This window comes from Candoia aspera, chromosome 6 (genome assembly GCF_035149785.1).
Source record: "Candoia aspera isolate rCanAsp1 chromosome 6, rCanAsp1.hap2, whole genome shotgun sequence".
Lineage (NCBI taxonomy): Eukaryota > Metazoa > Chordata > Lepidosauria > Squamata > Boidae > Candoia > Candoia aspera.
In genome coordinates this window covers 45,982,135-46,034,503 of record NC_086158.1, presented here as the reverse complement: position 1 = coordinate 46,034,503, position 52,369 = coordinate 45,982,135, and the positions used below count along the sequence as shown (strand labels likewise).

Sequence of the window (52,369 nt, the reverse complement as noted above, 5' to 3'; positions counted from 1 at the left end):
CAAGCTGGGTACTCGTTTTACTGACCTCGGTAGGATGGAAGGCTGAGTTGACCTGACCCGGCTACCTGAGAATCCAGCTTCCACTGGGATCAAACTCAGGTTGTGGGGAGAGTTTCGGTTGCAATACTGCCGCCTACCACTCTGCGCCACACGAGGCTCATACACATAAAATACGTTCCAGTAAAAGGATTAGAATGAAGACCTGCAGTGTGCCACTTTACACCTCTTCCCATCTTGATACAGAGCCACTAACATTTATTTACTATAATTTTTCAACCAGTTCTGTATCCATCTAGTAGCAGCATAGATCAGTGCACATTTTGCAATCTCCTCTGCTAGAATCACATGAAGACTTTGTCAAATGTTTTGCCAAATTGAAGATATATTATGTTCATCTCATTCCAATGGTTATCAAAACTAGTCAGAACAGGTTGGTTTTCTTGATAAACCTTTGCTAACTCTTGGCAAATAATGCATTATAATCTAATGCTCACAAACTCACTGCCTGATAATCTATTCTAGAATTTCACTATTATCAACATTAATCTAACCAGTCTATAATTACCAGGTTCCTCTTCCATCCAGATTATTTTTCAAGCTAGGACAATATTTGCCCTTCTCCAATCTTCTGGCACTACGTTCATCCTCCGTGATTTCTCAGAGATCACAGAATGGAGCTCTGAGATGACATACCTTCAAAATCCTTAGATGTACGATAATTGATCTGGTCCTGAAGATTGAAAGTACCCAGTTGTTCCTAATTATCTCTTTAGTTACCTTGGATCACCACTTCCTCCTTGTATCAGATGTTCTGCTTAGCTTCATTTAAATGCAGTACCCCTTTGGGGAGAAGACCAAAGGAGTTGAGAAGCTCTGCCCCGTTTCTGTCATTTGTTACCATTCTACCATCATCTCAAGCAGCAGACCCATCCCCTCCTTTTTTCCCCCTCAACTGACATATCCAAAAAACCTCTCATTTTTTGCATTTAGCTTCCCTTGAAAGCCTAAGTTCCTTCTGTGTTTTAACCTTTCTGATATTATGCAGGTATTAGTTACTACTTGCTGGTATGCATCCTTGGTAATTACATCCATCTTCCATTTCCTGTACATGTCCTTTTGAACTCTTAGCTCAGCTGAAAGCTCGCTATGTATCCACAATGCTTTTCTATGCCCATTTTCTTCCTCTCTTTGGAACTGTGTGTGCTTCTGTAAGAGCCAGGTAGACAGATTCATCTGAGTCCCTTCATCTTTTCTTCCAGGAGAGCAATGGCCCTGCACTTGCAACATGTGTAATTCTTGTCATTTTCAAGAAGAAAAATAAAGGCAACACATCCTCTGCAGTCCATGAAAGCATTTTTCTCTATCTCCATGGCCTCAGATAAACAGAACATCCTCCATTCACTTTTCACACCTACAGAAAAACCTGATTGGTATCCCAGATGGTTGGCTTCCAAGAGAAAATGACAGATACGGCGTTTTTTTAGGTGCCTCCTCTTTGACCCCCCTTGCCAAATTCCCCCACAAAACTCCTATTTGCTCTTCTTCTTTGGATGCTCAAATCATAGCTTTGTTCTGAAATAAGCAGTATTTTACAGTTTAACTACTCAAATATTTTGGAATGTTTCTTCTTTCTGACCAAAGTATGTTTAATTATAGATACATTATTAAATGTCTCTTTTGCGCATGCACATGCACACACATCCTTTATGCTTTGTATTTTGAAATATGATGTATGGCATATTAATGTTGAATATTCAGTCTGTTTTCCAGCACCAACCATTCCCAATGTGGTATCCTCCAGGCGTGTTGGATGACAGCTGTTCTTATTCCAAGCCAACAGATGAGCAATGTTGACCATGCCAGCTAGGATGGTTGTACCTACGTATGTATGTTTAGCAGCTAGCAAATGCCAAACTTCAGTGCAGTCACCAAAATTGTACACATATTCCTGATGTAGCCTCACTAATGAGCCTGCTCTCAGCCATAGCATCATGTATTTCATACAGACACCCAAACAAAATAGTTTGTACTCAGTTTGCTGCTAAGGAGTTGAGAGTAGGTGGTATTTAAGATTCAGATAGCAAATATTTTTCATAGGAGGAGGAGGGGTGGAAAATACGAAGGGATAAAATGGGAACACATAAAAAACAGCCAAAAAGGCATTAGGAAGAACAAGCTTGGAAAGGAGGTGATGGCTGACAGCTAAAACAGACTTAAGATAGTTCTAGTGGCTGTTGGACTGTTGGTTTCAATTTAGAGAAAGGATATTCTAAAATACAGTAATTAGTGTTCATACTTGCTAGTTTGTGAGCGATCTGAAATCCACTAAGCTTTGAGGACATGCTTTCAGGGAAGATTGCCGAAGAGCATCATTGAAGGGCCTTATTTACTCATCATAGAGACACCTCAGTAGGGTTAAAGAAGATAGAAGAAAAGATCAAAGGTTTTCCTAGCCAAAATCAGACCAAGGCCAGCCAGTTCATGCAACTGAGAAAAGAAAAGGAAAACTTGACGCTAATACCTATAAACCTTTTCTTAATTCTAGGATTAGGAAAAGTAGATAAAAGTAGGATAGAATTAGAGTACACTCATGTTAAGTGCATATAATAATGCACATAAATATGCATAGACCAGAGCTGAAAGTGGAAGTTAAAAAAATGCTATACTTTAATTTGTAGTTTTGAAACACTGTCTGAATGGGAGGGGAAAACTGTTCATGTTGGTATACAGAGCAATTAGAAACTGTAAATCATATCTGCAAAGCTTGAGGCTGAAGAAATGAAACTGCTTTTGCTGTATTTTATTGGTAGTTTAAATTAAAAGAGGGAAACCTCCCCCCCCCACTGTTTTGCCCTGTTTCTTTCAATCAAATCCTTCAGCTCCTCAGATGCTGTGTTCTAGTTGCCTATCTCATCAGGGCTCATATACTTGAGTTTGCGGGTTTAGAAAAACAGGGATTAAAACAAAAGGAATTAGCAAGAAATCTGATTTTAACATGCAGTCTGCACACTTTCTAAAACCATTTGGCATTTCTTCCATTTTCTAGGCCAAAGAAAAGGGTTAAGGCTAGTAAAGTGCTATTAGTAAACTATATTCCTACCACCACAGAAAGGTTCTATATCTAAAAATGCCCTTTATGAAGCTACTCTAAAAGATTTCTAAGACACATTCAAATATATGGACAAGATTTTGGTTTAAATTATTTGACTGTGCTCTTTAAAATTAAGGAAATGCCAAGTGTTTTTAGAAAGTCTGTAGATTAGCTCTATGGAAAATGTGTTTTCAACTTTCAAAAAGGCATGAAGTAGGAATATACTGGATAAGGAGGTTACATTTGCAAATTATTCAAATAGCCTAGGTAGACATAAGACTTACCATAGAACTTAAATATTGGGAGACTAACAGTATTTGTAATACTTGCTTTATAAGTAGCTAGAGAATAATTGTGAGAAAAAAGGCTATTCCTCTGGCACACAGATGATCCCTTATGTTGGGCTGCACGCGCATATGAAGACATGCATATCTACATTCCAGAAGTTCAGTTACAAATGTCCACATTTTTTCCTTACTATGCAAAACTGACCTATTGATTCTCTTGCATCCCTTACATATACACATATCCTATAGAAGTAAATGTCCTTTGTGTACAATTACCCAGCCTCATTCCCTGATTTTTATAGGAATCCAGATGTTGTCGTTGTTTTATCTGCAGATATGGTGTTTCCCTTTGTTCTTTTTTCTTACCAGAGATCTGTTAAGAAGGAAAGGCATTTCAACTGGCACTACTAGGAAGGCATCCCTAAGATGAATTTGGTCCAAAACCCCACAGCCAAAAAAGCTGAATTTAAAATAAAAAGACATCTCAGGGGTGCAATATTCAACATCCTTACAAGGGAGGAGGCCCTTCAGAGTTCTAAGAAAACAGGATTGCAAAGTGAGGCTGTCCTTTCAAATCTTGATTCCCATCAGATGGCCATTACACTGCTGGTTTTTTTCCAACTAGGCATCTTCTAACTTTGTTGGGATTACAAGTCCCAGAATTCCCAGGTAGGCTTGGAATTCTAGGAGTTGCAAGTTCCCAACACACAAGAGAATGTCAGGTTGGGAAAGGCTGCCACAGAGTTAGATCCATTCATGGTAATGACTGAAATCACAACACAGGGCACTCTCCCTTTTCAAACCACAGGGTATGGCTATGCTTTTCATCAGTGAGTCTCAAACTTTGGTCCATGTACCATCAATAGTTGATGGAGATTCACCAGGTGGTCTCCCAGTTTCTCTGCATTCACAGGCCAGAGCCCACCCACTGCTTCAGTCCCCATCTGGTGTGTGTACTGACAGTGTACTGTGTGTGTACTGACAGTGTGTACTGACCCCTGCCTCAGTCCCTATCTGGTGTGTGTACTGACAGTCAGCTGGCTCCCAAGAACGGATCACTGGCTGAAAACCAATTCACTGAAGTGTAAGTGATAATATAAATAACAATGTTGAGTACTAACATTCAGCAAACTGACAGGTGAACAGGTTGCAAGCATAGTTACTGATTACAAGTCTGCCTGTGTTATGCTAAATGGATTGTGATTTCACACATGCAGCCTGAAAAGAAAAGTGCAAATAGGAAATGCAATAATGGATATCTAAAAATGGGCTGGAGATGTCTTTTAATAATGAGAGATTTTTGTTGAAGAAAATTTTGAGCAGCAAGTTTGTGCTAAGAGTTGCTATTATGGCATAGGGTACAAAAATAACTTAAGTGGTAAATAAAAACTTAATTTTGGATTAAATTCTCTGGTACAAATTTTGTTTTAAAAAAGAGTAAGCATATACAAATGCAAACATAAATGCCAAAAAAAAAAAACGGAACTCCCACACTCTTCTGGATGAAAATATGGAAGATGGCATTTGTTTAATTGGGCAGTCCATGAATTTTCCTGATGTTTCTTTTGTGGTCCATGATTGCAGAACATTTGAGGAACACTGCCTTAAATGAGAGCAGTCCAATACATTCAGGCAATATAAATGCACATTTATTATATTCTAGTGCTTGTTTCTATAGCACACATTACAGCTTTTATTTTTTTTTCAAATAGCTTTTTCAAAATTATGATTTAAGAGTTAAACAGTACAAGTTAAAATACAAATACAGTTTAAAAATATAGAAAGAAGCAAATTAGTTTATTAACTTGCCATTAAAGGAATCTAACCAGGATGAAAAAAATAACAAATCCTAGTGACAATTAAACATTAGGCTAATAACAACTCATCAATCAGAACTGCTGATATAAGTGTTTCACTCATTGCTCTTGTTTGATTGCGTCTTTCTGGATCCTCAGGATTTGACACATGTTAAGTATTAATCCATTGTATTACGATTTCCCGCCTTTCTAATTATTTTCCCCGTGGAAGCAAATTCCCATTAACTCCCCTCACTGCACCAGAATCCCAATTTGTTCTGCATCAATATTTAAAGAGGGAGGAAGATCTGGCAGGTCGCCCAGACAAGCAGCTCAACGACGCATCGAGGACTGCGCGTTTTCGCTGCGTTTCAGGACGCATCCCTGCCCGCTGGCCGCAATAATCGCAGCTGGGCGCAGAGACCGCCGGACGAGGACGCTGTTAACGGAAACCTACCGATTTCGCCGGGGAATGGAAACAGGGAAAGTGGGTGGGCTCCACGCTGAAGAGAAGCCCAACTCTGCGACTGATAACATCCGGGGCCATCTTCGCGGCGTGCGGGGAGTCTACCGGGCGGGTAAACGGGGCGCCGCTGACCCTATGAGGAAAGCCAAGGGGTTGGCAGGCTCGCCCCACACACACGTGGTCCAGCGGCCGCCCCCAGCGCCTCGGGAGAGTCACGTGCGGCCGGCGCCTGCTCCCCGAAGCCCCTGGTTGCGCCTGGCTGCTGAGGATGGTGGGGCAGGCGGCAGCAGCAGCTTTGGGCCGCGGGCTGGAGCGCCGAAGCCCTTGCTGCTGGGGTCGGAGCCGAGGCGCGGTTTTGCTTCTCTTCTTCTCCTTGTCGCCAAGGCCCCCTGGCGGAGCGGCGTGGCTACTGGGGTTGCGGCCGGAGGATACGGCGCCCGGGCGCGTGTGGCTCGAAGGGGGAGCGCTGCGGGCGGCTGAGGGCTCCCGCTTCTTGCTGCGCCTCTACTTCCAGCCGCCGGCCGAAGGGAACGCCGGCAGTAACCGCAGCAGCGCGAGCGAGGAGGTTGAGCGCCGTGTCGTCTTCGTGGAGGAGCCCGCAAAGGTGGAGCGCTGTCCCGAACGCAGTGCTTGGGCCTCGGATGTGGAGGTGCTGGGCCCGCTTTTGCCCGGAGGCTCGGCCGGCTCGGCTTTAGCCGAGGTGAGAGTGCGGGAGCCGCGGAAGGGTGAGCCCGGCGCCGGGCCTGAAGGTCGTCGGTTCGGGCTCTGCGCTTGGGATGGACGAGCCTGGCAATTGCACGGCGCGCCGGGGGGCTTCGTGCTGCAAGTGGAGGCGCCGGCGGCGGGCTTGGCCGCGTGGCTGATTCCATTGCCCACCGCAGGCTGGTTGCGGGCTCTGGGGGCACTAGTCCTGCTGGCTTTGTCGGCGCTGTTCAGCGGCCTCCGCTTGGCCGTGCTGTCACTCGATCCGATGGAGCTGCGGGTACTGCGCAACAGTGGCTCGGCTGCAGAGAGGGACCAGGCACGCAAGGTGGAGGCTGCGCGCGGCCGAGGCGGAAGCGGCACTTACCTGCTGTGCACACTGTTGCTCGGACAGGCGGGTGCCAACGCCACGCTGGCGGGCTGGTTATGCGCTGCTCTACAAGCCGGTCACAGTTCCCTGCCCGAAGTGACCCAAGGTGTGCCATGGCTGCCTGTGCTGCTCTGCACTGGCGTCGTCTTCCTGGGCGGCGAGGTATTGCCCTACTCTGTTTGTTCCCGCCACGGGTTAGCCATTGCTGCACATACGCTCTTTCTCACCCGCCTGCTCATGGCCGCCACCTTCCCTATCTGCTATCCACTCAGCCGTTTGCTAGATTGGGCCTTGCATCAAGAGCTGAGCACCTTCTCCACAAGGGAGCACCTGCTGGAGACGCTGCGGGCTGCTGACCCCCATGGTGATCTTGTGAGTGAGGAGCTAGCCATGGTACAAGGTGCGCTGGAGTTGCGCACCAAGGTGGTTGAGGATATCTTGACGCCCCTAAATGACTGTTTTATGTTGCACTCTGATGCTATACTTGACTTCGCCACCATTTCTGAGATTCTTCGCTCAGGCTATACCCGCATCCCTGTATATGAAGGTGAGCGACGAGACAACATTGTCGACTTGCTGTTTGTCAAGGACTTGGCCTTCGTGGATCCTGATGACTGCACTCCACTGCAGACAGTTACCCGCTTCTATCACCGCCCGCTGCACTGTGTCTTCCATGACACCCGCCTCGATACACTGCTTGAGGAATTCAAGAAGGGTGAGGGCCCGGGGCCCCAGCCACTCGCCTCCTGCCAGCATCACATGCCTCTCTACTCCCTGTGCACCCTGCTTGCGAGGTACCCTGGGATCCCACCGTGTCCCCTCCTGCACTGGTCTACCCTTTTCCTGTATTGTGGCTGAATTCTTTGAACAGCACACCAATGTGACTGTGTGTGTATCTGTGTGTGTGTGCATGCCCATTTCTGCTCTATCATGTATGGCTCACGTAAGTCACTAGAATTATCCAAAAAGTCTTCCAAATGGGTCTACCATGATGAACTAAGGAATGGTCTCCTGAAACTCTTCGGTAGCATTCTTCCCAACCAGTTCCACTGTTTGTGTGAACTGACATGCTGTTATCAGTCTTTCTGCTTACAGATTTATGTATTTCCATTCAGTACACAGAAATGATGAGTTGAGTTTTATGTGTCATCTCCTTACCTTCAGCTGTAAGGAGAAATGAGTCATAATTTTCCTGCTCCAGCAAAATGTTAGGAATGTGCAAGACACACTTGCTATCAGCATATGAAGCTATCGTATGTTAAGTTTGGTCCATACTGACCCAGAAAATACAAGTTTTAAAGCCCAACATAACTAGAGGAGACCAGGTTGGAAAAGACTGTCCAATGCTAACTGGCAATAGTTCCCCAGGCCTCAGACAGGGCAGTAGTTCCCCAGGACCTCAGTCTTTTTCAGTCCTATCTGGATATTCTGGGGATCAGATCTGAGTCTTATACATAATGCATGTGCTATAGCATCAAGCTTTGAATCATCTGCAACATGGAATCTGTTAATTTCTTGTCCTAATATCAATTGTGAACCTGTCTTCAGTGGAAAAAATACTGTAGGACAATTAACCCACTCTTTATATTTTCTATATCATATTCAGGCATGGCACTGAAGAGTGTCTAATTTGTTAATAAGAGGCAAGAAAGAAAACAGGTGCAAAAATTGCAACTAATAACTATAAGCAGAGTAACAGCTTCAGCTCTCTGCAAATTCACTCTTTAAGAATAACTTATTCAGGTGAGGTTGTGGAGATGTATGGAGTCATTCAAGAAAGCACATCGTATATTATCAGTGTTACGTTTAATTTGGATTTGTACATAGCATATACAGAACTAGTAAACTTGAGAATTTTGCACACATTGAGTGGGATGGTCTTTAGCTCCCATAACCCTGCAGTCAGTGTAACCATCCTCCATGCTGCTGGGAACTGTAGGAATTAATCCAAAACATCTGGAGGGAATGAGATTGGGGAATGCAGATACAGGTTATATGTAAGGGCAGTGCTCACCTAGATTGAGAAAGATAGGCATTTAGTCAGACAAGAATTCTCATGAGATAGGGCTGAATGAGTAAATGGCAGACTTAGAGCCCAGAGCTGTTTCTGGGTTTCCAGACATCATTCACACACAATCCATGTTTTTTTTTTTCTTTGTCAACTTGATGGATTGTGCTTTTGGGTTTAGTTCTGCAATTAGTGATGAAACTCATCCTAGGAAGGGGAAACAAGGGTCATATTTGCACTGTCACAGTTTGCATTCAGCACATTGCTGCAATCATCTTTTGAAGCAGCCTTCCCCCTCACTTTCTCATGAAAGTATTGTGTATTTCTTGGGTCTGTGAAGCATATTGGATCAGAGTAATATCACTTTCAAGAGGATGCCCATTGGTGGCTCCACCTATCTCCATATATCCTTAACTGATACTAGTGTAATTTGGCTGAGTTGCAGCTGGATGTGCCAGATGCAAGCAATCTAAAGCAGCTGTCCTCTTGAAATGTGGGGTGTTAAACATTTGGTCTTGAATTTGGCTCCTTTTTTTAATCTCCAGGGGTACACTACAGTCTCCCCTGATGCTTCTCAGTTTTGCAGTAGCCATATGGAAATCCTTAAGACTCATTGATGTTGTTCAGGGTCATAAGCATTCACAATTTTATTGTGAACCTTGTAATATCAGGTACTAAAGCTGGAGCAGCTGGAATAGTGGACTTTTTGCTTTCAGTCTTCCCCAAACGCCAATCTTCTAGATATTGCAGTGTGCCTAAAAAAGCTTAGAAGGAAGAGATAAACCGAAATTACATTTCTCTCAGAGCTATGATGGGTATGGTAGCCAGTTGTATAAGCAGATGGAATGAGCACAGAAAGCTCCTCGCAGTTAAGTAACATTAAGTGGAATGAGTATCTAGTGGATGCTGTTTCTTAAATGCAATCAAGTAGATGATCAGAATGGCTAAGAAAATTAAGCGGAGCAGCATTGGAGAGAAAAGCATTAAGTCAGCACTGTGCTTAATGCCAGAAAGTGTAAGAATTAGCATTTTTTAAATAAATCTATGCAGCACTGCCACTTCAAAGAAAATTATAAATGGTGATCACAGCTAGTCATGGTGTTCCAACTGAGATTTAACTAGTGTTGAATCCTATATTTTATGGCTTGTTTTAATTGGGACAATCTCATTGAGTAACATTCAGTTTGCTTTCCTCTCACTACTGTTACTTCTGAGCAACTTATTCCTTTGGAAGGGTCATTCAGTGCTTTTGGAAGGGTCTGCACATGATAAAGGTCAGCTACACCATTATCCAGAGAGTTAGGAGTAGGGTTTAGCAGGGAGAGAACTGTATTGAAAAGTAAAGCTAATTTGGGAACTTTAAAAAAAAAAAATTCACTGAAAACCAAGCCTAGATTACCTTTGATTCATGCTCTTTAAAAGTAGTGTCAAGTTTTTCAGTTGTTTCACAAATATGTTTTTATACAGAAAGTATCAGCATTTAAGTACATCTTCTTGGACATCTAAAATGCCTACCCACATGGGATTTGAATAGTAGCAAACATCCCTGAACTTTAGGCCATTTTATAATCCTTCTGACTCTAGTAGGTGAGATTTGTGGGAAGTAGAATTCATTGTTCGGGAGCATACAGTCTTTGGCTGGACATTTTGTGCTATCCCAAAGTAACTACTTCCTTACCTCTTTCCTTTTCTCTCCCATCATTATGAATTCCTCCTTTCTCCAGGGCCTAAGATAACATCTTCAATTTACTTCTCACTCTACAGAAAGTAGCATATATCTTATTCCTGAATTTCAAGAAGTAAATACATTCCACAAATGAGGCATATACATTGCTTAGACTTAATTGCTTACCTATCCTTCACACGGAGGAGTGGATGGATGGAATAACTTCGCTTTTCATTCCCATTTCAAGAGGGGGCTGCTTCTTATTGAGCACTGGAGTCAAAGGCCCAGAAACCTCAAGTGGTCCACTTCCTATCTTATTTTGGGTGCGGTGGGGAGTAAACACAATAAAACTCCTGTTCAATTTGTTTCTGCTCATTCTTTCCTTGTAGGTAAATCACACCTTGCAATTGTGCAGAGAGTGAATGATGAAGGGGAAGGAGACCCTTTCTATGAGGTGATGGGGATTGTCACTCTGGAGGATGTGATTGAAGAAATAATCAAATCGGAGATTCTGGATGAGACAGATCTCTATAGTGAGTATTAAAGGGTCCACTAGGAAGACACACACTGGACTGGGGGATAAACAGCACAGGAATTATAATTTTGTTTGCTATTATTTCTAGTAACCATAAAACCTTTGCTAAAATCTCTTCTTCCCCTCCTCCCAATTCTTACTTGTTGAACATACCTTTTTCCTATTCTCCATTTGGACCATACAGAACTTGCGAGACTTTTCCTGTTGTGATTTTTCTTGTGTAGCAGCAGCTTTCAGCTAGGGAATCAGGCAGCAGCCTGCTATGATGATAAACCAGAATCCCACACATCTCAGCTTCAGTGCCCATCTAAGTGATGTGGGATGAGTAGTTGTCTATCCCTGGATCCTAGTATCTCATTTACTACAAAGGCAGATTCTTAAAATAGCATCTTCCAGAATGAGACCTTTCACTTCACTTTATTCCTTCTCCTTTTCTGGAAGACTAATCGTTGGTCATCAAAGCACTGTGAAGAAATACTTGCAACGTTGGATGGTGGAACCAGAGTGGGAGATGTTACTGCGTATGATAGAGATATGGGACTGCAACAATGTGGAATCTTAATTGACCAGATTTTAGTTTGGTGTAGTGGTTAAGGCACCAAGCTAGAAACCAGGAAACTTGAGTTTTATTCCTGCCTTAGGCACAAAGCCAGCTGGGTGCCTTTGGGCCAGTCACCCTTTCTCAGCCCTAGGAAGGAGGCAGTGGCAAACCACTTCGGAAACCTTGCCAAGAAAACTGCAGGGATTTGTCCAGGCAGTCCCCAGGAGTCAACACTAACTTGAAGGCACAGACACGTACAAAAGGTTTAAGAAGAAAAAAAAATAGTTACCTATAGTGCTAATTGTACATATTTACTTAGAAACAAATCGCATTGAAAGTTATTCCTAAGTAAAAATGTTTAGGACTGCAGCTTTGCTTGAAAGTACATAACAATTTAAGGAAATATGACAAGAGAAAAAATTCTGTTTTCTCTTTCTCACACTTACTTTCTTTTTAAATTACATATTATATATTGTAGTTGTAGTTGTTATCCTGTTAATCTAAGACATATACTTTGGTAACCCCTGAAATGTATTACACTTGACACTTTTAATTTTTGCTTTGGTATTATATTGTTTGTATTTTAATAAAGCCCCCCCCCAAAAAAGAGTCTGTGGCTTTGGGTGACTGATGAGAGTTGATAATATTCTCAATGCTGTAGAGAAATGCTGTCTTTCATTTAAGATACCTGAGCTGTGTCATTGCAAGGCCAGCATACCCAAAACGTTGCAATGAGAGCAGAAATTGAGATACGATGCCATTTCTAAGTTCTCAGAGATGTGACTGCATTTTTACTTTCTTCATCTTCAGCAAACAATCAGAAAAAGGAAAGGATCCCACATCGGGGTAGGAAACCTCACGATTTCTCCATCTTCAGACTTTCAGATAGTGAGATGAGGGTGAAGATCTCCCCACAGCTGCTGCTGGCCACTCATCGCTTCATGGCTACAGGTATCTGGCTCTTCTTAGGCTATTGTTTTCCCTGGGCTCTTGACTACTCATTGCTTGATATCCATGCTGTTGGCACGTATTGTGCGTATCTTGAGGGAATTATGCTCTTTTCAAGAACAGCATTTATGTTTTTTTTTAAACCTTAATATTTGGCATCCAACTCTTCTGTGGATTATGTTTTAAGCAGCCAGTTTCATTTAGAGTAGAGTGGATAAGATGTATAAGGGCATCATTTTGCTTTCAGTGCTGTCTTTCTCCATTCTGGGGAAGGTATGGCGAACTGAAGATGGCTCTGCAAAAGTGGAGTCGACAACCGTGGCAAAGATCAAGGAACTGGAACCTTGGAACCTCTCCGGATAATGAGAGGATGGGAGGTCACCCACATATGTTCTGGACAGCTGCTCCTCGTGAAGAGACTACAGGACAGCGTTTTTCAGTGGGCTTGAGTGCCAGGAGTTGACGAGATCAGCCATCTTGCTTGCAACCGCAGCAGAGTCTTTTAAAGGACACTAAGTTCACAAACCTCACTTTCTAATCACTTTCAGAAATTGCCTATTAACTATCTTAAAGCTATTAGAGACCTTCAGAATGACAAATTTGAAAAGTTTTCATTGTGTGAGTTTATCTTCAACTCTGAACAAAAGAAAAATTAAAGCTTGAGAACTTAAAGAATTTGAAATAAATGGCAAAAAGCTAAATAAGATTTTGATCTAAGAAAGTTATAAACGGATTAAGGATCCAGATAAATTTAGAATATTGACTTTCACTATAAAATTTTGGAATTAACTATAAAAAATAAACGTCTTGTGGGAAACAGACTTATTTTGGCTATCTTGGCAATTGCAAGTCATAACAAAAGCTAAGTTATGATTTTAGAAACTGGACACTAGAGGGGACTAAAGATTTTAAGCAGAAGAAAAAAAATACAAGCCTGATGTCAGTTAATACTGGGACTTACAAAATGATACAAAACATTATAACAGCAGAAATATTAAAGGAAATCTTAAAAGAATGGAGCCAGAAGTTAGTAACTACAGTATCAACATTGTCAGTAATGATGTCTGCTTCTATGGATTGACTATGTCTAAGGAATGTTTGATGAAGGAATGACAGATGTGGAACAAACTTTATCTGACAAGATAGATAAAGTACAGAATGTGGAACTACAAATGACACGCCAAGAGAATGATTTGGAAAAGGATGCTTTACTGGATATACAAAAAAAAAATCTGGCTGAAGTTTTAAAAATTAAAAGGGAAATACAAACGATAAACCAAGAGAATGACCTGGAAAATGTTTTCTTATTGGATCTACAAAAGAGGCTTGTTAAAGCCTTGAAGAAATCTGTGCAATGGGATAAAGAAGAATTGAAGAGAAATCAAATCCTATGACAATACTTGATTGAATTAAGGATTAGGACTGTTAGAAGTAAAAGGAAGGAATATAAAGTTGGTTTGTTTGATCAAGGTTAAAATAAAACTTTTTTTTTTTTTTTTTTGCAATGTTCTGACAACCCTTTATGGACTTTTTGCTGACCCCAGGATTGAAAAGTTGATGTTTTATGGATTTGCTTATAGATAAGGGATGGGATATGGGATGAAGAGATATCTGTTTATGTTATAGGGGGTGAAGAGTTATTAAATGTGTTTATACTTGTTGTGATGAATTCTGGAAGTCACTTCTTTATACATTTCTTTTTCCTCTTCTTTATTATATTCGTTCTTTTTCTTTTTTCCTGTGCTTTTTACTTTTATTTTCCATTCTTTTTCTCTAAGTTTAGTGTGTATTAGTTTTTACTGTTATAATTAAAATTCTTATTTTTTTTAAGTATCGTATTTCTCCAATTACCTTTCTTCTGAGTTGTCCAAGCATAGAAAGCGTAGTTACTGCTTTCTTTCCCTTTTCTTCCTTTGTAGAGGTAGAACCTTTCAAGATGCCACATCTCTCAGAGAAGATCCTGCTACGGCTGCTCAAACATCCCAACGTCATTCAGGAGATGAAATTTGACCACAAAAACAAGCGAGCACCTGAGCACTATCTCTACCAGCGCAACCGGCCAGTTGACTATTTTGTGCTCATCTTACAGGTTTGTCAAGATTAGTGAGGGAAATTTGTAACACCAAGGTTACTGTTTATTATAGGAAGTATTTACTTTACATGGTTAATTAGTCTTCAAAAAGAAATAACATCCAGGAAATAAATAGATAAATATAAATACCGCCCAGAGTCACTCTTTTGGGGGAGGTGGGTGGTAACAAAATTTGAATAATAAATAAATATAAATATAAATATGAGATCTTTACACCAAGAATAGAAAAGGACATGCTCCAACCATTTGTTTTAGGTATTCCTCATGGATAAGCTATACATAAGACATCATGTCTGGCCATGAGAAAATCCTTTTATAAACTGTAAGTTCACTCAGGTGACTTGTACATGTCTTATTAAAGAGTAAGTACTTAGCCTGCAAATAAAAATGCAGTTCTGACTTTCAATTTCACATATATTTGTTTCAGGCTTTAAAATAATTGAGGAACTACTCGGAATGGAAAACATCTTTTAGAAACTTGACTTGAAATGATTCTAAGTTTTCTCCAAATAAGTTTGACAATTTTTCTTCTACTACTGACACATGTTCTTGATATCTTTGGGAGATTAAATATTATCCAATCAGTCATTTGAATTCAAAGTAGAGTACAATGAATTAGGAACTGGGACCAAAAGATTATCTTTTAATTTGAATTAATTATTTTAATGCTTCCTTAACAAATTCTGAGTGTGAGTCTAATATCACTTTAGAATTCAAGGTTTATTTTATATTGATTTTCACTGAAAATGATTTTTTTAGAATAACCTTGCCATGCAAATTGGGATTATCATTATACTGTAAACTGATTAGGTAAGTTCTCTGCAATAAGAGCATCCACGGTTAATGGTCACTTTATGTCACAGAGCCAACTTTGAATAATTTTACAAGGGAAAATAATTATATTTAAATAAGCCACATAAAGTACTACACTAGCTCTAAAGTAGATGAATGAGTAAGTCTTCTAACTGATGTTCCATAACTCACCCATTCACAACTTATATTTCTTATTAAAGATAATTAAAATATACCAGCCTTTTCAAACATAGTCTTGTTTATATAGCTATTATTCAACAACTATTACTTTGGAATCTCCAATATGTATTGTTCATCTACCACTTTCTTGTTAGCCTCAGTTTAGGTACTGAAATCTCTGTCTAAAATTAAAAATGCTTTGGGAAATAACATTTTCAATTCTAAACAATATTCTCACAAGATAAAGATCATATTTGCTTCTGATAATAAAGGAGAAAACCAGTGGTAAATATATTTCAACCTAATGATGTTTCAAAAAGTCAAGGAAGTGTGTCACTCTGAAGTCTTGCAAAAATCTATTCCATTTCTCTAGTTTTCAGACTTGTAGATTTAATAGGTATTCCTTTTATTATAAAAATCTGAAATTTACTCAATTCTTTGAAGTTGTTCTGTCTTTAGAATGATCATATTTATTAATCTTAGATTGTTCACAGGTAGAGGCATTCTGAAGAGTAATTGCAATTACTGAAGTAGAAGTTTATCTATTTTATGTATTTTTGATGTCTCGGGTAATAATGGTATAGGAGACTTCAGAGGCAAAACTCTAATCTTCACTGGTATAGAAAGCCTAACTTCCTGTGCTTCAAAACGTCTAGCAGATTGGGACTCCAATGTTATTGTCACTGTCTGCAGAAGAGAGAAATGCATCTTGCTATCTTTTGCTGTTCTTCTAAAGGAATTGCCCCATAAGATTCAATAAAACATTGCTTAGCATTATGTATTATTTGGATGGAAACAGGTGTTTTCAGCCTGAAATTATTCTGATAACTTATACATCTGCTACTGTTACTGTGTTAATATTCAAGTAAAATGTACTTTCTGAAAAGCAGTTTCCATCTTTTCAGAATTAATGAAACAAAACTTGGAAGAATTATTTTAGATATGTTTTCCAAGAGTATCAGTCCATCAAATAATCTGTAGTATTTCTGTCAGAGCACTTTGAATTACATATTCAAAGATTTGAAGATAATTCAAATTGCATGCCATTTGAATGTCAGGACTCCAAGAGGGAACATATAGCTGTTCTTTAAAAGAATTAAAATTTAGTCTGCTTAGGTTGTAATTTCCAATATTGTGTATTTTACTAATATTTTAGTTGTATTTGAATAATTGCTATATGTTCTTGCCATTTGAAAGTTGAAAACTAATTTATTTTCTATTTTTATAATACATCTTTATTATCCCAAGTAATTTTGCTTAGAGCGTTTGAATTCTTTGACCTCAGTTTGAAAGAACAGAAAAATCAGACTAAATTATTCAGATCGAACTATCACAGTATAATGGTTGAAAAATTAAGGATAAAATCTGAATAACTGCACTATACCATAAGCTTCAACAGTAGATATTCCTGAACAGACTAAAACCTGCAGGTGCTGTTTTTTCTTATTTCAAAGGTTAAGCCAATATCAGAAACTGCTTACTCATTGCACGTAGGTGACAGATTCCATGCCTGCCTACAGAAAGGGTGTTAAAAATAGAATATCATATTGAATTCCCAGTTCAACAGCACAATTAACACAAGTGAATCCTAAATGGTCTCTTATTTGACTCTATATTCAGGGTTAATACTGAAAAAGTATTACATGAAATCATTGCAACAAAGAAATTATCTGTAATCTTCAGCCATTGGTTCAGATAGTTAAAGAAGACAATCCTTTGAATGTTTTAGCTTTTTTGGCAATTTGGCAATGTTCAGTATAAAATTTCAGATTCTCTTAATATCCTTCCCAGCTGGTTAATCACAGGAAAAGATAACTTTCTCAAGTTAAGCCAGTCACATGATTCTAGATCCTACTGCAGGACTTTAAACATATTCTTGCAAGGTTTCATGGAAAATCCTTAATAAAACTTCTTTATATTGATATTAATATATTGATATTGATATAATTAATTAATTAATATTAATACAATTAATATATTAATATAATATAATATTCTAAATATTGGTGAATTAAATAAAACCTAAATTTTAAAAATAGGGTTTTCTTCTCTGTAGCACTGTATCTGCAGCCAACTTGACTCCAACCTTGACTGTAGACCTGCTTGCATGTCCTGATCTGTGGGAAGAGCATAGCAGGACGAGTGCTATGCTGCGGAAAGGAACTTGGAGTAGGACTTTTACTCTTTTGCCCTAAAGTAAATGTAATATAGTCTGCTTTAATGTAACCACAGACTAATACTGAGTTTGTTAATAGTTAAAACTAATGACATTCTTTTTTGATCTTTGCTTAATTAACTTATTTCCAACTGCTGTTGACTTTTACCTTGACTTTGATTTGTGACAGGAATAAGCCACCTTTTTTGGTCCAAGGGCGTATTGAACAGACACATTCTCCCCCTAAAAAAGAAGGGAGAGCTGAGACAAAAAATGGTTTAGTTTAAGTTTAAATAAAATTAAAACCAATTAAACACAGTCAGTAGAGTTATTTCTCATATATTTAATAGTGCAAAGTGTTGGAAGAAAATTTGTACTGGGACTGCCAGCAAAATGAGTTGGCTGTACATGGATCTGCATTCAGATACAACCTAAAACGCCCTTGGGGTGGCCCTGGCAAGTGGAGGGATGCTTCACTCATATCACTTGACAGAGGGCCCCTTTGAATGCTTAGCACAGACGTTTTAATGGAATCATTTTCTGCTTCTGTCCATTTACAGTTACAGTTCAGTGGCAATTTTTGGAAGCACATTTTAGGGGCTCTGTGTATAGCCTTCAGACCACAGATTGTGAACCTTTGGTTTGGTTTGTAGCATGCAGTCACTGAGCATTTTCTATTGTACTCCCCACCACTGTTTACTTAGGATTGGTTATTCTTTCTTGGGACCTTTGGTTCTCCTGCCCTTCCTCTTGATATTTCCATTGCTGCTATATTATTGAGTTCCTTCAACTCTAAATCAAGTATAATTCTGTTACTGCTTTTATTCCCAACCTGACATCTCAAGGTAATCTCTACTGATGTCCTCCAGCTACTTTGACTTGCATTTCCTATTTTTTCCTTATGAAGGAACACCCACAAGCATTTGTGAGTGAACTGCCCTTATTCTCACCTGAAGTCATTTTCTTAAACTACATTATGTATTTTTCCTTTTTCAGTGGGTGGCCAAGGATTGTGGAAGAGAGATAACTAGTGCAGCTAAATTGCATGCCCTTTGTTTTTTCTTTAGGGAAAAGTGGAGGTGGAAGTGGGGAAGGAAGGACTGCGATTTGAGAATGGTGCCTTCACATACTACGGTGTCCCAGCAATCATGGCTGTCATCTGTTCAGGTAGAAATCTAGAGCTAACCACAGAATGGGATGATAGAACCAGAACCTATAGTGTCAAATGAGTCAAATGTGTAATGTACAGGACCTTGCAAATTTATTCTGATTGCAACATTTGGGTTTTCACTGTACTAAGCATTTTAGCAAATACGAGGTAAATAAGAAAAAGCAAAGGAAGGGAGTATTGGAGACAGGCACCATAATGCCCTGGGAGGGCTAGAAGAAACTATGCAGCAGGGGTGCATAACATCTGTTGGCTCAAGGGCCATCCCAGGCTTTGCATGGCACAATGAGGGTTATGCTCCAAAAGTGGTAGACCCTGGGCCTGGATCAGGAGGAAGCACGGGAGTTTTAAGGAGTGGGCCTTAGGCATCTGCAAGGCCTAAAGCCTCTCAAACTCTCATAAATGGAAAAAAGCACCCAATTGTTTGGCCCCATCTGCAAAATGAATACTGACAGGCTGCATGTGACTCCTGGACTGCACTTCTTCCAGACCTTACTTGTTTGGTTTCTGTCCCTTCTCCTGAGCTTTTGGAAGGAGGCACAGACACACTGACAAAATGATAAGGCTAAAACATTTTTAAGCATAATGCCTTCGTTTCATATTCCATGAAGTCAAATCCCATGTCAGATTTTAATTACAAATATAAATGTGTGGATTCTGAACTATATTGGCAGAAGCTCGATAAAACAGGATACTTGGAAATCTTTTGAGGGTCAAAATCACAAAGGAATCTCTTCTTATGTGGAGGCTCTTTTTGCTGGAGATACAGCATCTTTCATGCAAAGATGGAAGCAGCATTGCTGTTGCTGCCCCTTCATTTACAGTGTTTGAGTAAATGTGCCTATACTGTGATCCTTCCCTGTGGGAGGCTTAGGTTGCAGTACTGCAGCATTAATAGAAAACCATTGTATGTTGGGGAGAAAGAGATTTGTGAAGCAGTTTCTTTTCCTTACAAACAGGCAGGTCATGTAAAACCAAATAATAAAATTTCTGTGCCAAGGACTGTCATTCACTTGAGCCTGATCCCGGCTTACAGCAATTGATATCAACCCCCTGCCTCTTTGTATGCTTGAAAAAATGTCTCTTGTTCAAAGCAGGGGTGACACAATAAAGGTCTGATTGGGACTCACCTTCCACTTTTCCATGTCTTTTCAGATAATGATGGGCGCAAAATGAGCAGCCTGGCTGGGTCATCTTTCCTGTGTATGTATCTCCTACCTTTTTTTTTATTAATGAGGTGGTATAGAAGGCCATTTCCACTGGGCATTCCCAGATCTACCAGGAAAAGTTAAATAAAGTCCAGTGCTTCTTGACACCCCAATCCTACCCCAACAGAACTATGAATTGGGGTGGGGTAGCTACAGTAGATATTCTATCATTTAGTTTAGCCACATCCAACTCTTTAATATTTAATTTTATATAGATGTTTTAGAGCAGCAGCTCTGATGACATAGTTGATAGAACTATAGATTTTGGTTAAGTCAAGGGTATTTTTTAAAGATTGGTTTACTGAACAAGCCATACCTGGTTTGTTTGCACAACACCCTAAATCAGAAACAAATCATTGCTCACTGCAACATGGAACCAAATGGGTTGTCAACTCGTGACTTGTTCTGGACTTGTGATTCTATCAATTTAAAGTTATATAAACACAAAGAAGATCTACCTTAAAAACTCCACCCTGAACCAGTTCCATAGTAAAGTACTGGTCCCCTTTGGAGCAGCTGATAGCATGCGCCCTGTAGGAGGAGTTTGGGGCTTCTCAGGGGCAGTGAGAGTTAGGGAGCCACTGCAAGATATTCCAAGGAGGATGAGGAATGAAGAAACTGTGGAGGTATCAGAAACCATCCCAGAGAAAAAGGGCTGCAGATAAATATTTGAGAATATCCTCTCACTGTTTTGCTGCTAACATAGTCCATTTGATACTTGATTTCTTTATTGGTGAGATATTTAAATACGTTGATCAACAACCTGGTGCTTTCTACACCTGCTGGACTTCATCGTTCCCAGTCAGCATAGTTAATTTATAGTAAAATGGTGCTGGTGTAACTTAATTTTTTTCTTTCCTATTCCTATTTCCATAATGAACAACTCAAGTGCAACCATATAAAACATAACCTCCAGTTGACTGACCAATTGAATATATCAGTAATGGCCATGTCATCTATCTACTCCAGGTATCCATAGCCCCTCTATGGAGACTTCTACAGTCAGTTTTAGCTAACAGCAGCATCTCTTGGTGCTCCATGTCACTGCTGGTTTCATTTCCTACTGTGGGCTCAGTACTTAAAAAAAGTCCATCCCACTATCCTTGACCTACTTACTTGGTTGCTTCTGCCAGCTCATGCTGCTGGCCCCTTTCCTTTGTCCTCTTACCAATAATTCTCCATCCCTCTCAGCCTTAGTGCTCAATCCAAAGCAGAAAGAGGAGAGAGTCATTAGTACCAGCCATAAATGTGTGCATCTGTGCATTTATTTCCCTTGCCTTTGAAAGCTAGAGCTGGACCTGCATAAACTATTATGAATAGCCCCATAAGTGTGCACTCAGTGCAGTTCAGGTAAGTCTACAAAAATAATACAACTTCTAAAGATTGGGTCTGTAACTCATGAATATTTTAAAATTAATTTGCTGTTTGACTATCTGCATTCCATCAATTGTGTTCTTGGTGCCATCAAATGGTGATTTATGGAATTGCATCATGGATCTATAAATGCTCATGAAGTATTTATTAAATCCACTTCTTTCATTTCTGTGAGTCTCAATGTAGTGATGTGAAGTGAGATGCAATATCCATAAAATAATGCTAGGTAGCATGCAGAGGAACATTTCTTTCTTATATTCTGTTTACTTCTCCCTGTCCAAGTAATCTAGAAATAAAACTAAATTTTACAAAACTTAAAGCTATGGGAAGATTAACAAGCTCTGACCTATCCATGATGCTGTTGCCATTCCTGAGTAGCTCACTCTTTGTTCCTTCTAAACCCTCCTTGCTCCCTTTCCCTTTTCCCCTGGTTTTTGTCTCCTGATCCTTGTCTTCTCTCCAGTGCCTGTGTCCGTGTCCCGTACCTTTGCCTTCAGCCGAGGGGAATCTTTGGCTGGCTCCCCAGGTAACAATATGTGTAGCACCCAGAAGGAACCCCACTTCTGCTGCCTCATGATTCTGGGCGTGTGTCCTTCTGTGACTCTTTCCTCCTATGGAAGTTACAGGCGACCCGTAGTATCCTGCATGCCTGCAAAACAAATCATTGTGAACTCGTGTGCATGTGCTTTGTTTCCCTACAGCTGAATCTGGGAAATATAACTGTAACATTTTGTTGTGGGGATTTCTACAAGGAGCACAATTCAACAAATAAACATTCAGATTTTTTTTTCAAATTTATGCAGAATACAGCTGTTGCCCATGTGAACAATATTTTGTGTCCAAATCCACGCATATTATTACAACAATGACTATCTTCTCATGCTGTTACCATACAAAGAGAGAAGCATTTCTTAAAAGATTCTTTTAAATAAAAGAAGCAGCAGCTGGTCTAGTGCAAAGCAAAGCACTAACCTTAGCATTGTATTTATTTACAAAAATATGCTTGGGTCCCTTACAAAGGGCTTGCTAGCTTTATAAAGAATATTCTGGAGGCTGGATTGTCTTGTAGGAAATGGGTATTCTGTGACTGGCTGTGCTCATGGCAAATCACTTTTTGAATATTGCCACTACATATTCTCAATGTTCTACACATTGCCTAACCCTTTCCCCCCTTGGAAATGTGATACACAGAAGTATGTTCCAGTCATCCAATTCAAATGAGAAGTAAGCTATTAAAGAGTGCTCAGACATCTCACTTGATTGGCTGTGGTTCACTGTTGCAGCTACACATGCTTCTTGTTGGTAACAGAAATATATTCCCACTGGTGTGCATGGAGTTTTACTGAGAGAGATCTTTTTAATAAAGCAGCCAAGTAGCAATAAATGTAGAAGGGAAAAGAAATAATGGTAGTACAGAAAAAACTATATATGCACTCACTCAAACGCTATGTAGTTAGAATCGTTAGAAGGGAAAGAATTAAAAGGTTGTGTGGAATGGGTAGTTCTCAGTTACTGCATCTTTTGAAGTAGACGCAGTTTATAATGTCTTGTGCCATAAGAAATTTATTCACAATTCTATCCTATGCAGGTCTACTCAGAAATACATCCTGTTGTGGTCAGCAGGCTGTCTTTTATGCTAAGTAATTATAGTGGCCTCCCTCAGAGTGGTGACCTTCAGAAGTATGACTATAGAGTTTACCAGCCAGTATGCCTGTCTGGTTGGATGGAAATATTAGGAGTTATAGAAAAAAACACCTTGGTTATATTCAAGCATCAGGTTAAGGAAATCTGTAATTCAAAATTGTAATTTAAATATTCAAGGCTCTATATCTATATAAACTTCCCAGCAGTAAGTCCTACTGTGAATGTGTCTTTGTTTTGAGAAGACATGGGGTTTTGCTACAAGGTGCCATAGGTTTCCATAGTTTTTTCCAGAATAGGTAGCCTAGAAATAAATGGAGGTATTAATGTAAGCAAGAAAAATTAAAAACAAAAATTAAAAAGGAGAGTGAAGAACAAGAGAATGGTCAGTAGATTGGCTGAAAAAGTGAATTTAAATATAGGAATTTGGCACTAGATAGGCAAAGAGACGTTTAAAAGAGCCCTGTGTTAGGTATAGGTATGGCTTGGAGAGGAGCCAGCCAGCTCCATTTCTGGAGGAAGAGCCTAGAGGCAGCAGTATAAAAGCTGATCGGTTATTTTTCCACCCATGCATTCTAGTAGAGACAATTGAAATGCAGTCTTGCATTTCACTGTAGTATTAAATCAAGAAGTTTTTACTGGAATATCCTTTTTTTGTTTTCATTTTTTGAAAAAGTACTACTTTTTGGCCTTGCAAGCCCTGATCATTGTTACAAAGTCCCTGTTCAGTGATCGTTGGAGCTTGAACAGAAAGCACAACATGTCGGAACTGGGAAATATACTGTAACATTTTCTTGTGGGGATTTCTACAAGGAGAACAATTCAACAAATAAACATTCAGATTTTTTTTTTCAAATTTATGCAGAATAAAAGGCCAAGAGCTCTTACTGGTGAAGTTCATTCCAGGCAAATTAAAATGCCAGTGTTAAGGAAGATTAAGGGAATCTTAAGCAGGGCTTCCCTTTAGCTCATAGAAGCCAAACTTTAGGCATTGTGTTTTTCTATTGTTCATCACTTCTTTTTTATTTCTAGTGAATCAGTCCCCATCCCGTTGCAGTGGATTAAATCGCTCCGAGTCTCCTATTCGAGAACGTAATGACTATGGAGGCAGCAGCACCCAACTCCACAGTGGCAGCAACAACAACATATACACTCCAGATTATTCTGTTCACATTCTCTGTGATGTACAGTTTGTCAAGGTATCTGCTGGACTGAGTGTGACCGAAAGAAGTGCACACTCCTTACTATTCTTTTATGCCATGGAAGATGAACAGCCTAGTGACAGGATTGTTCCATGTATCATGTCCAACTGTATGGCTACACAAGATTGCACCTCATGTGAACATTGGTTTATTAACTGCACCATGCAAGCATGGTGGACATAACACAGAGATAATGTGAATCTGGTGAACTTACTAACTTGACTTAGAAGTGAAGAGACAAGGCAAAGTTGAATGACAAAGCAAAGATGGCGGGAGAGTGTTAAATTAGTAGCATAGCACACACAATTCTGGCTTCAAGAGAGCATTTTAGGAGAGACAAGGCATCCTTGTAATCCTTTGGTTTCTGGTGGGTACAGATGTGTAGCCTGAAGATCGTGTGGAATGTAGTTGCTAGGAACATGCAATTTTCCTCATTATTGCCAGCTGTGCTATAAATTTACTTGACTATCCAAATCATTAGAAATAGATGTCATGGCACAATAGCCAAACTCTTAGCAGTTTGGATATTTTATTTTTAAGAAAAGTATTCTGTAGTGGTACAGCATTTCAACAATGCTCTGGCAGTGTTTGAACCAATAAAATTAACTGTATATTTTTCTGTCTAACAGTAGCACATATCCATTTCTTTTTCACTCTCTTGGCTTTTAAATAAGCTCCTTCCAAATAATGAAAGGGAGAATGGTTTCAAGTTGTGTTGGACCTGGAATGCAGTAACTTGGGAATTAACCCCATTCAGTAAGGATTTTGATTACTGTGCTTAAATTGACTCACAGAAGGATAAGAGGGCAGAAGCAATGTGATGAATACAACTTTGAAAGGAAATATGGTGTTGAAAATCATATGGCTGTGGAGCAGAACAGTAAACCATAAATGTTGCCGGGAAAGAGGGATATTGAGGGGTGACTAATATGTAGAGCCAGTTTGGTGTAGTGGTTAAGGCACTAGGCTAGAAACCAAGAGATAGTGAGTTCTGGTCCTCCCTTAGGCACAAAGCCAGCTGGGTGACCTTGGGCCAGTCACTTTCTCTCAGCTCTAGGAAGGAGGCAATGGCAAACCACTTCTGAAATCTTGCCAAGAAAACAGGGACTAGTCCAAGCAGTCTCCAGGAGTTAAAAACTGACTTGAAGATATCCCCCCACCCAAAAAAGTGTAGTAAGGAGATAGTACAAATAAAGAAATGAAATAAAAAATTAAAGGGCAACCCTTAACAGGCAGAAACTTCCTAGAAAAGGGAGTAGAGGTGAAAAAGAATCAGAGTTGGGAAGATGAAACAGGAATTTATTTAAGGCCTGAGTTGTGGAAAGTACGAAAAACAAAGGTCAAAAGTGAAGGCAACAAGAGAAGTACATAGAGCCACTGTAAACCTGAAGAGACAAGTTTCTGATGGAAACAGGTTGTGTAAATGGTACAGCAGTATTCTAGGTCTATTGAAAGGAAAAGAAAGATGTGAGGTGAGAAAGCCCTTACGCTCAGGATGTAAAGTGATGGGGCTGTGTGTGGTAGCAGAACATCCCTCCAAACCTCATGCCTAGTGCCCTCGAGGTTTGTTGGACATACAGCACCCTTCAATGGCACCAGATTGGGGGAAACTGTAATAAAATATGCAGAAAGGTAGTAGAAGTTAGAAACACTGGACAAAATGAATTTGCAGAACTAGGTAATTATCTGGTAATTCCTCTGTTTGATTCCTAGATCACTCGGCAACAATATCAGAATGCACTGGCTGCCAGCCGCATGGATAGCTCTCCCCAGACCCCTGACATGGATGTTTTCAATGATGGTGATTCCACAAAGGCTCCCACAGTCAGAGGTACCCCACAGACACCCAAGGATGACCCTGCTATTCTCTTGAATGAGAGAAGCAGCATTGTGGGTAGGTGTACCACAAAATATGTTCCTATAGAGTGACTATGTAAAAAGACACCTGTGGGAGCCTTATGTGCAAAATTACTTTAATTCTCTTTTTGTTAATTTATACCTGTCCTAATAGACCAAGCTGGAAAAAGTTAAACCAACTATTTTATTGCAGTATCCTCTCCCTGTACCCAGATTTGTATCCTCTCATGATACATTTGTGATGAGAGATGTGTGCTCTGACATGTGCTGCTGAGGTCTCTTCATATATATCATGCAGCCAGCAAGTCAGATGGGAATGTGAAGAGCCCTACAGACTCTATGTTCCTGCACATGGAGAGGATCCCCCACATTCAGGAAGAGCTGACAGGCAACCCAGAAATCAGCATGCAGAGTGAGTATTTAAGAGCATGGTAACAGCAGGGCAGAGCAGAGCAGAGCAGGGCAGGGCAGGAAGAACACTACAGAGCTGTGAGGGAAGGAAGAATCCCAGCCTTATCTTGTCTATTGTTGCCTTGCAGAAAACGAGGCCTATGTTGTCAGGCTGGAACCTGAGTCCTCAAACAGGGAAATGGAGCTCAGCACATCTCCAAGTGGATCTCAGGAACCCCTGGGAAAGAAGTTACTTCAGACACTTAGTGAGTCATATCACAGTCCTGGGGGAGACATTTGTTCACATAAAATTTGTGACATATGGAGCGTAGTTCTGGCTGCTTAAGCACGATCAACCCCCACACCCGATCCTTGATGCTATTGTACAAGTATCCTTCCCGCCCCCGCATCCTTGATGCTATTGTACAAGTATCCAGGATCTACCAGCCAGCATGCTACTTGAGATTTCCTGAACCTAAAGAGTTGTACTGACAGGATGCTTGGAAAGTGTTTGTCCCTTTCTGGAGCCATTGGTTTTGAGGTAGGGGATCTTTCCCCAGCGGTGACTACCAACCTTGACACTGCTGCTTGATACTGCAGGTGGGAGGAGAAAACCTTCAGCAGATAGCAAGAGAAGTTCAGATGATAGTAACTTCACATCACTCATCACATGAGTGGCAACGTGCTGCCTTTCTCACAGGTTGGTACTATGCATTGGCCTATTCTTGGCAGTACTGATCACTTCCTGAGTCACAAAACCTGAATACTTTAGAACAATGCTGGCTAATCATGGTGGAACGTGAACCAACTTGGAGAGAACTGTGCCTACCTTTGTTTTTATTTATTTATTTTCAAACAACACATAAATATTGTTTTCAGCCATGCCCATAATAGACTCTTGGGCTGCATTTGTATGACACAGTGATCCACAAACTAAGATACTTTCTAGGTCCAGTGTGTTATGTGAGCCCAGAAACCTGATCAGTTAAGTATCAGTAGAGAGACCAGTCTAAACTGAAATTACCTTTGAATTTTGTCATAGACTTTCCCCTGACTATTTCATGTGGATCTGGAATCCTACCACTTCTGGCTAGTAGCCTTGCAATTAGTTCACCAAGGAAACAAGATGTAAGTGCATAGTGACTAAAAATGCAAGGCATTTCGTTATAAAACTCATTGCCAAGGCTTGACAGTCACAGAATGCATCTCCTAAGCATTGCAGTGACCAAGCCATGCCTCTGCTACCTGTTTGACCAAAATGGGCCATTGATATAACAAAGTTTTAACAGTATTTTTCTGGCACAGGGCTACGACATGCAAGGCAGGAAAAGGTCAGAAACTTTTTTTTCCTTCCAAATGGCTACCCTTGACTCAGCATAATTGCATGCTGCCAGATCAGACAGTAAGGAACTATGATTGGGTTAAGCAGGTTGTGTACACCAGTGATTCTCCAAACTGTGGTTCATACTGTAGAGTATTAGTGGTCATGGAGGCCCACAAGGTGGTCCATTGCAGCCTCCCCATGTACACCAGCCAGGACCCACTGACGAACTCAGCTCCCACTTCACTACCAATCTAGTCAGCTGGCCAGACCATAGCCAGACCCCAACTCATACCCATCTCTGTGTTCACCAATAGTCATCTTGTTGACAAAATGGATCAGTGGCTGAAAACTAGTTCAATGAAGTTTACAAGTGATAAGACAAGTAGCAATATGTATACTAAAAGACAATAATGAACAAATTTCAAATGAATTATCATCTGGAAAGCCCCGTGCATTGTACTAAGTGGAACTGCAATCTTGCACAAGCAACCCAGTAAGAAAAGTGCAAATAGGGAATACAATAATGAATATCTAACGATGAAATTTCACTGGGCTGGAGAATCACTTGCCCTTAGTCCCATAATAACCAGAAAACAATAGAACCAGAAATTACTATTGAACAATATCCTCGCCAAGTTAGTGCTAAGTTGTTCTGACAGGGGGTACATAACATAATTATGGGGTGGCACTGCCCCAGACAGACCCTGTGCACAATCTGGGCGTCCTCCTGGGCTTACGACTCCTGCTCGAAGAGCAGAGGGCAGTTGTGGCTAGGAGGGCCTTTGCACAGCTTCGTATTGTGCACCAGTTGCGCCCGTTCCTAGATCAGGGGTCTCTGCTCACTGTCATTCATGCCCTAGTCACCTCCCATTTGGATTTCTGTAATGTGCTCTACATCGGGCTGCTCTTGAAGGGTATCCGGAAGCTTCAGCTGGTGCAAAAGGCAGTGGAGCAGGCAGTTACGTGTGCCCCTAGAGTGGTACATGTTACACCTCTGGTCTGCAAGCTGTATTGGTTGCTGGTTTGCTTCTGGGTCCAATTCAGGGTGCTGTTTTTGACCTTAAAAGCCCTTCATGGCATGTGGCCAGGTTATCTGAGGGACCGCCTGTCCCCAATTACATCTGCCCACCCCATCAGGTCTGGCAGGAAAGGTGTGCTATGGGTCCCGTCGGCCAGCGAATTACATTTGGTGGGTCCCAGGAGGCGGGCCTTCGCTGCCATGGTGCCTGCCTTGCGGAATCTTCTCCCCCTGAAGTGAGATTAGCTCCACCCCTCTCAACATTCCGCAAGTCCCTCAAAACCTGGCTGTCTTCAGGCCTGGGGGCCCCAGGGGACCGGGGAGATTTTGCGATGGCTCCCAAACTGTGGTTAATGCCATCCCCCCTTGTTTTGTATGCCGTTTTATAGTTATTTTTTAAATTGTGACTTTTTAATTATTTTTTTTTAATTATTTATTGTTGTTTAAGCGTTGTATGCTGCTCAGAGTCACTTTTATGTGAGATGGGCAGCTATATAAATATGATAAATAAATAATTCCAGTGGTAATTGCTTGATTCTGGATTACTGTTTTTTGGCACAAATGTTAAAGTGGCCTGTAAACATGAAGGGACTGCCTCCCTTATTTTGGAGGTAACTGTTAAGGGGAATAATATGCACTAGTACCTGAGCCAAAAGGGCCCTAGATTTTCTCAAGTGGTACATAGGAAGGTACCCTGTACTGTAATGGCAGGTAAATTGAAGAGTTACATGAAGTAGAGCAGGAAAAGCAGAGAGGTTTTTCTGAGCTGATGGTCATAACAGTTGTCTTCTTTCCAGGTCTGCAGCATGACAGCCGACTGTGACAAGATTCATGTGTATGTGACAGCACCCGCTTCTCTGACATTAATTACCCCTTACCTTCAGGGCTAGACAGACTATAGCCCTTTAAGCTTGAGAGGTGGCATCAGCAAATGTGAGAACTGAGCAAAAAGTCTCAGGAAAAAGTGGAAACGAGAATAGTGTATTGGTGGAGTGTGAGGAGTCCTCTAGCTTAGCAGGGCAATGTCCTCACCATCTCACAATTACTACCACTGGGGGAAAATATAAAGGAAGAGGGTGCACAGGCTTTCTTTCCTGCTGGACGTGCCACTCCTTCCATTAGCGTGGTCCAGGAGAGTAGAACGAGCCCATGTGTGTGCAACAACATCACACCATATACTCCCTCTGAATTCACCTGCATCTGAGCATTATCCAAATCTGCCCTAGACATGTTGGCACTGGTAACCAGCACCAGCAGGCTTTGGGCTGGCAGTTTGAAGTGCAGATCATCGCACAAATCATCTTGTCATCTGTAACCTGTGAATAAATAGGCATTTGACCCTATTGATATTCTGACTTCCAAATCAATTGAGAAAAAAGAGGAAGGTTTGACATCAAGTCTCTGGGAGAAATAAAATGCACCTGTTTTAAATTACTTAGTTCCTTTGATGTGTAGCATAAAGCACATACAGGAGAGAGAGAAGGAGAGGGGGAAAAAAGCATGCATTACAGTACAAATTTTGGTAGAGATGCCCCCCAAAATGTGGCCTTTAAGCATCTTCTTGATCAAGCTCAAAATTGAGGTCATTGATTGAATGTTTAGAAGTGCTTTTGAAGTCCTTTTTCTCCAACTGCTTTAGCTGGTAAAGATCTTGAAGTAGCACTACTAACATTTCAAGGTCAGTCACCTCTAAGAGTGGCAGGTCCACAAAGGTATTCCTGAAAAGTTACTTACTGTATTGCAACCTCATTGTTCTCCAAGTAAGGTAGAGGCAGTATTTGCATGTGAACTAAAATGAAAAGTAGATTTGTTCTGCCTCTGTGGGACACCATTGCTTCTGTTTAAAAAAAAAAAGAGTTCCCTGCTTTCCTATAATTAAGTAAAACTTGCTGAATTAAAAATAAATTATACCAAGATAAGCTCATGTAGCATTGTAGAACTAAGGTCTTTTCCTTAGTATTGTGATTTATCATTATCTGAAGGCTTTATTTCCCATCTCAAAAGCTCATCCATCCACTTTCCAGTGCAGCTGTGTAACATGGCTCTAACAATGATGTAGCTTCTCATTCTGCATAATTTAAAACGGGATGCTGGGAGTCTGGACAATGTAAGTGCTAGCATGTTACTCAAAATACAACTTTTATTAGATGTGTTATTCAATTTCAAGGCCGCCTATCAAAAATGTATTTAGCTGTGGGGTCAAAGTCAAAACTAAATAGGAAAAGCATATTCAGCTTCACACACGCTGTACCAAAGAACAAACCGCTATATATTATACTGCGTTATAAAAATCTGGACAACCATTTGATAGCAGCAAAAAGACGATTCTTTGCTGCAATCTAGTGATCATCTGGGGTTTTGTAGCCCAAATCTGGTAACACTACATCATGACTTAGTGCGATTATGATGTGAACAGAATTGTGACCTTAGACGTAACAGGATGGTGGCAGCCATACAAAGACCGTGGAAGAGTAAGTCTGCTAAGACAGACATTTAGATATTTACCTCACTGCAAAAGCACACCTAAAAGTAGCAATAAGAAACTAAAGAGGGGAAAAAAATCAGAAATCTACTGATTGCATTTAAACTTCTACAATAATAGTGAGCAGAAGCTACATGTCACATGTCCCTTCTGGCTAGGAACTGAGTAAGAAGTACATTCCAAACCTCAGCTTGCAAATCTACATTTGCTTCCAGCTCCCTGTACTTCAAATATGAGTATATATACCTTCAGGTTCTGCAAGATTACAGCCTTTGTCTAAAAGATTATGAGGAACCACCAAATCCTTGAAGCTATAATTATTTAAGAGCTGCATCGTATTTTTAGGCATCGTACTTTTTTTAGGCAGAAACCTTAACTGCTGAACCTTTGGGTGCTTTACACAAGGATCTTCCAATGCAGAAATGTGCTCTGTAAGCACAGTTATTAAGTTAGCCTTACCCTGGAATGTTTGGGTATACAGCCTTGTAGGCCACAAAGGGAATCTTAACATCTTAACTTGCCCATTGAAATAAATTTATTTTTAGTGGTTTAGAGAAGAACACAAAAGGGGGGAAAAAAAAAACTTCTGTTCCTCTCTTTTGTCCTCAAGTTCCCAGGAAAAAGCAATGGGTTGTTTTAAGTCAAGTGCAGGATCATGCATACTTCTATAAAAAAAATAAGCTTACAATACTTAAGCTTATGTTGGCTTATAAATGGGAGCAGCATATTTTTTTATTTATTCTGCATTGACAGAAAAGGTACAATTATTGTGGTTACAGTCTTCATTCATGCAAGACTGAAAGCCAGCAGTAATCACAGTCTTGCTTCCTGAAAAATCCCACGCAGCCTATAACTGCTAGACCAACTATTTTGGTATCTGCCCCCAGGCACTGTCCTTTTGCTTCAGCAGGCTCATGCCATATGGGGTCAGTTACATAAAGTGCAGAATTGAACACACACAAGGCAGCAGGAAATGGCTGTATGCTTCTATTCTATAAGCAGCTGCTATTAATACTAGGTGTGCAAATTGACAGCTCACATATAGAAGGAACAAAAGTTTTAGTCTCGGTCCCAGTGATACATGCATACAGACACATATCAAGGGGCAAGAAGACATTTTTGTGACAAAATTGCTGTTCCCAATCTCTCCTGAGCAACAGAGATGAAGAACGTAAACTCAGTGAGACTACATTTGGTAAGATGGAAGGACCCAGTTATTTAGGCAGGGTCATGTCAACTACTGCATGCAACTGCATGTTAAGTTCCACCTTTTTGTTTTTAAACTCCGAAATCCAAAGGCCAGTTTGGAATCTGGTAAAGTTAGCAGGAGATAAAATGATGCAGAGAGTCCCTTAATTCTCTTGCGTATGTACAATTCTATTATCCATTCCCCCTTCAGGCAAATTTCCCCCAACAGTGATGGCTTGTGGCTTAAATACAATTAAAATACAATGGAAGTGATACATATGCAATGCCTGATTTCAGATTTCCTGGATTTTGGTGACTGCTTCATAGATAGAATTAGCAACATAATCCAGGTTCTTTGTAGTCAAACCACACATGTTGATACGGCCACTGGCCATCAGATAGATGTGTTTCTCCTTGATCAGGTACTGTACTTGCTTAACTGGAAAAGGAAAAAGACAAGATGTCAAGAGTTCTCACCAGAAACCTCAAGCAACTTTTGTTACATTTGAATAATTGGCCCAGTGGTATCTGCAGGAATGATCCAAAAAGTCAAGATGGCAAGTGCCACTTTTACTTTTTTGACCACAGCCTGTGGACACCCCTGATTTGGCCAATGGGAAATAAACAGCCATACAGAGAGAATGCAGCCAACACCTGCCAAGTGAAGTATAAGCCTGTTACTAACTTTCCAAAATGGAAAACCCAACTGGATTTGTTGTGGGGTAGAGGCATGACAATCCATGATGAAAATACAAAAACTTCTGCCAGAAAAGTTGAAGTAAAGCAAGGATATCTACTTGGGTCCCATATACTATTTGGGCCAGCCCTTCAAGTTAGGCCTGGTCGAGAAACATGCCACAGGGAGGCTCCCTTATTGTTATAGAGTACTTTAACAGAATCTGGAAATCCTGTTCAAAACTTTCATGGCTGCCTTTTAAGGGCAACAAAGCCAAGACAGGGCTGTTCTGAGTTTCTTTCTCATGCTTTCTATTTTCCCAGAATGCAGCACCTCTCCCACCTCAAGGTCACAGCTAAACTCCTATACAATTCTTCCTCTTGGCTCCCTCACTTACCCGCCCTACCCACCCACTTGCCCCATATCTGTACTCACTGTTGAGGCCAGTAAAGCTAAACATGCCAATCTGCTGTGTAATGTGATGCCAAGTGCCTGGTGTGCCCAGAGCCTCAAGCCGAGACTGGAGTTCTTTTCGCATTAGCAAGACCCGATCTGCCATTGTCTTAACATTCTCCTTCCTGCCACAGGATGGGAATTAAAAGAACTGTAACTCACAGAAATAAGATTCAATGGCCACCTCTTGTCACCCTGTTCTTACCACTCAGCAAAAAGCTCTGGCGTGGTGAGTGTCGTAGCCACAATTCGTGCTCCTTGAGATGGTGGGTTAGACCAAGTAGTACGGACAATCTTTTCCATCTGTGACAGGACACGCTTCACGTTATCCGCATCCTTTGCCACAACAGTCAGATTTCCCACTCGCTCATCTGAGGAAAAAGGAAGAGTGCAGCCATATGCACCATACTGTAACAGTGAACTAACTGAGAAACCAGCCCTGTTCTTCCCTTATCAGAAGTTCTATATAACCACCTGCATTCCAAAGGAATTGCCCCAAAGTGGCTTATAGCTTACTGCATAAAAAGTAAAAAAAAAAAAAAAAAGGGGGGGGCAATCCCAAATCTTTCAATTAACTAACAGATCCCATGAGTACTCACTGTACAAGCCAAAGTTTTTTGAGAAGGACTGGGCACAGAAAAGTTCAAAGCCCTCCGATACAAAGAAACGTACAGCCCAGGCATCTCTATCCAGGCAACCCGAGGCAAAGCCTTGGTAGGCAGAGTCGAAGAATGGGAACAGGAACCGACGCTGCAAGAATGGAATAGTGAGGGGTATGGGCTTTTAGGCCTGCTCCACAGTATCCTCAACTGCCCTCCTGGGAAATACATCCCCACATGCTAGTTCTTCATACTGGGCTCCTTTGTATCAAGAAGTCAAATGCATTACAAGAATTTTGGAACATAAAATGTATCTGTCTTTTAGCAGTATCAGAAGAGGCAGTACCTTCATAACAGCAGCAATTTGTTTCCACTGCTCCTGGGTGGGGTCTGTACCTGTGGGATTATGAGCGCAAGCATGGAGGATGAAGATGGAGAACTCTGGAGCTTTCTGGATAAAGAAAGCAAAAGAATCAGAGTTAACTAAAGTTGCTGGAAGCCAAGCATAAATAGGTTTCCATGTAGTCTTGGCAGGTAGCATAGCAGTATTAACATCTTCTCGTAAGTGGGAAATGATTCTACAAATACATATAAAATTCAGAAGGTTAGCAAGGATTAGGGTCCAAGGGAAACCTAAACGCATTTTAGCATTTCCCTGCATGTATCAAAACTCTTCAGTCCCCTTGTCTGCAGAATTCTGGACTGGAGTCTACCATAGATTTTCTGGGATGGCTGATTGAGTAGCATGAACAAATATATTTTAAAAATGCTTCAAAAGTATTATGTGCACATAGGCTCTGCTCCTAGCACTTGGAATTCCTATGAGTAGAAGAGTATCCTGAGTGGAATACAGCAAGTACAAGATGCACATCCTTCTGGCAATTATTCAGTTTAACTATTCTGCAACAATTCAGTGTAGCAATGCTGCATTGACCTCCAGGATGTGCAGCTCCTACAGATGATCTATACAGGAAGGTGCTCTCAGCCATGCCCAGTCCCTTTTCATATTGCTATCTAGTTGCCCCCTGTGATGGAATGTGAGGGTGACCTTAATGAGCAGAGGGAAGAGATGCTGCCTAGGGAATGATCAGATAAAAGGAAAGGAAGTCCACGAGAGGGTAATGGTCTAAAGAAGAAAGACCCGTGCTGACCACTCAAGCGATAAATAGGGAGGGCAGGAGATCTGTACTTTCAACCTTGCAAGATTCTGTTAATGTAGCCTTACAATAAAGTAGAATTAGTTCATCTAATCGTATTTCTTGTCTTGTTTACCTAGAAGGGCTGACACCCCAACCTATAAGATAACCTTTGACGAACCTCCAAATCAGTCAGGAATCCTTGAATGTCCAGACCCCTATTTGCAGCATCCCAATAGTGATAGCTCCGGATGTCCTTGAAGCCAGCATCCATAAAGACAGATTTATGGTTTTCTGTGGAAAAAGAAGGTTCAAGCTAGGTTGCCTTATGTGGTCTGCATTAGGGAGGTACTGTTTCCAAACTCCCAGCAGTGAATAAAAGCTATGCTGAAAATCATGGGAGCTTAAGTCCAAAGCATCTGGATACACCAGATTGGAGAAGCTGGGTTTTTTTTTCCTTTTTGCTCCACCCCAGATCAAAAATACTAGCAGCTCTCTGCACTTACCCCAGGAAGGATCAGAAATATAGACAGGGGTAGCTGTGTTGTTGGTTCCATTATACCACCGTCTCAAAAACTCTGCTCCAATACGAAGAGCTCCAGTGCCCCCCAGGGACTGGACACCTCCCACCTGGAACAGAGGGAAAGAAATACTGAGTTGTAAGGTGACCATTCATCCTTCCTTCCAAACTGGCATCCAATTTGCCATAAGATCTCTCTGATACAATCTGATCTCTGCTCTCTCCAAATGGTTCCATCCAATCAAACTGCACAAATTCTACCTCAAATGGGAGAAACAACATAACACACCACCATCCTCCTTATACCAAAGCCTTCTATGCATCTCCCACTTCTTGGTCTAAATGGTTCATCTCATGCCAAACAGGATAAAGCCATTTGTTTCAACTACAGTACATAGTTCATTCTCTCAGGAAAAAAATGTTTTCAGAATTCATTCTCTAACATCAATACAATCATTTCACTGGAGTTTGTTATTTCCCTTGTTGTTTGGCAGCTGTATGATTCCATTTAGCTGTGTCAACAATGTGGCTGGGCTGGATAGTTGATGGACCAACTTTTCACAGATCTCTAAGAGGCCAGCACCTGACTGGCAACAAGAGTTTCTCTTCCAGCCTCATGCTTACCCTGTTCTCTTTGAAGGCTGGGCTATCGTCTCCTAACGCAATTCGTGAGGAATTGGCACGGAAATCTGGCAACCCCAGAATAGGTAGATATTCATGATTCAAACTGGTATTCTTGGCAATCACCATTTCCACTTTCCGGACAACTGGCAATACCCATGGCTGTCCTTCATTTGTGCGATAAGCTGCAAGGGAGAACAGAATTACCTCAACAAATGCAAGGATACACACAAACCAGAATAATAATAAATGGGGGTGGGTGGGTGAGACATAATGCGAAAACCCCTCTTCTCATTCTGGATTGCTGGTATTCACTTTAAACCTTTGAAGAAGAATAGTTGCTGTCATGTACAATTAACACCAATGCAGCACCAGTGCCACACTCTGTTGCAGAGATATTAAAAATCAAGTATTTAATTTTTATGGAAGACTATCAAATTGTTAGTTTGTTACAAGTAACAGATTTTGGGGAGCTCTAATGCTTATAACAGAACAGAAGCTTTGGGGCAAAAAACTGAAGTCAGAAAAAAATAAGTCTTGATTGTTAGAAACAGATTAAAGTCCTGAGGATGCATAGTGGAGCAAGTAACAACAGTTGAGAAATATTCCAATGGATATTAGTACAAAGAGAACTAAAGAGTTTGCTTCAAAGCAGAGAATTGTGGTCTAACTTTTCAGCTATTCATCTATAATGATTAATGAAGGGATGAAAGAACATGTGCAGGTCTAATACAGGCCAAAGACTAAACACAGAACTGAACTGCATATTCAGCTCGGACTTTCTCGTGCAGAGCCTCCTTTCCTGTTTCTGCAAGACCCAGGCAGTAAATCACTCAAGGTTACATACTCAAGGCTCAGCCAGTACTTGGACACCAGCCCAGAGCTCTGAAAGCCACATCCCACTCAGAATAACTGGCACTAGAAGCCCACATACTACACCATACCATAGCCACTGAAACCTCTTCCTCTTTTCCCACTGCTGGTCATTTGTCTGTGTCCAGGGTATTCAAAAAGGATCCATAACATTGCTGACTAAACATAACTATCAGTGCTGAATCATAAAGTATTCTTGCAAATCTCAGCCCAGAGCATTACCATGATCACATCTGTATGTAAGCCATCTCAAAACCATAAGTAATACTGTGACCACAATTCTAGATTTATGATGATTAACCCATTAAAAACCCATTTCCAAGTGGCACACACAGAATATCTCCCAGATAGTAAGTGGTACTGAAAACATCAGAATAGAGAAAGCTGTCCGGAAGATCATGCCAAACTGCATAGGTTTTAATCATTAAGAGCCAAAGGACTGTGCCTTGAGAAATAGTGCAGGTATTAAGAAGACTTTAATTCTGGATGTCCCATATAAAGCAAAGGACACTAATTATGCCCTCTGAGATCACAGCTTGTTACAAGTCTTCAGGCAGATCAGATCATCCATTACACATTCTGCAGGACCCGTTAACTCTAGTCCATGCATTGCATATACTTCCCTGCTAATATTTCTCAGGAAATCCAACATACATGGAACCAAAGAAGTATTGGCCCAAAAAAGGATGCAAATTACACTACTGTCCCAGGATCTCTAATCCCCATGAATCACAAGTTCAAGTACTTTGGGGTTCTAAATATCTGGATCAAAAATTATCCAGTTCTACTATACTATTGAAAGCCATTTTGGTGTAATTATTAAGGTATCTGACTAGTCCTGCCTTTGGTAGAAAGCTAGCTGGGTGACCTTGGGTCAGTCCCTCTCTCTTAGCCCTAGGAAGGAGGCGATGGCAAACCACTTTTGAACATCTTGCCAAGAAAACCACAAGGACTTGTCCAGGCAGTCACCAGGAGTCAAAGTGACACACACAAAACATCCTCTATTCTACCACTGTACTACTAATTGTTATTATTCATACAGAAGAGAAATATATCCTGGAAAATATTCCCCCTACTCCAAAAATAGAGCCATAAATTTTTCCAGATACTGCACATGAAAAGTCCAAGTGCTTCAGGACATAAAGAGTGTGAATTTTTAAACCAATATAAATGCCTGTTCGACGAGAAGAATGAACTGGATGGAGTTTACTCGTCAATTATCCCCCTTCGTCTCTTCTGCATCTCTAGAAAGCTGTTCCCTAGGCACACTTTCAATCGGGACTGAGCTTTCAGAATGCGGGTACCAAGAACGCATTCCCTGTTGTTTGCTTCATTAAAGCAGTTAAAAACTCAGCAGGACCCTATCAGAAACTCGGGAGACGGTATCCTAGAACCTACGACTCCGGGAAGGAGATGAGTCCGCGATTTTCAAAACTGAAATCGTAATTTAGGGGCAGAAGGCACGTGCAGTCTTCTCCTCCCCGCCTTCGCTCTCTCACCTCCCACTCCAAGATTGACCTTGCGAGGATCCTCGTCGGCGCGGAAATCTTCCGTGAGCTGGAAAACCGCCACTGGGGCGGCCTGCGGAACGGCGACAAAGACGGATCCTACTCCGGGAGCCATGGCGGAGGGGCCCCAAGCAGCAGCAGAAGCAGCAGCAGCTCCCCAGAGTGCAAAGCCGCCGCCTGGAGGAGACGTTCACCTTCACCTGCGGAGGCGGAGAAGGCCTCCCGCCAATCCGCAGCTGCCTTGCTCCTCCACTGTGGCAGGCAAGGTCACACGCTCACCAATCAGGCAGCGGCTCTCGAGAGGGGCCGAGTCTGCGCAGCGAATCGCCCGCGACTTCAGGCTGCCGGCCGGGTCCGCTAATCAGATGCTGCAAAGAATGGAAGTGGAAGGTCCAGCCAATCGTCGTCTCCCAGGTTGTGGGCAGGAATGGCCACGCAAGAGGCGTGGACGGGCGAGGTTGCGTTGTGCTGCCTCTGTGAGAGAGAGACGCAGAAGGCGGGCTTGGAGGGTCGTTTGGGTTCCTTGGAGGAGGGGGAGGCACAATTCCATCGGGAGGCCCTCCGAGGAAGGGGATCCAATTGCCGCTTTTCGAAAAAGAAGAAAACTTGTGTGAGGGAACAAGTTCACTTCTGACTATCTGAGCAGTAGGCAGAATATAGGTTGCAACTGAGCTGTCAGTCTCAGCAGTCGCCGCATCGGGAAAGGCCATTGAGTCCAACGCTTGTCGCGTCTCCATTTGAACATATCCATCTCACTCTAATACATTGTTTCTCAACCGTGGCAATTTTAAGACATGTGGACTTCAATTCCTAGAATTCCCCAGCCAGCATGCTGGCTGGGGAATTCTGGGAGTTGAAGTCCACATGTCTTAAAGTTGCCAAGGTTGAGAAACACTGCATCTAATAGAACTACCTTAGAAATCATAACCCAAATGTCCATTTTAAAAAAATAGTCTTAACAGCTCTCCAGAAGGTCAATACACAGAGTGCCAAGTGCACCTCCTGGCAAGGTGGTTCAAAGCAAGGGGGCCATATCACAAAAGGATTGCTTTTGAGACTACATCCTCTTGTGGGGTTAGATCACCTGCATCCCTTTTCTGGACACTTGGACAACAGGGGCAGAATCAGTTGGGAAGACAGTCTCTAAGATATTTTGGAGCCAAGCCATTAAAGACTTTATAGGTTAAAATCAGCACTCTGAAATGGACTCAGAAACTAGAGTCCAAAGTAGTGCCTGCAAATCAATGTTACATTGCAATAGCAGTTTTCATGTGGTAGCACTCTGGCTGCCACAGTTTATATCAGTTGCAGTTTCTGGGTTGTCCTCAGTTGCTGGGTCATTTTCAAAAGCAACCCCATGTAGAGTACACTAGAGGAGTCTAGGTGGCGTGATGAGGACGTGAGTCTCTGTTCAGGAAGGGCTGCAACTGATGCCTCAGTCTAAGCTACATAAAGAACCCCTGGCAGTGACTTCATCTTTTGTTCTACCATGAGCAGTGAGTTCGGGAAGAACTCAAAGTTATACTCCCAGCAGCTTCATATAGATGTTAAATAGAAAGGAGATAAAACCAAGACTTGTTGCATCCCACACTGGAAAAAACATGGACTCAACTGCTCCTCTGTCATGACAATCATCCGTCATGACCCCCCACTCAAGTCAGAGCAGAATCACCATAGAATAGTGCTCTTGCAGGTAGTTTAGAAGTCTACCGTGGTCAATGCTATCCTGTCATCTTTCAGGTCCTGGGAATAAGCTTTTTCTGTTGTGGCACCCGCCCTCTGGAACCACATCCCCCCAGTAATCTGTATGATTTCCTCCCTGATAATTATCCAAAAATCCTTGAAACCCTGTTTGTTCTCCTGTGCTTGGAAGTAGGGTGATTGTTGAGTCCCTGTTGTTTTTTCTTTGGTATGTTGTGCCTGTTTTTTTCTGGATGTGCATTATCTTTTCATTTCATTTCATTTCATTTCATTTCATTGTGTTTTACTTTTAAAGTATAAGCCATTTCAGTTGTTTGGAGTTGGGTGGCCTCTAAGTTTAATTAAATAAGCAAGCTGCTAAGAAGTTTAGGAGGAACAGAAGGGTTTGCACTCGCCTTCCAGCTCCCAATGTAGGTTATGTACTAGGGCAACCAATGCTGTTTCCATGCTTGAGTCTAATAAAGTGACCTAGCTATTCCACTTCCTTTAAGATCCTCTGTAGTTGATCTCCCATCACCTTCTCCAAAAAGAGAAGAGTGGAGACTGGGTGGTAGCTATCTAATATAGCCCAACTGAAGGATGGCCTCTTCAAGATAGGGGGCACCGGCATTTCCTTAAGACTCTCCTTCAAAAAGTCATTACCAATTAAATAACATTACCACCTAGGTAATATGGCCCAATAGTGCACTGATGATGTTACCTAGTTGGGTAATGAAACATCTGCAAGCAAACAACAAAGCTCAGAGAGCACCAAGAACTCCAAAATAATTTGTTTCTGGAAGGCTGTGAGACTGGGAGATCCCCAATCTTGTGTTGGGGAACAAGTTCTAGATGAGGGGAACCCTCCATAAAGAATTTTATTTTTGAAATAAAATAAAAAAAATTTTTATTTTTGACTACCCATACCAATCACTTCCCGCATCTCAATAACATTTTGGAGTCAGCAAGCTCTTGACAAAATTCCTCACAAAAATGCAGACTAAATAGGCTGACCATTGGTCCCGTTTTGAACAGGACAGTCCCGTTTTTTTAACATTTACAGACTGTCCCATCATTTTAATATAAATGTCCATTTTGTCCTGTTTTCTTAAAAACCTTACTTAAAAATTTGAAAGTTCCCATGAACCTGTCAGAATGCAGTCTGACTTTGAGTGGAAGGAGGGGAAGCTCAGCAGAAATGGTGGGGAAAAAGCCACAGAGCTCAACCCAGCGGGAAACCTAAGAAGAAAAAAACAGGATCAGCTGATAGGCGGTGATCAGAGGGTGAGCCATTGGCTCCTGCCTTGAAATGGTGGGAAGAAAAGAACATAAAAGCACAGCTAGAGGAGGAACGGCTTGTCGGAGACAACTGTTCAGTAGACTCTCCAGCCCAACCTTGCCTCTTGCAAACGAAGGAATCCGAAGATTCCCAGCCCGAGAAAACTGGAGAAGTTCCTGTCTGCCAATCCAGCCGGTCACCCAGCCCTGCCCCGTTTTACCATCCCAATGTCCTGTTTTTGTCTCGAGGAAATATGGTCAGCCTAAGACTAAATAGTCTTAGAGAGATAAAAGCTTTCTTACAAATAATAATTGATTAAAGATCACAATGTTCATTACAGTTGTCACAACAGGCAAATGTAAAGAGTGTCCATGCATTTATATTTTTCCATAAAGTATCTGGAGTTGGAATGAGATGTGAGATAGGCAAGTTCATCCCTGACACCAAATTGACCAAATCATTTAGGGTGGCTAAACTGCAACCAACATGAAGAATTTCAAAAGGAGCTGTTCAAACTAGGGAACTGAGGGCAGATAGGAATTTTCAGCAACACAATAATATAAAAACTCAGGGAGATGTGGGAGGGAGTCAAAAGTGTAGGTCGAAATCCAGAAAGAGAGTAATAGTTAAAAAAATATCTGGCAAGTTCATTAGAAAAAAGTTACCTGCAATGTTATTTCTTACAAAAACATGAATCTTCTCCTGATAAGCCAGAATCAGTGAGCTATGTTTAATTTGTAAGATTCTAGAGCAAGAACTTGATAATTATTCATTCTTTATAAATGAGGATACCTAATAAAATACTGTAACATCATGCATTCTCAATTTTCTATGCTCTCCAGTGTAGCTACTTGAGCACAGCCACTGGGAGGCACTGCTGTACCACTTTTGTTGGATCAGGACTGCTAAACTCTAGAAACAAGATGTGAGTTAAATAGATTTTCTATCATGGACAGGGCTGTTAAAGAGCTTTCACAGTCCGGATACTAACAGATCATCCTCACAGTACAAGACAGGGAATCTGGGAATGGTCTCTGATTCTGAAAACCCAGCTCCATGTGATTAACCATAATTTTTGAATGACACCTAATATATGGGTTACAATGATATTTAGACCAGCTTCCAAGATGCTGCCGTAAAGGGTCTCTTTCATCTGAAGTAAAACAAGAGTGATTACTGAAAGGTTTTCTCTGTACTGACATCTGAGTTTGGAATCCCAAACATTTCCCTTGCACCTTGTTTTCCAGCTCCAACTTAAAACCATTTTATTTATCTAAATCTTTCTGGTGCTTGAATGTGTAGGTCTTTTATATTAGAAATTTATTCTAAACTGCTGTTTTAGTGTGATTTTTGCTGTGGTTTTCTGTTTTGATTTTGTAAATTGCCCTGAAAGCTGCTAATAAACACCTAAAATAAATAAATAGCATTATCAAGTGATTCATTTGCATTCTATGGCAAAGCACAATCCTTGCTTGTAGATGTTTAGATAATATCTAGAATCCTTAGGGTTGTAAAAATCAGTCACCATTATTCTGCAATCCTATGCATATTTATAAGCAAGTCCTGCTGTGTTCCAAAAAGTGTTAAAGATTGCAGCCTTAACAAGCAAAATTGCTCATGTCATAATATATCAGAATAAAAGTTAGGAAACTATTAATAGTTAAAGGGTATAACCAGCTTTCCCCTAGATTGGCCTCTATCAGCTATTCTAATTAGCAGTTATTTCCATAACTGGATATATTTGATTTACCTGCAGCTGTTTGATTTATTAATCATGTTTATTACAAGTCCCAAATTATGTAAGACTTTAACATTATGTAAGAAGTTTAAACTTTTAAAAGTTTAAACTTCAAAAACTGACTTTTCATCTTGTGCTCAGAAATGAACCAGAAATCTGTAAAACTATTTAAGCATCAGCAAATTGCATTTGTACTAGACAATAACATGGCACTTACATTTTGTAATGAAATGAAGTTTCTGGAAAGACATCCTCATATACTATATACTGCAGTAGTCTAATCTGGAGGCTATGACTGAGTTGACAATCACAACAAGAATATTTATTGATTTAATTATAAATTGTTCCGTACATGTACACCACTACAGCATGTACTTTTAGCTTTGCAGTCAACTTACTGAGAATAGCAAATTCAAATGAGTCTTATACTAGGAAAGAAATGAAGATTGTGCTCACAAAAATATTTGCAGAGAAAGTTTATTTCAGTCACAATACATGTAGATCTAAAGAGACTAAGTCATGGTGTTCTCCTGAAATACACGTGGTCCTCCCAAAGAGAACTGTGTGCTGAAGGAACATGAATTGGATGAAAACAGGCAAAACAAAATCCTACTACTTCTGTACATGTGCTCTTCTACTGTATTAAGACTTTATTATGCTGTCAACATAGGGGAAGAAGAAGAGAAACCCTTAAATCCTCCAATAATGTTTCCAATGAAAAATTAAAGATGAATAAGTTTAAGTCATTGTCAGAAGATGTTAGCACCTGGCTGGGCCCAGCTAGGCAAGAAAGCTAAAAGCAGGGTTAAGCCTAGTTAATGCCCATTTAGGAGACCTCCAAGGAAGAGTAGTGCTGTAACCTAGCTAGACTGAGATGTCCAAAAGACATCTCAGAAGGTGTCAGTAGCAAAACACCTTTGCATCATTGCCAAGAAAATCACCAGTAGTTGAGTTTGATGTGAAGGAGACTACTTTTTACAGAGAAATATAATACCTAGTTCTATATATGAACCATGATAACTTTATCATTTATTGACCACTGTCAATGTTCCCTCTAGAACCAAGCTGGATCCTGGAACATTAATCCTGGAGTGAATGCAAGCACGTCACACTACACTGGAGGCATCTAGGCCTCCACTAATGATTGTTGAGTCAGTTTACTAAGAGAAATATAATACTCCCCCCTCAAGCTCCCCACCCACTGCACTTTAATCTTGAACAGGTACACAAAAGCAGCCATGGAAAAGTATGTAAAAAGAGAAAATGTAGAAAGGGGCCCTGAGGCACCTCTGTCCCTTAATCTCTCGACTATGATTGATGCAGAGAAATGACCTGCCATTCAACATAAAACTCACACACCTGAGCCAAGTGTGAGAGAGACATTTTCTTCCACCACCCCTTGCATAGCCCCATCCCACAGCAAGGCCTCTGCAGAGAGTCCATGTTTATGTTTTTACATCCACCATGGAGGTATTGAAGAAAAGGACTCCCCACAGGGAATGTAGAAAGGCCTGAGAGTTGGGTGTGGGTGTAAGTATATCTGTTCTTGGGTCTTCCTTTCTCCAGAAAGCAACTCCTGGCTAGACTGTCCTATCTAAGCTGTCTTACCTAAGCAGAATTAGCTCCCTCTCGACAGTGAAAAAGGTAGAATAATGAGTGTGGGCTTAGGCTGCCATCATTCTTCTGCAACAAATGAGAGAACAGATAAAGTGCTGCTGATTAGAACAGGCAAGAGGGGGAGAGGATAGGGGGCTGGACCATTATAGTATCAAAGCAAGGGTCACTCTTCCTGAGTGCATTAAAGTTTGCTGTCATGGCACTGCAGGAGGAAATAAGTGATGATTGCAGATCAAGAAGTGGCCAGTGTTCTTCCTGTCTATCTGTTGGTCCTTCTCAAGAACATCTGTAGCAGATGCAGAGCTGGGCATTTTTACCAGTAGTGTTTCCTATCCTCTCTGTTCCAACATTGCTAAGTAGCTTCCTGTCCTAATTAGTGGCACAGTTAGATAATTATAGACTGACTCCAGACTGAAGTTTTACACAGGAGAAAATTTAGATTGTAGTCTATGTCAGTTATTCCAACCCATAGCAAGGCAATCCTATTGTGTTTGTAGACCTTCTACTGAAAGAAATCCTGGACTTTGCCTCCCCACCCCAAACCCATACCCTGATGGCGTAACCAAGTTGCTTCTGTATTACTTGCACTCCTTATCATCTTGGGTAACTGTGTTGCATCAGAGACATGATCATGTTAGCATTCCTCTGATCACAGCTTTTGTCTGGTGGATGGGTCCAGGCTAGGGACAGAGTAGACTGTTTTCATTCTCAGCCCCAAGGTCAGGTCAAGAAACCTTTTAGGTCATGTTTCTCAGATTAGCTGATCTTAACTCTTCATTCTCCTGCATACACCAGCCCAAGATTCATATGCAAGCTAGAATTGAAAAGAACATCATGTCCATACGAGGGATGGACAAAGTGAAGACTTTAGAAACATGATATTGTGATGCTGGTAGATCACTTGAGATAGTGAGACCCCCATTTGTATGCATTTCCACATTCTACTCGTCCTTTCAACAATAATTATATTTTTCTTTTTTGATATAAATTTTATTAAAAGTTTTAAAAAGAAGATAAAAACTAACAAACACTAATATAAAGAAAGAAAAAAGGAGAAAAAGAAAGAAGACAAAAGTGCAAAAAGAAAGATAAAAAGAAATAGAAGAAGCTTCTGATTTTCATTGCAGCAAATACAAGTATGATTGCAAAATTATCCCTTACTCTATGGTTACGAAAAGGAAAGTTCTCTTTTTTCTGTTATCTAGATTTTTTTTTCTAATTATCAAAACCATACATCATGAGTTCATTTTTTTTCTGTTTCATGCAAAAAGTCTATAAGGGATTTCCGGTGAACAATAAATGTAAATTATGTCTTTTCTTTAATCAAGGAAGTCAGTTTAACCATCTCTGCAAGTTCCATCATCTTCACCAACCATTCCTCTATCATAGGTAGTACCGAACCTTTCCATTAATAATAATTATATTTAACTCCATTGTTGCTCCACATACTTTCAGTGAGTCTGTGAAACTCCAAAGGATGCAGAGTAGCTCAGTGTGACTTTTGGAATGTGATCAAAGATGAGAACAGCAAGTGCTACAGACCATATACTGTATGAGGCTTTTTATCTATCCTTAGTTAAGCGGAGAAAAAAGTGCACTAGATAAGAAATGGGTAATACAATTCAGAAACAAGCATTAGGAGTCCAGATTGGGAGTCCAGTCCTCCCATGTGCAGGTTCACTAACAAGCATGTTCAATTGGGCAGAATATACTAAATCTAATGCTATGGGTATTCCGGTAATATTATTTGCCCCCTGTAGTGAGTGCACCATACAAGATAGAAAAAACAGAGATTTCAGCAATCTCCAAAATGTTTAACTTTTCTCCTCTTGCTTCACAAGGAATAACTGCTCCAAGTGGAGAGAAAGCTCACCTGCTGTTGTAACTGGCACATGAACGTTCAGAATGTCACCACCACAAATAGTCCTAAGAGTGACAAAAAGTGATGACATGTCATCCTTCCTAGGGAAAATATACAGATAGGAAAAAGTCTGCCTCATGCCAGGGGCCTTTGGGGCCATGTTGACATCTGCATGTAGCAGTCATTTTGCTTTTTAGAGCTACTTGGAAGTTTTTGCATAACAAGAACAGGGAAAAATTTAAGGGGGTGCCCTTGGACTGCTTCATAAGAGAATAAGTATTTTTATAAGAATGTTCATACAGAATTTTAAAGATTCTGCACATTGAGAAAACAGAATAAAATGGACTTCACTGTAAACACATGTGAAAATGTCACTGACTGGACTTGGATGAGCCATCTGTTTTAATTGGTGATTTTTAGGAAAGAGTAATGTGGTCAAACATACTGTCTTGATTGGCTACAGAATATGATTAAGTTTCTGTCCTTGGATGGGACTAGTCAGTGGAGTCCAAAGCACAGTTGGAGAGAGTTTAGAATTTCACTCAGGGCAGCTGGAAGCTGGGAGATGAAGCAGGATAGTCCATAGTGGAAGCATTAGATTGGAGGAAGTTGATAGAGCCTGCAAGGTCTGTATCTTGTAACATGTGGAAAATAACAGAAGGAAAATAATAGCTTCGTCTTTGCATATAGTAAACAGTAAATATTAATACCATTAATTGTTTTTCATTTTCAGGACTGGAGAAACTGGGATTTTCTGAGGATCATATCTATCAGACAGTACTCTGTTGACCATTCTGTGCTACTATTCTCCTATCTTTTGGGTCCATGGAAACATTCTCATCTTACTGTATCTGCCATAACTTTTGAGTGCTTGCCCATTTAGACTGGAGATCTTCATTTATACAGCATGGAGGCATGAGCATGCAAATTATCCTGAAAATCATCTGAACTGTAATTTATGCTCAGTAGTTAACAATATCATTTGCCCTCTTGGAAGCTCAAAAAATCAGACTTTTCCCCATCACTTAGGTAAGATCCCTCTAAGTAATAAAGGGTTTTGTAGCAACTCTTTGCAGAATATGCCCTTAATCTACCAGGCCATTTATCACATAGCTACCTTTCTTCAGAATCAATAGTACAACTATAGGCCATGTGTTGTGTATGGATGAAAGAGAGAGGTCTCCATTATCCAAGGTTCCTCATTAATGCATTCTTGTTCTGGGACAAGAACCAGAAATCCAGAGGGCAAAGCTCCAGCATGTTTACATTCCTCTGCCTGCAAATAATTTTTGTAAGAAAAGAAGTAGATGGGGAGAACTGAAATCCACTTCAGCCAAAATTAATCATTTGAGGAGGGGAGGAAAAGCCCCGCCGATTGGTTCTGGCATTGTAGAAATCTTAAGGTTTTATGTGCAATAGCCTTCAAAGTTAACCATGTCACTTGGTTATTTGTACCAGCTGGGGATTTGCCTCAAGGTCAGCCAATGGCATATATGAAGCATTATTAAAGAGTGATAAATACGGTTTAATTACAGCTTTTTGTTTTTGCCATTAGAGTGTTAGTGGATTTGATTCATCAGATATCAAATACTTTGGGCTAGCCTGGCATAAAGGCAAGGATAAGTTCAGATCTATAAGCTTTGGGCATTGTTGATGGAAATCATCGATCTGAAGTGTCATTTGGTGCTCAGCTGCTAAACAGGCATTGTAGAGGAACTAGGCAACACAGAACGTTGTGCTTTAGTGGTTACAGTATCGGTCTTACACTGGGGACAACTTGATTGAAAGCTCTGCTCAGCCACAAAGTTGGCTGGGTAATCCAGAACAAATTTTTATCCCTCAGCCTAATTTAAATAAAAGGATTGGTGCAAATCTAAAATAAAAATGTTAAGACCAAATGTATTAATCAGAGCATTTTGGAAGAAGAGTGGGGAAAGGAATACACCCCTACCCTCACCACCCCCATACACACCCCCATACACACTTATCTATTTATTTATTTATTCATTTCCTGTTAGACTGAAAAAATGAAAAATTACAAATATAATGATGCAAATAACAACAACAACAGAGGCATGAGCAACTGTTATAGAAACTTATCTAGAGGGTAAGAAACTGGATAATAAGATGCAAAAGTTCACAGAATCTGGTTCATCTGGGAAGAAATCCAGCAGGGAAGAGAGGGAGAAATGAGGATTTTATGGAAAGATTTTCATGTTCCAATAGGTGCATACAAGAGCAGAAGCTTCACTGAGTGTGAGACAAATGCAGATAAGCAGAATGCTGAAAGGACCAGATGCAGCAGGATGTTGTAGGATGACTGCAAATATAAGCATATGACAAGCCAGAAAAGTTAATGGGCAGATAAAGAAGAAATGAGAGCTGCCAGGCAAGCCTGCAGTGGGTCTCAGAATTTGTCTGTCATCAAATTAGGGTGATGATGGATCAAACACTTCAAGACTTCCAGAAGTTGTTGGGGAGGAGATATGGGGAGCTTGGAGGCAGCCAGCCTCTGGGGCTGAAACCACAAGCAATCACAGGATTTCCTCCCCTCCCTTGTTACATTATTACATGGAGCCAATTAATTATTTCTTCAGCTTTACCGTTTTGGCTACTTACATGAAGAGATCACCTCCCTTTTTTTTTTTTTGGTATTGCCCTCTTAGACTTGATCTGATGTGATTTATTAATATGATAAACTAACTACTCAAAAACGTGCAATGGTTCTTCTATATATTAGGTTTACATGTTCTCAAAAGCACCCAGGTCTCTGCATTGCACTCATAAACTTATTCATTGCTTTGCATAAACCTAAGTATACATATCTCTGTTGGGTTCCTGTGATGTCCTCCATGACAATCGTCTTATCAAAGAATAGATTCCCTACTTCTGTGGCTGTCCACCTTCAGTGCAGCCTGGCTTTCTGGTCATCTTGAGTCTCTTCTGTTTCTGCACCTCCTTACGGAGCATTTGGTTCCTGAACACTGTAGGGTTAACAACACCCAGTTGCTGAATAGTTTGTTCACCACATGGACATGCTCCAAGACTAGTGGTGATTCATCCAAACTTGATCTAATCCTTTCTGTTATCTGTAGGCACAAGTTTTGTTTCATCAACTAATACAGTTCCTATATCTGCCGTATCTAATATAAGGAAACTGTCTTTATTCTTGAGGCTTTTGATGTATAGAAAAAAAGGTATATCAACAAAAAGGTGAGGAAAAGTATCAACTGTTTCCTGTCTATTCACTTAGAAATACAACTGGGTGCATTACATGCCAAAAAGAGATTACATTTTCAAAGTGCTATATCTCAGTTGTTTTCATATCTCTGGTTTTTGATGCCGCTTTGGGACTAGCACTGATGTGCTTGCTGCTATATTTCCATGACTGGGAGAGCTAGGGTAAATGCAGTGGTCTGAATATTGGACTAGAACTAGAAAAGTTCAGGCTGAAACCACCCACTGAGTTTCCTCTATTGCATGCTGGCTGGGGAATTCTGGGAGTTGAAGTCCATACAGCTTAAAGTTGGGAAGGTTGAGAAACACTGTTCTATTGCCTTCGGCCAATGATTCTTTTGCAGTGTCAACATACCTCAGACAGCTGTTGTGAAGGATGAACAATGTACAGTATGCTGTTGTGTGCTCACTGCAGGAAGAGGAAAAAAAATACATAAAGCTGATGGTAGTTATTACATTTTTATAAAGAAATTTCTACTTTAATATCTCTTCCCCAAGATTTTAATCCTACATTCAGCTTCCTCCTATTTAAGGAAAAGGAAGTGAATTTGTATGATTCACCTGTATACCATAGATGTGCAGGCAGTTTACTTTACAGAGGAATATTTCAAGCACACAGATACGTTTTTTTTCTCATACAACTGAGGGCAAATCATTTGTCACGAATTGTACTGAAGAATACTGCAAGTGATATTCTCAAGCTCCCATCTTCCCAAGATAGCCAGGGTAGATATTCCACCTCTTCTGTATGCGGATGTTGCAGCTATCCTGTCACAAGCACCAGTAGGACTTGCGTGGGCACTCTAAGTTTTCACTCATTTCTACCAAGAGCACCTACTGGTAATTAATGACTAGAAAATCAAAGTGGTGGTTTTTGCCAAAACTCCCAAAAGATTTATATGACCATTGAACAGAAGGAAATTAAGCAGCTTAAAAACTTCAAGTATTTGGAGGTAATGTTCCAGTCTACAGGTGCCTGGAAGATATACATTGATCATGCTGCTTTACAAACACAAAGGCACATGGCAGCTATTATGATTTTTTTTTTTTGACAAAAGGTAGGAAATGCATACAAGCAGCTGTGAAACTTTTTACAGCAAAACTCTTGGCTTAAATATTGCATGGCACTCATTTGGGATCATTCCCCCACTATAAATAATTTAAAGCCATACAAACAAAGATGTTGTGAACCCTTTTTCAAATACCTGGATGTGCATCCAAAGTGATGCTCAGAAGAGAAGCAGGGCAACAAAAAGTGGAGGTGAGAACATGGCTGTTGTTCCTCACCTATTGGCTCAAATGCCACTGTTTTTCCCATTAGGCCTGACAGTCCAATTTCAATCCTCCTGGCAACAAGCAATTCTGGGGAGGCTTACCTGTTATGGTTTGCCACTTGAGCAACTGATCCTTCTGGAATACACAGGGCCCAAAGAATCATCAGAGAAAGATAGGGAATTCCAGAAGGAGGCCAGCCATATTCCAGTCCATGTTAGAGCTCACACAACTACTGCCAGATGGGAAGTGGGCAGATACGTAATTACCTTAAACTCCACTGCACAGCAAAGAGCCTTTCTCAGAGCCAGGCCTGACGTTTACCCTCTGCAATTCTTAATGGGAGATTTACAGAAGACCTCATGGGTATGAAAACCTGTCCATGTAGCACAAGCACTATTGACGCCATCACACATATACTTTTTCACATTCTCTATTACCAGTGTAGTTGAGAAAGTCTCATTCTTCCTATATTGACACATGTTATAGGTCGTAATGAACATTTTCTTCTTGATTTTCTCTTCTCAGATAAGGAACCATTTATTACATACAACATTGCTGGATTTTGCCTGGAAGCAATTAAAATTCACAAACAAATAATTAACGGTACAGGGCATGGGTAAATTTACTGATAATTCCTCTTTTGTTTAAATCTTTATTTCTTTTTACATTCTTTTTGTGACCTTTAGAGGCCTCCTTTAGTCTACAATTTTATTATTTTTTATAAATATACATTAATATCTTCGTTTTATAGTATTGTGTTAGCAATCATAGCTTTTAGTTATCTTGTCTTTTATAAACTTCAGTGGTCTTACTGA

The 52,369-nt window shown here is 40.7% G+C and overlaps 2 protein-coding genes across 3 annotated transcripts; one reads left to right on the top strand and one right to left on the bottom strand.

Annotated features, from left to right (window-relative positions):
* The first annotated feature begins 5,819 nt into the window (after window positions 1–5,819).
* Window positions 5,820–30,296, top strand: CNNM1 (cyclin and CBS domain divalent metal cation transport mediator 1). Of its 2 annotated transcripts, XM_063306988.1 has the most exons (13): window positions 5,820–7,427; window positions 10,776–10,919; window positions 12,273–12,413; window positions 14,330–14,499; window positions 18,697–18,796; window positions 19,953–20,000; window positions 21,843–21,905; window positions 24,053–24,219; window positions 25,936–26,116; window positions 26,378–26,491; window positions 26,619–26,735; window positions 27,070–27,169; window positions 29,609–30,296. In XM_063306988.1, the coding sequence occupies exons 1-12, from the start codon at window positions 5,909–5,911 to the stop codon at window positions 27,141–27,143; spliced, it is 2,838 nt and encodes a 945-aa protein (XP_063163058.1). In that variant the 5' UTR covers window positions 5,820–5,908; the 3' UTR covers window positions 27,144–27,169; window positions 29,609–30,296. The 2 variants fall into 2 exon arrangements, with proteins under 2 accessions (XP_063163058.1, XP_063163057.1); XM_063306987.1 differs by lacking the exon at window positions 21,843–21,905 and having other exon boundaries at window positions 5,823–7,427.
* A 635-nt stretch (window positions 30,297–30,931) lies between these two features.
* Window positions 30,932–39,113, bottom strand: GOT1 (glutamic-oxaloacetic transaminase 1). The gene is made up of 9 exons (XM_063306985.1): window positions 38,859–39,113; window positions 36,490–36,671; window positions 35,852–35,975; window positions 35,527–35,639; window positions 34,556–34,660; window positions 34,210–34,360; window positions 33,816–33,981; window positions 33,593–33,735; window positions 30,932–32,920 (listed from the first exon to the last, which is right to left on the bottom strand). Exons 1-9 carry the CDS (start codon window positions 38,980–38,982, stop codon window positions 32,775–32,777), a joined length of 1,254 nt encoding a protein of 417 aa, XP_063163055.1. The 5' UTR covers window positions 38,983–39,113; the 3' UTR covers window positions 30,932–32,774.
* Window positions 39,114–52,369: the final 13,256 nt, after the last annotated feature.

What these genes read in the sequence shown, in the direction of transcription:
- CNNM1 (XM_063306988.1), top strand. Translation starts at nt 5,909, where the DNA reads ATGGTGGGGCAGGCGGCAGCAGCAGCTTTGGGCCGCGGGCTGGAGCGC. An exon ending in ATTTTGTGCTCATCTTACAG is followed by an intron (nt 14,500 to 18,696) that starts GTTTGTCAAGAT and finishes TTTTTTCTTTAG; the next exon opens with GGAAAAGTGGAGGTGGAAGT. An exon ending in CATGGCTGTCATCTGTTCAG is followed by an intron (nt 18,797 to 19,952) that starts GTAGAAATCTAG and finishes ATGTCTTTTCAG; the next exon opens with ATAATGATGGGCGCAAAATG.
- GOT1 (XM_063306985.1), bottom strand. Translation starts at nt 38,982, where the DNA reads ATGGCTCCCGGAGTAGGATCCGTCTTTGTCGCCGTTCCGCAGGCCGCC. An exon ending in GGTCAATCTTGGAGTGGGAG is followed by an intron (nt 36,672 to 38,858) that starts GTGAGAGAGCGA and finishes TCTCCCTTGCAG; the next exon opens with CTTATCGCACAAATGAAGGA. An exon ending in CAGCCTTCAAAGAGAACAGG is followed by an intron (nt 35,976 to 36,489) that starts GTAAGCATGAGG and finishes CCTCTGTTCCAG; the next exon opens with GTGGGAGGTGTCCAGTCCCT.